Genomic DNA, 63,637 nt, shown 5'->3' with positions numbered 1-63,637 from the left:
ATGGCTGAGACAAGAGAAGCTGTTGTGGCACTTATCCTTCTTTGAATCTACCCCTGTGCCTTGCTTTATGCTATAAGCAGAAAGTATCTATTGGTGTGGCTTTATTTGAACAGCACCTGTGCTGCTGAGTGATTCTTCTGCAACTCACAACACAGTACAGGAACAAGCCCTACAGCTGGGCATATCAGCAATCTGGGCAGTTTTCTGGTTTGGGGAGTCATAATTGGAACATGGTGTTCTTGGATCTGTTATAATATATGAATGAAATCTTTTAGAAATCAGTCATTTTTTTTCTTTTGTCAGTACTGAGGTTTTAACTCAAGGTCTTCTGTCTGTTAGGCTGAAGCTCTGTCAGTTGAGCCATGTATCCAGCCCTTTTTGCTTTGTGTTTGTGTACTAGAGCTCAACTCAAGGCCGCATTTTCACTCATGGCTTGGCACTCTACTGATACTGAAATACTAAAAAACCTAGATCAGATCCATTGACTCTATGGTCTCAAAGAATGAGTCCATGAACACACAGAGAAGTAAAATAGTAAAGATTTATTTTTTTATATTTTATTTTTGTCACTGAAATGATTGCTTTTTTTTAAATTTTTATTATCAAACTGATATACAGAGAGGTTACAGTTTCATATGTTAGGCACTGGATACATTTCTTATACTGTTTGTTACCTCGTTCCTCATTCCCCCCCCCTCCTCCCCCTTTCCCTTTCCCCCCATGAGGTGTTCAGTTCACTTACACCAAACAGTTTTGCAAGTATTGCTTTTGTAGTTGTCTTTTTTTACCCTGTGTCTCTCGATTTTGGTATTCTCTTTCAATTTCCTAATTCTAATACCAGTATAGGTGGTTTCCAGTATACTCAGATAAAATTACAGAGATAGTATAGATACAACCACAGGAAGGTGACACAAGAACATCATCAATAGTAGAAGCTACAGATACACATGGGACGTTGAAAGTAGTTACAACTGTGATATAACAATCGTTTCCATAACATGGAGTTCATTTCACTTAGCTTCATCTTATGTGTTCATAAGGGTATAGCTATTGGGCTCTTGTGATCCTCTGCTGTGACTTGCCTAAACCTGTACTAATTATTTCCAATAAGGGAGACCATAGAGTCCATGTTTCTTTGGGTCTGGCTCACATCACTTAGTATAATTTTTTCCAAGTCATTCCATTTCCTTACAAATGGGGCAATGTCATTCTTTCTGATAGAGGCATAAAATTCCATTGTGTATATGTACCACATTTTCCTGATCCATTCGTCTACTGAGGGGCATCTGGGTTGGTTCCAGATTCTAACTATGACAAATTGCGCTGCGATGAACATTGTTGTGCTGGTGGCTTTACTGTGATTTTGTTTGTGGTCTTTTGGATAGATACCCAAAAGTGGGGCTGCTGGGTCATAGGGGAGTTCTATATTTGGCCTTCTGAGGAATCTCCATACTGCTTGCCAGAGTGGCTGAACAAGTTTACATTCCCAACAACAATGAAGTAGGGTTCCCTTTTGGCTACATCCCCTCCAACAATTGTTATTGTTAGTTTTCTTGATATATGGCATTCTTATTGGGGTGAGATGGAATCTCAATGTTGTTTTGATTTGCATTTCTTTTATGGCCAGTGATGTAGAGCACTTTTTCATATGTCTCTTGGCCATTCTCATTTCCTCATCAGAGAAGTCTCTTTTTAAGTCTTTAGCCCACTTGATGAGGGGGCTATTGGTTCTTTGCAGTTTTGTTTTGGAGGAAGGTAATTTTTTTAGTTCTGCATATATTTTAGATATGAGGCCTTTGTCCATTGAGTGTCCGGTAAAGATCTTCTCCCAGTCTGTGGGCTTTCTGTTTATCTTGCGAGCTATGTCCTTTGCCGTGCAGAAGCTCTGCAGGTTGATGCAGTCCCATTTGTCCAACCTTTCTTTGATTTGTAGCCTTTCTGGGTCTTTGGTAAGGAAGTTCCGTCCTGTGCCAAGGAGCCCAAGTGTTTCTCCTACTCCTTCCTTTAGTGTTTTCAGGGTGTCTGTTTTGATTTCGAGGTCTTTAATCCATTTGGAATTGATTTGGGTGCAGGGTGATATATAAGGATCTAGTTTTAGTTTGTTGCATGTGTTGAACCAGTTTTGCCGGCACCATTTGTTAAGGAGGCTATCTCTCTTCCAAACTATTGTTTTAGCTCCTTTATCAAAGATTAAGTAGGAGTAGTTCTGTGGGTTCATTTCTGGGTCTTCAATTCTGTTCCATTGGTCTTCAGGCCTGTTCCAGTGCCAATACCAAGCTGTTTTTATTACTATAGCTTTATAATACAGCTTGAAGTTGGGTATTGTAATTCCTCCAGCACTGTTCTTTCTGCTTAGGATTGTTTTTGCTATTCCCAGTCTTTTATTGTTCCATATGAATTTCTGGATTGCTTCCTCTATTTCATTAAAAAAATGGTGTTGGGATATTAATGGGTATTGCATTGAATTTGTAAATAGCCTTTGGCGATATTGCCATTTTGATTATATTAATCCTCCCAATCCAGGAGCTTGGGAGGTTTTTCCATTTCCTTAGTTCTGACTTAATTTCATTTTTCAAGCTTTTAAAGTTCTCATCAAAGAGGTCTTTCATTCTTTGATTAAGGTTATTCCTAGGTATTTTATGTTTTTTGGGGCTATTGCAAAAAGAGTTGCTTTCCTGATTTCAGCCTCGGTCTTCGGGTCGTTAGCATAGAGAAAGGCCGTTGATTTTTTGAGGGTTTATTTTATATCCTGCAACTTTGCCAAAGTTTTGGATCAGCTCAAGTAGCTTGGGGGTAGAGTCTATGGGGTTCTTTAGGTATAGGATCATGTCATCTGCGAAGAGAGAAAGTTTAACTTCATCTTTTCCTATTTGGATCCCCTTTATATTTTCTTCTTGCCTAATTGCTCTGGCTAGGAATTCTAGTACTATGTTGAAGAGCAGGGGAGAGAGTGGACATCCCTGCCTTGTTCCTGATGTTAAAGGGAATGGCTTTAGTTTTTCACCATTTAGAGTTATGCTTGCTGTTGGTTTGTCATAAACTGCCTTGATTATATTCAGGAATGTTCCCTGGAATCCCAGTTTTTCCAGGGCTTTTAGCATAAATGGGTGCTGGATTTTATCAAATGCTTTTTCCGCATCCAGAGATAAAACCATGTGGTTCTTTTTTACCTTGCTCCGGTTGATGTGGTGGATTACATTAATTGACTAATAGCAAAGATTTAATGAAGAAAAAGATAAAACAGAGCTAGATAAGAAGTGTTCCAAGAAAGCTCACTCCCTGGGGCACATCGTAGAGCTGTTAATATATTTTTAGAAGGAGGCTATGTGGTCCTCAAGATCACTGAACCTGTGGGCCATATCAGTCCTCAGACCCACTCAGGGGCTCCACACACCCACACAAGCTCTCCATACATTCTTTTTTTGTTGTTTTTGTTTTTGTTTTTCTCCATACATTCTTTAGCCCCTCTGATTGGGTGCCTGTTGTGGAGCACATCTCTGGGGTCCAAACAGCCCATCGTTTACATGCAGGTTTCCTAGAGATAATAGGCTGTGATGTGATGGCCTGGGGCTTACACACATCACTGCCAAAGGCCATGGAGATGCGATATGTAGAGGGGTGCAAACAAGAGTGCTCAAGGGATACAGAAATTCTAGGAGGGAGGGGCAACCCTCTCTGTCTCTCTTTCTCTCTCTCTCTCTTTCTCACTACCTCTTGGGCCACACCTCCATTTTCAGCTTTTTACTGGTCAATTGGAGATAAGAGTCTGCCTGTGCTGACATCAGACCTCAATCTTCCTATCTCAGCTTCCTGAATAGCTGGTATTATAGGTATTATTTTTCAGATAAAGCCTTGCTTTTTCTCAGCCAGCCTCAAGCTACCATTCTTTTTTTTTTTTTTTTTTTTTTTTTTTGGCCAGGCCTGGGGCTTGAACTCAGGGCCTGAGCACTGTTTCTGGCTTCTTTTTGCTCAAGGCTAGCACTCTGCCAACTTGAGCCACAGCGCCATTTCTGGCCTTTTCTATATATGTGGTGCTGAGGAATCGAACCTAGGGCTTCATGTATACAAGGCAAGCACTCTTGCCACTAGGCCATATTCCCAGCCCTCAAGCCACCATTCTTGTACCTGTGCCTCACAAATAGCTAGGATCACAAGCATGGTCCACATTCAACTTGTTGGTTAAAATAGTCTCTCAATCTCTACCTCTGATTGGCCACCGTGCCCAACCTGTCAATCATATTCAAATGTTCACTTCGGAGTGGGTATTTTTCTAAGCTCCTGGCCAATGGGGATAAGAGGCAGTGCAGAAAAGCTCAACAGGTTGTTCAGCCAAAGCAAATATGGCAGATGCTAAAGCCAAAAAGGTCGCCAAAGACCACAGCTTTCTCTTTAAGTGCTATGACTAGAGTGCAACTCAATTGAGTTCTTGATCTTATGTGGATGTTCAAAGGGGTTTCAACATGTCTGTTTATCTCTATGTCCATAAAAGCCTGATTACTAACATTAGGGATAAACAGTGTGACATCTCAGGGGAGCCTGGCAGGCATATGTGTCGGCCCCAGCCTGAGAAGAACCCTTAGGGAGTATCTGCTCAAGGATAGTAACTACTCTACACTTCCCATCTTGGCTTGCTAAATTTTGTATTGAGAAGTAACTTCCTGACTTTTATATCTCATTTCTCAAATTTTTAAATGGCTTCAAGGGGTCTCAGATCCAGGTGTCAATCAGTAAACCTGGAGGATAACTATTTCCCATTTCATTTCACCTATTCATGTGTGTTAGCAAGTGCTCACATCAGTGTAAAAGACTAAGTCATACAGAAGACACCAGGAGATGGAGCTGGCCATTTGAGCTAAGGGGAATCAGAAATCTGGAGCCCTGTCTACAGAACTGTGTCTTGGGCAGAGACCAGGAACAAGAGGGAGGAGGGAGGCCACAAGGGTAGGGTGGATAGTGAATGGATAAGGATTTAAGAAGCCCAGCTGTGCCAAATGCCAGCTCTATGAACCTTCCTGGCAGCCACACCTCTAAGGCTGCTTTATCCATACAGCAGGCAACAGCACCTGCCCTGCCTGCTTTGCAGGGCTTTTCTGGGGATTAGTAAGGATACTGGGTGTGAAAGCACTCTGGGATCTGGTAAAGTCCCAGGCAGGCAGGATTATTGTTCTTAGAACCACATCTGCTGATTTCTGAGCTGTATCCGGCCATTAGCTGGAGGTTGTGACTAATTGTTTTTTAACGAAAAAAATAAAACAATATTTGCTTAATGTCTCATGAGTCAGGCAAGCAAGTATCTCTATAATGAGAATAGCTTGCAGTCACAGGAGTTGGCCTGGTCATCTACTCCTGGCTGAGACAAGAGGTCGGGTGAGACCCTGGCCTCCAGCAGTAATGCAATCAGGTAAGGAAGAGGGTTTCACCCCCAGGGCACCTGAGATGGGTGAAAAGAGGGCAGCTGCACAGGCTGGCTGATACTAGGCAGTGGGGCACATGCATCTATCTCATCAGGTGTCCAGTGCCAACAGCCAGTGTTGATCAAGGTGCAAGATTTTAGCTGTAACTGATAGCCAATGTCATATATGCCACCAGACTCCTGCGTTGGACAGATGACCTTTGAGCAGGGCTGGTGCCCGGGTAGATAATTCTGCTTTGTGGAGAGGATGTCTAAACACAAACAGCAAGTTATGTGGTAGGGAAATGGAAAAGAGAACAGCTAACAGGGACATTGTCCTCAAGGAGCTTTCAGTCCACTTGAAAACAAAAACAGAGAATGTAAAAGCCACATCATCACCATGTGGATACTGTTTAAGGTCAAAGACAGGTGTGTGGCAGGGGAACGGAGCCAGCTGGATAGGCTGGCGTTCAAGTCTCTGCCTGGGGAAGGCCAAGTTGCACTTCTCTCTCAGGGCCATTTTATAGCATCCTCTATTAGGCTTCTGCATCCCAAAGCACCAACCACATTCTACTGATTTCAGGAGCCATGCAAGCCCTTCAGCCTGGCAACCAAGACCCTCATAGTCTGCCAACACTTATAACCTCAGCTCCTATAACCTCTTTCATTGGCTCTCTGACTCTTACTCCAGATAATGTGCCCCACCCTAGGCATGCCAACACTAATTGAAACACATTCACTTAGGCCAGCACCTCTGCCTAGAATGTCAGAAAGTAGCTCTAGGGGTTGTAGTCTCAGATAAATTACTTAATTTTTTGTGTGTCAGTTTCCCCCATCTGTGAAATGGAGACCAAATGAATAAAGATCAAATGAGTTCAGATAAGTAGAGCTTAGATTGGTTCCCACTATACAGTATGTACTTAGAAGCATGCAGTCACTAGACTGATACTCTCCAAGGTTTGGTTGGATGTTATTTGTAAAGAATGAATCCATTCCTCCTGGGAATGTGGGTGACTAATGCAGTATTTTCTGCATATTCCTGACTGGGCAGGAATATGCTGCCCATGTTGACATCCCTACAGGGCCCAGAGCATCCTAAAGTCTTTCTGTGGTTTGAAGGTCAATCTTGCAATGCTTTCAAAAAAGGGCCACTATCATAGCATCTATTCCCCACCTCCCAAAGGACCACAGGCTCTGGCAGGCCTAGTTTTGTTTTTTTTAATTTATTTTTTTGGCCAGTCCTGGGGCTTGAACTCGGGGCCTGAGCACTGTCCCTGGCTTCTTTTTGCTCAAGGCTAGCACTCTGCCAACTTGAGCCACAGCGCCATTTCTGGCCTTTCTATATATGTGGTGCTGAGGAATCAAACCTAGGGCTTCATGTATGCAAGGCAAGCACACTTGCCACTAGGCCATATTCCTAGCCCCAGGCCTACCTTTGAAGCACCCCACACCCATGACTTTGGGAAGCATTCAGGTTGTCTCTATAAACATTTAACAAATTATGATTGTTTGAAGTCCTGATATAAATTTCCCTAATGATTCTGGCTACATTTCAGATAGTGACTAAAGTTCATTTTTCCAAGATCCTAATCCCTTTGGACATACACCTCTCAGCTCTCAGCTCTGGGAAGGGTGCATGCTACAGTCCAGCATGGTGATGTGGACCCTCATAGGCTATGCTGTAGAAAAGCCTCCTCCATGCTCACAAGTGGGTGCAGACCACTCGGGCAGTAGAATCAGATCTCTCATCAGAATGACCCCAAGGCAGTCCTCAGGAGAGAGAAAAAAAAAAGGCAGAAGGACCTCAAATAGCCTGGTCTGTCCCTGTGACCTCAGGAAGGCAGCCTGCCATGCCTGCTGGGTGCTGCTCTTGGGAGGAGTCCTAACAGCCTAGTCTATGTAGCATGTGTCTGCTCTACCCCAGGGCCAATCCTTGCTAAATCCAAACTTTCCAACTAAGGAGCTCTTGCATATGTGCTGGGCCCTGTGCAGAGATAGTAAGCTGAGCATAGTTCTCAGGGCCTCAGTTTCTCTAGCCTGAAGTCACAAACTACTCACTGCTTCTTCCAGTAAGGTGAAAGAAGTTACTGAAATGAATATGAGCATTACTCATGTGTCCAGAAGGAGGAGCAATTTATTCTCCATGCAAGTGAGGCCTCACAGGATGAGGCTTTGGGCCTAAGAGGCTCTCTCTGATGAAATTGGCCACCTTGAAATGTCAGGGACAAAAATACACAAAATTCTGGAAAAGGATCCTGCTGGTACCTTGTCAACGTCTTTGGAGTAATATCCAAAATTGTGCTGTCCACAAAGCTTCAGTCCCCCTTATTGGTCAAGCCATCTGTCCATTCTCCCAGGGATGTATTTTTAACAGTTGTTGGAGGGACAGGGCAGCCTCAGAGAAGCATGCTTTCTTGAAGGTGAGTGTGCATGGCAAGAAGACTGGCACAGGCCTCTCCATCTTCATCTGAGCCAGTCTCATTCATTGTGCTTGGGTCAGCCATTTCCTGGCTAACCCACTGTAGCTTAGGGACAGTTAGAGTGGGAAAGGGGTCTCAGCCACTTAGTACCACCTAGTAAAAAAGGACTTTTCCAACAAATTTGTGCTTCATGTGCTTAAAACCATTTCAAAGGGATGGGAATATAGCTTAGTGGTAGACTGCTCGCCTTGCATGCATGAAGCTCTGGGTTCAATTCCTCAGCACCACATAAACAGAAAAAGCTGGAAGTGGTGCTGTGGCTCAAGAGGTAGAGTGCTAGCCTTAAGCAAAAGAAGCCAGGGACAGTATTCAGGCCTTAAAATTTAATTAAAAATAAAACCATTTCAAAGCTGGATAAAAAAGCAAGTCTTCTTTGCTTAAATGGAGCCACCAGACTTTTTGACATCTGAAGTTGGATTTATTTTTTATCTACAGATGAATCACAGATAGGGCTGCTGACCAAGAAATGTGTTCTCTCTCTATCTCTGTGTGTTTGCCTCTCTTTCTGTCTGTCTGTCTCTCTCTCTCTATATATATATATGTCATACATATATACATATATATGTCTCACATACATTTATATTTACAATCAGCTCAGGATGGATTTCTCTTTGGAAGGCACTAGTTTGTGAACTGGCTGATGGTTCCCAGCTTCATATTTAGAGTGTGCACTAATAGGGCAGGGAACCGTTTTTCTGCCAAGGGCTATTTGTATATTTATAACGTCATTCATGGGCCATACAAAATTACCAATACAGGCAAGGGGTAGTATATGTGCCCATCCTGTCATGTTCCATAATAATTTTGAGGGCATTATACGACCCACAAACCAGGTGTTTCCTTCCTCTCCTAAGGTAAGTTTTTTTTTTTTTTTTGGCCAGTCCTGGGCCGTGGACTCAGGGCCTGAGCACTGTCCCTGGCTTCTTCTCGCTCAAGGCTAGCACTCTGCCACGTGAGCCACAGCGCCGCTTCTGGCCGTTTTTTCTGTATATGTGGTGCTGGGGAATCGAACCTAGGGCCTCGTGTATCCGAGGCAGGCACTCTTGCCACTAGGCTATATCCCCAGCCCCTAAGGTAAGTTTTTGATCAAGATGGTTCTCTGAGATCAAGTATATCTTAAAAGCTGCTTACATCAGGAATATTAATTAGGCCGTTCTTAGCCCAAGAGTAGGGACTAAGATTCTTTCTGGTTGAGGTTTCTCCGGAGCACGACCAGAGCAGCCCCGACCGCAGCATCCACATCCTGCCCAAAGGACACGGGCAGTGAGAAAGCGCGCTGTACCTCCTGTTTCAGCACCTCGTTTCGGGACAGTGCACTACCACTCCCCAGTACTCGCTTCACACCCCACTCCTTAAGCTGCTGGAAGGGAAGCATGGAGTGAAGGTTCTGAACAATGCCTCTGCACAGGGCCCGAGTCACATGTCCCAAAGAGAGGTCAGAGGAGGAGATTCTAGTCACAGAGGCCAACTGGTCCGGCAGGTGCCGCTCCCCCAACACAGTTGGAGTTATGGTTAGGCAGGTATCTCTCTGCTGTGCAGCTGCCTGGATCATGCGCGAATACACAGAAGATTCTTCCACCTCCAAGCCTGTCAAAAACAGAGATGTTTGTGAGCTCCTGCAGCTTCTGCATGAGTAATGAGACTGTTTAGAGGGCCCAGCAGACAGAGAGAAATCTACTTACTGCTTCTCCTCACACTGTAGCTAAAAGCTTCCAGGCTCAGGAATTCACACAGTCTGCCCTGTGTCTCAGTCTGCCCAGTTGTCTCACTTGCAGTCCTAGCCTCAAATATCTATCGGCAGATGTCTGATAGTGTAGCAGTGCGACTTGACCCTAGCATGAGCACCAAACTGTCACACAGATGTGTGATTGCAGGTCCCAGTGGAGTCAAATGCACACAGTGGTTAATAAGCATCACCAAAGCTGGTACTGAAGCAACCAGCAGTACCCCACCAATCCCAGGATCCCAGGCTTATCTCAGTCCAGATCACCTTTATTTTGTGCATGGGACACCTGAGGGTGGGGGAGAAGTGATGTGTTGGCAGCCAATAGCTGATTCTCCGGCAGAGTCCTGGTCAGATTTTCTTCTTCTACATTATGTTAGCTCTGAATTCTAAAAAGCTGAAGTACATTAAATCAAAACCCCTTTGTACAACTACTTAAAGATAATAACATAATAATAAAGATTTAAATAATAAACGTAATAAGTGAAGTGGTTTGTTTCAATATACTTTGACCTTACAATCACTTTGAAGGCTAAGATGTCACAGTGGTAGAGTGCTTGCTGAGACTGCATAAGGGTTCCAATCTCTAGCATGGAAAAGAAAGAAGGAAGAGGAAGGAGAACAGGGAAGAGAAAGGAGAAAAAGAGGGAAAAGAAGAAGAAGAGAAGAAGGAAAAGGATAAAATCACTCTACCATTAAATGAAGAAAGCAAACCTGGCTTTGATACAAAGAAAGCTGTCCACACCAGGGCCTTATACTGGAGAGGCGATCACCTGAGCTTTAACAGCACTGTAATCCCCATCTATAGACAATGACAGAACGAGTGTGGGCTTCACAAGTTTTTAACTCTCCCAATTGATTCTGAAATGCAGCCAAGTTGGAGAGCCACTCACCTAGCTCAACCTCAGTGTGAATGAATCACTTATTAGGTCCCTCATGCAGCTTCTGACTCAGTTCCCAGCAGGGAACACAGAGCAAGTGGGTGCTGGTGCTGTTACCTGCCTGAGTAGTGCTTAGCTACATGCACAGATGTCAGAATCATCTGAAAAACATTCATAAAATGCCAATTTCATTCTCCACTTATCCCCAAGTTAAATAGTCAATATTTCTGTGGATGGATCCAGGATGTCAATATTGATGTTGTTGTTTTTAGTTATCTATAAGCAGTGTACAAAGGGGTTTAAATTCAACATGTCAGTTTATGCATATAGCTAGCTCATCTTGATCAATGTCAATATTATTTTAAATCTGGGCACCAGTGGCTCATGCCTGTAATCCTAGCTACTCAGGAGGCTGAGATCTGAGGGTCATGGTTCAAAGCTAGCCCAGGCAGAAAAGTCCCCATGAAACTCATACCTCTAATTAACCACCAGAAAACCAGAAGTGGCATTGTGGCTCAAGTTGTAGAGCACTAGCCTTGAACTGAAGAGCTCAGGGACAGCATCCAAAGTACAAGCCCCACCACCACCACCACCAACAACAACAACCACACACACACACACACACACACACACACATATCCCAGTTATTCCAGTGTGTGGCCAATGCTGAGAATCTTTAATCTAGAGTCATACTGTAACATTTCAATGTTATACAAACTCAACTTTATACACTCACGAATGGGAGAGAAAGTAGTTTTAATATTATAAGCAATCAGGCAAAACTTTGATCGGCAGGACTCCTCCTTAAATATGACAGGATGCATATAAAATGTATCTACTCCTCTAGGAATTCCACAAAAATAGCAATTTTCTGGTTTTTGTTTTTCTCCCTTTGTGGTACTGAGGTAGAATCCAGCGACATGCTTAGCATGTAAATCCACTGAGCTACGCTCTCAAAACCAATTTTTTTTTTCCTTTTGGTTTTGGTTGATATAGGCTCTCACTATGTAGCCCAGGCTAGCCTCAAATTTGCAATTCTCCTGCCTGGGATTACAGGTAGATGCCATCACATTCAACTTCAAGTGTCTTTTTTTTTTTTTTTTTTTTGGTCAGTTGTGGGGCTTGAACTCAGGACCTGGGTGCTGTCCCTGAGCTTCTTTGCTCAAGGCTAGCACTCTACTACTTCAAGCCATAGTGTCATTTCCAGTTTTCTGGTGGTTAATCGGAGATAAGAGTGTCATGGAGTTTCCTGCCTGGACTGGCTTCGAACCACAATCCTCAGATTTCAGCCTCCCGAGTAGCTAGGATTACAGGCTAGATTGAGCCACCAGTGCTTTTTTTTTTTTTTTAATTTTTTTTAATGACAAGAAGCAGGGACATAAGGAATGAGATATTTGGAAGATTCATAGACAGAGTAAAAACTGATATTTCCAGGGCTGGGAATATGGCCTAGTGGTAAAGTGCTCGCCTTGTATACATGAAGCCATGGGTTCGATTCCTCAGTACCACATATACAGAAAAAAGCCAGAAGTGGCGCTGTGGCTCAAGTGGTAGAGTGCTAGCCTTGAGCAAAATGAAGCCAGGGACAGTGCTCAGGCCCTGAGTCCAAGCCCCAGGACTGGCAACAAAAACAAAACAAATAAACAAAAACTGACATTTCCAGCCCAGGTGAGGAGACACCCTCTGTGTGTGAGGCTACAGTGGAAAGTGCTGACAAAAAGGAACCAATTCCTTCCTCTTCCACAAGGACTGGAGCTTGGGAGGCACAGTATGTTTTTCAGAAAGCAGAAATGTAACAGAGCTCGAGCCAAAAATCCATGGGCCCTTCTCCACATAATTGGCCAGAGCATCCCACTGGTCTCCACTTAGGAAGCCCTCATGCCAGAACATTCTTCTCAGCCCACATGTACAGAGCACACAAAGGTCCAGCCCTGGCACTAGCTTCAGATCCTCTACTGGCCTCTTTATTTCCCTCTCCCCAAGAGGGAACATGACCATATATATGGCTTTAAGAACACAGTACCAGTGCTTCACAGCCCTCTGTTTGATGCCTGGACTGCACCAGCCAGTGACTTTTAGATTTCTTGATATCAGCAATCTAGCTGCCAGACACTGCTCTAATTAAAATCCAGCTCTCAAAACAAAGTCTACTAGAGTTTCTAAAAAGCATATAGAGAAGATACATGTCAGGACCTAGACTAGGGTGAAAATGGTTGGAGTATTTTATTCTATAATCTTCCTATATTGTTGGGTTTTTAAAAATCATGTAGCTCAGCCAGGCACCTATAATCTTAACTATGCAGAAGGCTGAGATCTGAGGGTCACAGTACAAAGTCAGCACAGACAGGAAAGTCTATGAAACTTATCTCCAGCAAAAAACCAGAAGTAGAATTGTGCTCACTTGTGTGGTAAAATGACTGCCTTGAACAAAAATTCTAAGGAACAATTCCCAGGCCCTGAGTTCAAGCCCCAGTACTGGCATGCACATGTGCGCACGCACAGGCACACACACACACGCACACACACACACACACATCCCATGTAGTTCTGTAGTGGAGTGCTTATTTGACATGCCTAAGGCCCTGAGTACTATCCCCAGCATAAGAAATAAATGAAACATTCCCAACTCTTTCAGAGGTAAGAAAAGCAGTCCCACATAGACAGCTCCATGAGGATTATTAACACAGGCAATCCACTACACCAACATCTGAACAAAGGATTTGCCTAGTAATTCTGAACACCAGTTCTACAACTTGAAATGTTTTCCAGGTTCTTTCAATGAAGTACCTCTGAGAGAAATGGAGTACAGTTGCTGCTATCCTGATGTCCCCAGTCATCCTGAAAACACTGAGACCCATCTTGGCACCTGTCTGCCCACCCAGGAAGAACTTCCTACACTACTGCCTGTGCCTGCCCTTGTTTTCATGTTGATGTTGCACATTTCCTGCAGTTGCCTAATTGTGAGCCCTGCATCTGATGGCCATGATTTCCCTAGACCTAGACAGTGTAGCAAAAAAGGAGGTCACTTATGTGCAGAACAGAGAAAAATCCTCCCTGAGAATAAAAGAAGGTAGTAGAAAGCCTCAGAGTTTCCAAGGAGCCTTCAAAGAAGATGAAACAGGAACTGCAGTATTATATAATGTAATATTGCCAAATACCAGAGTCTTTTCACTCAGACATGTTGGAGCACTCTATTTTAGCTGTTTGTCATCATCAACAACAACAACACACAAAAAAAACAAGGGATGTAGGAGCTTTTTGGCAAAAGAAGTAAAACCATGGGTCAGAGGAAGTAGAGGAAGCTGTTGGAGTACTCCACAGCCAAGGTAAAGAGAAGGTGTCCACCACCTGCCATAAAGACAAGAGTATGGATTGGCAGTTCAGCCATGCGAGACTAAGAGGCCTCCACACCGCCTCCTAAAGCAGGAAGGAACATGCTGGGCCCACCTGGACCTAGGCACAGCATATTAAGCTATAAGACACTACCACATGGAAAGGACAAGCAGAGAACATATCACTGTGTGGGCCACACTTACCTAGATCAGCCATCCATTGCACAAGCATATGAACAAATGTGGCCAGCACATTGCCCCCATTGAGTGATGCTGCCACTCCCAGGTAAGTGTTCTCAAAGTATGGGAAGTAGGCAACTGGAGCTGTAGGGTCCGGAGTCTGTGCTGGCTGGAATCCAGAAGGCATGGAGGCTGCCAGCTGGACCGAGGTGCTGATGTTGAGAACTGTGGTCCAGAAAAAAAGCAGAGCTTAGGCCCACGAGGCTAACCTGGAGTCACAAGTCATAACAGAGCATGGGAGAGTGTGGTGGGTTTAAAATATATATCTATAATAAATTCTCTGCTATCCACTCCTTTCAAGAGATAAAGCCTGATTCCTCTGCCCCCAAGTATAGGCAATATTTAACATGCTTCTACAAGATAAAACAGGGCAGAAGCAGTATTGTATGGTTTCATGAATGATTGTGTTCAGGAGCCAAACTGAGTTTAATATCTAACTTTTCCAACTGCTGGAGTTCAGAAGCAACAGGAGCAAAAGCAAGTCTCAGAAAGTCTTTACTTTTGGCCACATCAAGCTCCTGTCATGACTATAAAACAGGAGCACCATGTCCCTGCCTGCCCTTTGGCTAAGAGGGCCAAGGACAGTGGAAAACCCGCATTGTCTATTGACAGGTCACAGCTGAGGCACACAGCAGCCCCAAACTGGAGCCCAAGAACCCACCACCACCAAGAGGAGGCACCTTGCGGTGGCTTGAATGTCTCCACCCAAATGCTGGTGGAGATTTAATCCCCCACTGTGAGTATTAAGAGAATCAGGTGGGCGCTTCATGGGTGATTCAGACCTTGTGGAACTGGATGGGTTAATGAGTAATGAAGGAATTGTCTTTATTATAAAAGAGAGCTCACTCTGGCTAGTTTTTTGTCACCCCCTGTGATGCCATCCACCATGCCATGACCCAGCAGGATGGTTCTCCCCATTTTTCTGGCCCTATTCAGGAAAAGTTTGCCAACCTTGTCCCAGACTGCTCCCTCCCCCTCCAGTGTGACTTTCCTCCCCTAAATATAGAAAATAGCCTGCAGTTCTAAACATCTCACATAACTTTCACTGACAAAAACACAGTAACAGCTCTAATCTACTCATCACTTTCTTTTCTCTATACTGGGGCTGGAACCAGGGCTTGTACATGCTAGGCAAGTGTTCTACCACTGAACTTCATTCCTAACCTAATCATCTTAATATCTTGGTCATCAAGTGTAGAAAATAGTCTTCAATAGAGCTATTTCCTTCACCTGGCTCAATAAGCACAGATGGTCAGCCCACAGGGGCAGAAACTTACCTGCTGGCCAACAAGCTCCCTAAGCAGAGGGATTCACCTGCATAGATGAGGGTGCTTTCCATTTTTATAGGTCAAAGGGTACTAAGGCTGCTAAACTACTTATGCCCCTCAGTACCTTGCTCAGGGATAGCACTCAGGAGACTTTAGTGTCTCAGGAGAGAACAAAAGCAAAACTTACCTGCATCTGTCTTTTGGCCCATGCAGGAATAGACGGAGGCCTGTAAATCACCCATGGCCACGCCCACCTGTGTCCCTTTGGGGATTTCAAACCACATATGGGAAGTGCTGCCAGCTGTACTCCCTGGCTCAGCAATGTCTGGGAGCAGGTGGAGGGGAAAACCAGAGGCTCTCAGTCTGCAAAACAAAAGCAGTCATCTGCATTTACCTGGTGGTTGGTATTCTGGATTTTGTTATTTCAAGGAAACTCAGTAAGAAAAAAATGTTATAGAGAAAGGAGAGTAGAACCCCTCCTTAGAATCCCCAGTATTCACTTTTTTCCTTTGGCTTCTTTTAAAACCATGAGTTTGTTCTTTATAGGTAGTGAACAAAAGCTTGGGATTCACCTTTGGTGGAGGGTACAGTTTAAACAGCAGCCATCAAAAAGGAGTAGAAGAGTTAGTTTCATGAGCACTCAGCATTCCATACCCCACCACCACCTCACATTTGAAGGAAACATAAAATCTCTGCAAAGGGAGGCACCACTGCTACAGTGTAGTTAGAGTTGGTTAGTCTGGGCAAGACAGAAGTCAAACCTGCCAACTTCCTGAACACCCACACATCCCTCTTTCAGGGTTAGTGAATACAGGAGCGCTATTTTATGAAACATGCTAAAAAAAATGTCCTTTACCTGAACTACCAGATGCTTTTTGCTTTATGTCAGAGCTCAGAATTTGGGCCCTGAAGGAAATGGACTTACAAGGCACTGGACTTCTGTACCTGAAAAGGCAAATAATTGCTTTAAAAGTACTTAAAAGGCATCCCTCCAACCTACTAGCTCTGCTTATCAGTCTTATTTTAAGTATATAAAACTCAGAGTGGCTCAAGTGGTAGAATGATAGTCAATGAGTGAAAGGATCAAATACCAGGTTCAAGTCCATCTCAGAAAAACATATATATGTGTGTATGTATATACGTGTATTTATACATATATATAACATGTAGGTTATACTTACACTTCCAAGTTCCAGCTTTGGCTCTGGGTGTTGAAATATCCCCAGCTGGCAGCATTTTGGTCAGACATCACAGGTCTTGGCAAGCCACACAGCATAGTAACCACATAGTCCTGAATGGTGCCAGCCACATCATAGGACTTCAGGAACTCTGGGCTGTTTTTCAGACCAAAAACATTCCAATGCTGTCTAATAGGAGTGGAAGTACATGATGTATCCAGCTATGAACAGTGGGACTAGACACTGGGCAGCTGGGAGTACCATCACAATTCTATACACTATGGTTCATGCACAGCTGGACCCTAAATAGAACTTCGCAGCCACTCCATGCAAAGCATGGAGAAGCACTATGCCTGGCAAGACAGCACATGCCCTCCCCGGCCCATTCTTTCCCCCTCTGAGTTATATCTGGATGACAGTAAAGAACCATCTGCAAAATGGAGCCATCCTAAACCAAAGCTAAGCTTTGTGACCACACCACCCAGAAGGTGAGGAGGGGCTAACTAGGTAAAGCTGTAGCCCCTGGAAATGATTCATACCTATTTTTCAAAAGCCAGAAGATGGTTGCACAGCCAAATCCCGTGGCCACACTGAGATGGGACCCCGGCTGGGGCAGAGAAGCCAGGAACTCACTGCTGCATCGGCCATCCTGCCAGGTGACCAGCTGGCTCACAGCTCTGGGCTCAAACACAGGGGCAGGCCCTCCTTCTATCCATTCACAGCCTGGAGGAAAGAAGATACAAAAAATGAGGAAGAGAGAACTAGGAGAATGGTTCGAGTGGTGGAGCTTCACTGGGTCCCGGGTTCAATCCATGGTAGAGGGGAAGGAAGGAGAAGCACCTGAGAGGTCACTGTCACGGTCCTGAAACCACTGTGCTTGTGAGTTTACAACACAGATCTATCTACCCTGTGACAATGCTTGACTCAGACTTGGTATTGAGATCAAGGTGACTTCCAGACTGTGGGCAAGTCATTTACTCCCTCCATATGCCCAATTTCTGTTTCATTTATTTATTTATTTTTGCCAGTACTGGGGCTTGAACTCGATCTAACACTGTTGTTAGCCTTTTTCTTCAAGGCCAGTGCCCTACCACTGGAGCCATGGCTCTAGTACAACATTTTTGCTGGTTAACTAAAGGTAGCATCTCTTGGTCTTTTCTCTCTGGGCTAGTTTTGAACCATGATCCTCCAAGTCTCAGCCTCCTAAGCCATTAGGATTGTGGATGTGTGCACCATCCTGCTCTTTTTATTCATTTGTTTGTGTGTGTGTGTGTGTGTGTGCCCGTGCATGCGTGTGTGCACACAAGGGCACATTCTGGTATGGGGCTTGAACTCAGGACTTGGGCACTGTCCCTTAGCTTTCTAACTCAAGGCTGGAAGTGAACTACTTGAGCTACTGTACCACTTCCAACTTTTTGATGGTAGATTGGAGATAATAGTCTCATATGCTTTACTGGCCAGGCTGGCTTTTGAACTGTGATCCTCAGATCTCAGCCTTGTGAGTGAGTAGCTACGAGCCATCAACACCCAGATTCTTATTCTTTTCTTTTCTTTTTGTCAGTCCTGGGGCTTGAACTCAGGCCTGAGCATTGCCCCTGGCTTCTTTTTGCTCAAGGCTAGCACTCTACCACTTGAGCCACAGCACCACTTCTGGCTTTTTCTATTATGTGGTGCTACAGAGTGGAACCCAGGGCTTCATGTATATGAGGTAAGCACTCTACCTCCCAGCCCTTATTCATTCTTAAATTATTATACTTTCCCCAACTCCTTAAAATATTTACAGTTTCAAGTCCCCATCTCCTCTATCCTTCTAAAACTCTCATCATGATAACATTATCTAGGCGTGGTTCTGTATGATTACCAACATATTTTCTTTTTTCCTTTGGTCTAACCTAAATGATCTCTTTTTTGGGGGGGAGGGGAGTGGCTGGAACTTGACTAGAGAGCTACATGATTGTTCAGTATGTGTCATGTGCTCTACTACTGAGCTATAACCCCATCCCCAAGCTAATGGATATTCAGGCATCAAACTTTACTTCATTGATCTTGTGTAACACCTCTGCAAATTCGCTGCTCTGATTTAAATATTTCATCCAAATTGTTTCCAGAATAAGCCATTCCATAACCAAGTGTCTGCAGGCCTAAAGGCCTCCAAATGCTTTTCATATTCTCATATTTGAGAACAGCTAGATCCACTGTAATATTCTAGTCTTAATGTTCTTTTTGTAATGCTTGAAAGCATTATTTATGGTAGATTTGCACAAATTCTTCACAATACTTCCCATTAGGAAGTATAGCACAATATCATGCCAGTGGTTCATGCATGTAATCCAAGCTACTTGAGAGACTAAAATACAGAGGATTGTGGTTCAAAGCCAGCCCAGGCAAAAAAGATAAGATTCCATCTTTAAAACAACTAAATATGAGGCTAGGAATATGGCCTAGTGACAAGAGTGCTTGCCTCGTATATATGAAGCCCTGGGTTCGATTCCCCAGCACCACATATATAGAAAATGGCCAGAAGTGGCACTGTGGCTCAAGTAACAGAGTGCTAGCCTTGAGCAAAAAGAAGCCAGGGACAGTGCTCAGGGCCTAAGTCCAAGGCCCAGGACTGGCAAAAAAAAATAAAAACTAAATATGTGACTCAGGTGGTAAAGTAATAGTAGAACAAGCAAGCTCAGCAAGTACAAAACCCTGAGTTCAAACCCCATACCAGAAACAAAAAGGGAGAGAAAATATCATTTTATATCATCTTTCCTTAATTATAGGCTGACCTTGGCAACTTGCATGACCAAGAGAATAAGGAAGAAGGAAGGCACATCCTGGAACATAGAAGGCTAATTTATAAGAAGTGTTATGGTCCTACTGTAGCCTCTCTGGGAGAAACCAGCCCCTAGGTAAAAAGACTAGATATTCTAAAGCTACAGTACCAGAGAACTACAGCAAGAGGCCTGGTACAGTTTTCCAGGTGAACCCGGCCTTATACCCATGGTATCACAGCCATTGAGCCCTCCTAACCTGTCTATCCACCAAATGGACAACTACTATCAGTGCCATTTAGAAGAATCAGCTGGTTGAGTCCTGCCCAGGCCTGATACAGTAAGATGCACTTATGTAAGTTACTAAGTGATGAGCAAAAAGACCTGAATAGCGTCCAGGCCCTGAGGCAGTACAAAAAAAAAACAAAAACATAATTTTCTGCATCCAAGCAGAGCCAAAGTACCAACTCAAAAAATAGAGAGGAATGAGCAATGGCCACCAGAGAGGAATGCCTACTGTAGGATCAGAGGTCCCAAACATACAGGCCTTCTTTACCTTGAGGCTCCTGCCCTTACAAGCCCAGGCCTGAAAGTATACTTCCCTTCCCCCACTGAGGAAATACATCTGGATGAGGATGGAATCCTATTTGAGTATACCACCCTTTCTTCTTACAAGAACTTAAGCACATTAAGGCCATTTGTGCTGCAAATTCAATTTTATATGCTAATTTAAAGCCCACTTCTTTATCTTGGAAGTCTGTGTTTGAAAGTAGAAATTCTGCAGGATGCCAGTGGCTCACACCTATAATCCTTGCTACTTAAGGAGGTTGAGGCCTGAGGATCACAGTTCAAAGCCAGCCCAGGCATGAAGGTCCATGAGATTCTTAAAGACAACTAACCAGCAAAAAGCCAGAAGTGGAGCTGTAGCTGAAATGTTAGAGAGCTGGCCTTGAGGGGGGTGGGGGGGAAGCTCAGGGACAGTGTTCAAGCTCCAAGACAGCACAAAAGAAAAAAAGCCGGGCTGGGAGTGTGGCCTAGTGGTAAAGTGCTCGCCTCATACACATGAAGCCCTGGGTTTGATTCCTCAGCACCACATATATAGAAAAAAGCCAGAAGTGGTGCTATGGCTCAAGTGGTAGAGTGCTAGCCTTGAGCAAAAAGAAGCCAGGGACAGTGCTCAGGCCCTGAGTCCAAGCCCCAGGACTGGCAAAAAACAGAACAACAAGTGAAGAACCTGAAGATCCGGTGCACCTCTATATTGTAGCTTGGCCCTGACCAGGCCCTGAAGCTTCCTGGAATAACTGCAGAACATGTCAATGTGAAGAGCCTGAACAAAATGCAGTCTAAAATAATAAAGGTAGCCAGAGAGACTTCATTTGACCAGAGGTCAGTTAAAGTTAGAATGCTTTAGCCATTGTGGCACAAAAAAAAAAAAAAATGTATTGAGGTGTGGCCAGTGTGTTGTGTTCCTGAAACATGGTTAATGTGTCCTCTCAAGCTAAGGATGATGTAGCCCTTAAGACCCAACCTAGATCAAGAGATAACAGGAAATATCTGAAGTTTCAGATGCCCCCTCAAGCTAAGAATGACTCGGGGGACACCCTTGTGACCCAACTCAGATAATTTGTCTATACCAATCATTTTGAACCCCATAAGCTAGCCAATCACCTTCACCAGGCCCATCCCCGCCATTGATTAGGCCAATCATTCTTTATTTTGTTTTTTTGTTTTTGTTTTGGCAGGTCCTGGGCCTTGGACTCAGGGCCTGAGCACTGTCCCTGGCTTCTTTTTGCTCAAGGCTAGCACTCTGTCACTTGAGCCACAGCGCCACTTCTGGCCATTTTCTATATATGTGGTGCTGAGGAATTGGACTTCATGTATAGGACGCAAGCACTCTAGCTGCTAGGCCATATTCCCAGCCAATCATTCTTAAGAATTATTTTATAACTTTCCCGCGGTGTGACATAATTTGCTGTGTGATGATGTGATGCATGGAATGTTCCCCCAAACCCTATAAAAAACCCTGCTAAATGAAGGGTTGGGGCTCTTGATTCAGATCCAGTGTGTCGGTGACAATCAAGAGCCCAGGCTCGAGCTTGCAATAAAGACTCTCATGTGATTACAGCGGCTTTCGGCTCCTTGATGGTTTTTGGGGACCCCAAAATCTGGGCATACAACAACAAAAAGCCATATTCTATGGGAGCATTTTATTTGTACCAGTACTGGGATTTGAATTCAGAGCCTGAGTGCTGTCTCTTAACTTTTTCACTCAGAGTTGGCACTCTACCATTTGAACAACATTTCTACTTTCAACTTTTTGGTGGTTAATTGGAGATAAGATTGCTACTGACTCTCCTGCCTGGATCTCATCCTCCTGAGTACCTAGGAGTACAGGCATGAGCCACTGGCACCCAGCTATTTTAAATTTTGAGTGTAACAAGTGGATGAATTCTCAATATAAAAATTTTAAGTATTATACAGAATCTGTTTGCCCAGCCCCAACAGTGTTGCATCCTTCTTTTTTTGTTTTGTTTTTGCCAGTCCTAGGGCTTGGCCTCAGGGCCTAAGCACTGTCCCTGACTCTTTTGGCTCAAGGCTAGCACTCTGCCACTTGAGCCACAGCGCCACTTCTGCCCTTTTCTATATATGTGGTGCTGAGGAATTGAACCCAGGGCTTCATGTATGTGAGGCAAGCACGCTACTACTAGGTCATATTCCCAGCCCAGTGTTGCAGCCTTCTGTCCTCTGTCAGTATTTGCTGGATTACTGGGCTTTACACATATTCTGTTGAATTATTGTATATCACTCCACAGCACGGGCCTGCCACTATCAATTTAATCCAGCCCCACAGGTAAATGTCACGTTTTCATTACAATAAACAAGGATGCAGTGAAGGAGCACCATAATGCCTCATGCACATACGCATTAATGTTCCTGGATTGATTTATAAGTACAATAACTCCTGAGTCATAATAGCTACCTTATTTTTAACAGACTAACCAAAGTAATCAAAACAGCTCTACTAATTTGCACTACCAGTATTAGCATTTTAAAAGACCAGTTTACACTCTTAGATAGCACCTGACATCCCCAAACCTTGACTTCTTATAATCCAATGGCTGGGAAACAATTTCTCCTTGTTTTCACCTGCACATCTCAAATTACCAATGACATGGATTTGATCATCATGTTTACTAGCTATTGAATTTTCTCTTTTAAGAACTGCTTGCTGCATATCTTTTGTCCATTTATCCTTTCTTTGTTATTGCTTATTTTGTACTAATATATGTTCTTCGCCTACTTCAGCAAATACTTTCTTCCAGCCTAATGCGCACCTCTTCGTTTACTTTAAGATCCCCATTTCCCTCCACTTTTACTGGGCCTGAAAACAGAATCTGAAACAGGTGTAACCACAGGCCTCTAAGAAGATACTAATCACTCCCTCTCCTCCAACTTGCTGGCCTGGGCCTTCACTGAAGCACTTAGCTCTCTGCTCAGGTTACAAGTGCCTAACTATATTAGCTATATTCAGGTTTCATCCATTCATTTTTATATCTCCCAGAGGGTACAACATGGAGCCTTATAAGTTGTAGGTACTGAAATCAAACTGAATTAAGGTTGCCATTAGAAGTAGTATAACTTGATTCCAAATGTGATTTCATACAACTCTACTAAGCAGGAGCCATCATCGCCAAATGATGGCTGTCCTTCTTCCCAGAAACAGAAAACAAAACAAGAAAGAAGCAGGCTGGCCCGATGAAATATTAAGCAGCTTTTTCCAGTGTTGTGGCTGATGGTTTGTGTGGTTGATACAGAATCCAGGAGATGGGCAGAAATGAAGGCACGTGACAAGACCACAATCATTAGATCTCTGCAGTCCTTTTTGGGAAGAGTTTTAGTATTAAAAGGACATTTATTCTCGTTAATGAATAATTAAGGAGTTTAAAAAGCTTTTACAATCTAAACTCTGGTGCTGTAATTGGCCTTCTGCTACTGCCACTGTTGGAGCCAAGCAGCTTCCAGAGTCTCAGCTGGCCTGACAACAGGAAGACATGGGAGTGGGAGGGAGACAGCTGCCTACGGTTTCCATAGTTAGCCAGCACCTTCCAGAGCAATGATTACATGATGCATCACTAGAAACCAGTCATACTGAGAGGCAGATCACTATTCCCTCAGCCCAGGGATTCTGACTCTCCAGGCAGAAAGGCATGAGTACAGTGTTCACATCCTCTTAACTATATCAGTCCAAATGTATATAAATACACACAAGGTCATATGCAGGTGTACACAAACATATTAGCTAAAATATGGTATATGCAGGGGAGGGTTTCAATGGTGTAACTCCTTTGAACTAACAGTTTAACAAAATGAAAAACTAGGAAACTGGAATGCATGTGTTAGGGGCAATGTAAGGTCAAGAGGAGAAGAAGCAGACAAATGGAGAGTGGAAGAGTAAGTGAATATAGTTATCATATTCAATGTAAATATGTTAAAATATAAAACAGGGGTTTTCCATTGAGAGGATGAGTAGGGAACAAAGAGGTGGGGGGGGGGTGCTGGGAATATGGCGTAGTGGTGAGAGTGCTTGCCTCCTATGCATGAAGCCCTAGGTTGGATTCCTCAGCACCACATATATAGAAAATGACCAGAGTGCACTGTGGCTCAAGTGGCAGAGTGCTAGCCTTGAGCAAAAAGAAGCCAGGCACAGTGTGTAGGCCCTGAGTCCAAGCCCCAGGACTGGCAAAAAAAAAAAAAGAGGCAGGAGATAACAATGAAAGGGGTGACACTGACCAAGATGCAGTGTATTTATAAACTGACATGTTGAATTGAAACTCCTTTGTATACTATCTAATGACAATATAAATAAATAACAAAGTGCCATCCATCCTCTGCTTCAAATACTTGTACTCAGCCAGATGTGTTGGTGGTTCACACTCACAGTCCTAACTGGATAGATATGACACAGCATCTAAAACAGTGTTTTGTTTTTTAAAGTCAACCAAACCCACACTCAAATGCTGATTTTATTGAAGCTAGTGATAAGTTTATAGTATTATTCTTCCTATTAAAAAAACCACCTGGGTATGGTAGCTCATGCCTATAATCCCAACCCTCAGGGAGCAGGAGTAGGAGTATTTTAAGTTCCAAGCCTGCCTGGACTATGAGACCATGTAAATAAACAAACAAATAAGCAGAAAGTAATTCCTATGACAACAAGGAGTTCATGGCTTTATATATAAAATTGAAAACAATATTGGGAAGTCTTTTCCTTCTCTGAGCCATTGGACCTCCTATAAAAGCTTGGTATTTGAAGGTACATAGACCTAAGTTACTATCTTATAACCCTAAAGACATTATTCTAACCTACTGAACTCCAACTTCTCATCTTCACATCATAAGGTGTTAGGAAAAATCGATGAGACCATGCAAGTAATTCCCTCAACATGGAAGTGTTCTTTGTTGTTCCATGTGAAGAATACTTTGTTGTTTTCTTAGCTTGGTCTTCTCCTGAAGACCAGACAGAAGAGGTCATTGTCACTGAACTGCTGGAGACCTTCATCAAATAACCCATTAAGTACAACTCCACCCTTAAAAGGGTTACTCCCCAATGGATGTGGTAATGTGGATCCAGATACATTATGCTCATAAGCTGACTTATAGAATTGAAACCTCTATGTATAACTATATAATAATAATAGTAATAATAATAATAACAAGGGATTACTACCTGGAACTGAAAAGTCATAAATCCTTGTGATTATATGAAGAAAGAAGAACTTATTCCAAAGAGTTTCCTCTGGATCTTGACAACTCATAGTTACAGCTAACCTCTTGTTCTGTGACAGTGGTACTATGAAGAAAAAGTATAGAAATTTCACTTCCCTGTATTATACAGAAGAACCAGAAAAGCCTCCCTTATTCCTCTGCCTGTTCATGGATAATGTGTTGGTCCCATTGTGAATGGACAGTTCACTTCTTTATTACACATTTGAACCAAAAAAATGTACCCAAAAGTTAAGGAGCCACCATGTTACTTCACTCTAAAGAGCCAAAGCGCTATCCTCATGTGTCATAACAACACTGCTCAGAGAGCCCCTGTTCTCAGTCTGTTACTGTCAGCAGCATGTGATCATCCTAAAGCCCCACATACCTTGGCCTGTCTTCCAAAACACTACACCATGCATCTGTCCAGATACTCCAATGGCCCCAACTCTCTGGAGCTGATGCTGGGGAAGGGCAGCAAGGCACTCATTTAGGGCCTGGATGATTCTACTCACATCCTGCTCCTGCCCCTGGAAAAAGAACAAGATAAAGTGGGCATGGGCAGATAAATATGCACACAGAGGAGGACAGGCCTTGGGAAATTTCCTAGAGGGTAGATTGCCCTGCTTGTTGAATCAGGGTCACAAAAATAAAAATTGAAAAGGGGAGAGTAGAGGAGAAGAGAAAGACAGAGAGAAGGAAAGAGAAAAAAAGGTGGGGGGAAGGGAGGAGTGAGAGAGGGGGAAGAAGGGAGAGAGAAGAGGGGGGAGGGGGGAGAAGGGAAAGAGGGAGGGAAGGGAGGGAAGGAGGGAGAGGGGGAGAGAGAGAGAGAGCAAGAGCAAGAGCAAGAGGACCAATTCCAATCAAGCAGTGCATCTAAATGTGGGAATCAGACTGGACTCTAAAAACAGGCAATGATGAGATAAAAACTGAAGAAATCCAGGCTCTATGACCTCCTCATTCTTAAAATAGTAAATCCCTAGGGCTGGGAATATGGCCTAGTTATAAAGTGATCACCTTGTATACATGAAGCCTTGGGTTCGATTCCTCAGCACCACATACATAGAAAAAGCCAGAAATGGTGCTGTGGCTCAAGAGGTAGAGCGCTAGCTTTGAGCAAAAAGAAGCCAGAGACAGTGCTCAGGCCCTGAGTTCAAGCCCCAGGACTGGCAAAAAAAAAAAAATTTAAGTCCCTATTAGAAACTTTGCACCCCGTTGCAGGAAGGCCTACAACTAGACCTCACCCTGAAGTGCTTTAGTCCTTTGAGCCTTTCTTAGCAACATCTTCCTATGGTGGGGCTCAGAGAATAATATCCCCAAATATGGTAATTTTTTGTATGCAGAGTGATTTGATCTAAAGGAAATTAAAAGCCTTCAAAGCTGGGCACCATAGCTCAGGCCTGTAATCCTAGCTACTAAGAAGGTTAATATCTGAGGATCACAGTTCAAAGCCAGCCTGGACAGGAAAGTATGCAAGATTCTTATCTCCAATTAATTACCAAAAAAGACTGAAGTAGAACTGTGGCTTAAGTGGTAGAGTGCTGGCCTTGAACAAAGAAGCTCAGGAACAGAGCTAGGCCCTCAGTTCAAGCCCCAAGACCAACAAGTAAAATAAAAATAGGTTCAAAAATCAAGTTCCCTCTTAACTCTATACATTTCAGTAAGCTAAAAAGTCTATCAGAATCAGTTTGACAATAAAAATTTAAAAATAAATAAATAAAAAGTCTATCAGAGGAGGGGCTGGGAATATGGCCTAGTGGTAAAGTGCTTGCCTCGTATACATGAAGCCCTGGGTTTGATTCCTCAGCATCACATATATAGAAAAAAGCCGGAAGTGGCGCTGTGGCTCAAGAGGTAGAATTCTGGCCTTAAGCAAAAAGAAGTCAGAGACAGTGCTCAGGCCTTGAGTCCAAGCCCCAGGACTGGCAACAAAAATAAAACAAATAAACAAAAAAAGTCTATCAGAGGACTGGGAATGTGACTTAGTGGTAGAGTGCTTGCCTAGCATACATGAAGCCCTGGTTCAATTCCTCAGTACCACATAAACAGAAAAAGCTGAAAGTGGCATTGTGGCTCAAGTGGTAGAGTGCTAGCCTTGAGCAAAAGAAGCTCAAGGACAGTGCCCAGGGCCTGAGTTCAAGCCTCAGGACTGGAAAAAAAAAAAAAAAAGCCATTAGAAAATATTCACCTGGGAATACAAGACCATTTTTTTTCCTTGTGAATAACTAAATTTCCAAGTAGAAAAATCAGAAATTGAATATATATGCATAGTAAAAGAATCATATCTGTACCATTGATATTTATAATTAAGTCATGGAAGTACTGACTATTTTAAGGCAGTTTACATATGTAAGTAACTGTTCCATTTATAAAAATATTTGAAGCACATAAAAACATTTCTTAAGTTTCCTTAGCACATATTTATTTATTTTTATTTATTTATTTATTTTTTTTGGCCAGTCCTGGGCCTTGGACTCAGGGGCTGAGCACTGTCTCTGGCTTCCTTTTGTTCAAGGCTAGCACTCTGCCACTTGAGCCACAGCACCACTTCTGGCCATTTTCTGTATATGTGGTGCTGGGGAATCGAACCCAGGGCTTCATGTATACGAGGCGGGCACTCTTGCCACTAGGCCATATCCCCAGCCCCTTAGCATATATTTATTTGTCTTGTAAAACTTAAGTTCTGGGGCCAGGATGAAGCTCAGTGGTAGAGTGCTTGTCTAACATTCTAAAGACCCCAGGTTCTATCCTCAAAACAACAACAAAAAGAGCACTACACTTCAGTATTCTGAAAATATTTAAGTCAGACAATTTGTGAAAATAAAAGGAAAAATCATAATGAAAACAACACAGCAAGTTCTTCTAAATAGTCAATAGGCCATTAGGGAACAGGCCTTAGGCATAACAGTTGCCTTAAGTAACTGGTGGACAATGCCCTTTTGTGTAGGTGGGTGTGTGCTGGTACTTGGACTTGAGTTCAGGGCCTGGGTGCTGTCCCTGAGCTTTTTTGCACAAGGCTGGCACTCTGCCACTTGGGCCATGACTCCACTTCTGGCTTTTGGCGGTTAACTGGAGATTAAAAAGTCCCACAGACTTTCCAGATCAGGCTGGCTTCAAACCTCTATCCTCAAGATCTCAGCCTACTGTATAGCTTAGATTACAGATGTGCGCCACCAGTGCCTGGCTAAATTGTCCTTTTAACTGTGGGTTCTAGAGCAGACAGTTCCAGGAGCCTGGAAACATACATCCAGACTACTAGACTCTTGGTATACAAACTTTTTTTTTTTTTACTAAATATATACATTGTTTGTTTTCTATTGAATACTTGTTCTTTCTCAATTGCAACAGAAATTCCCCACAATATTACTATTTATTGCTTTGTATTACTTGCCCTCTGGAACTCCTCCTTCCCTATCTTCTTTGGAAAGGTGATTCAGATCTAGCAGAACCTGTGCCTCCCAAACTGCAATCCCAGTTTGAGTTTGAACTGACAACGTGCAAGTACCTATGCAAGAAAACAGATTAAATGTATAACTGCTGTTTAAAATATCTAAGGAAGGAGGCAGCATTGTACTCAAAGGCAGAGCACTTGTCTACTCTGGGTTTGATCCCTGGTACTACAAAAGCATAAAATAAAAAGTATCAAGACTTTTTCTTTTGTCATATTGGGGTCTTGGGAATCAAATCCATGAAGTCAAGCATGCTAGGCAAGAGCTCTCTACTACAAGTTATACACTCAGCATTTCTCTTTTTTTAGTTTTTATTTTGCTTTGGATTTTGTTGTTAGGTTTCTTATTCTTTTTAATGCTATTTATTAATAGAACAATCTTTATAAACTCAATTTAAAAACTTAAGTAGGAGCTGGGGTTCTACTAATTTTCATTTTGTCCAAAATAGGCATAAAACATAATAATCACCTCAAAGTACAAAACAAACTAACCAGAGGGATTGATGGAAAACTCAGAGACCAATAAGAAATACACAGCTCTCAACAAATGCTGATTCTATGGGGAAGGAAGAAGGCGTGTGGCCTGGAAGTACATGCAAACACTGAGCCCCAAGGCCCCTGGTTCCCTCCAGGGAGTGCAGCTTTCCTCTTCAGAAGCAAACCTGCCTGCTTTTACAGAGCATTCTCCTCTGCTTTGAAGGAGTATGAAAGAAGGAACACAGAGGACAGTCATGTGTGGGAGCAGAGAGAACAGCATTTCTAGAGGAGGCAGCCCCACCTCAAGACAAGGATCCTTTATATAAGGGAAGGACAACAGCAGGTGTTCAGGAGTTGTCCTGAACAACAGCAGTCAAAACAAACAAGCACAGAGGAGGCATCAGGCCACACAGGGTTCCCAAAGACAAGACTGATGAGTGCACCTCCACCATCCCATACAGCAGTCATCAGCCATAGACAGCTCGGAATTGGGTGGTATAAGCATAAAACACACACAAGTTTAGAGTTTATATGAAAAAAAAAGGATGCTAAGTGTCTCATTAATAAATTTCCATAAGTCTATTGGTGACTACATGTCAAAATGATAATATATTGCATATACTGAATAATTATATAAAATATGATAAAAATTAATTTCAACTGTTTCCTTTTACTTTTTTTTTTCCCCTGGGGCTTGGACTCAGGGCCTGAGCACTGTCCCTGGCTTCTTTTTGCTCAAGGCTAGTACTCTACCACCTGAGCCACAGCGCCTCTTCTGGCTGTTTTCTATATAGATGGTGCTGGGGAATCAAACCCAGAGCTTCATGTACAGGAGGCAAGCACTCTTGCCACTAGGCCATATTCCCAGCCTCCTTTTACTTTTTTTTCTTAGTACTAGAATTTGAACTCATGGCCTCACACTTGCTAGGCAAGTACTTGACTACTTCACCGATATCTCCAGAGTTTTCTTGCTTTTAGTTTTGGGTGGTGGTGTTTTTAGGTTGGGGGAGGAGGTTCTTGTTTTGTCATGCTTTTGTCCAGTCTGGCTTCAGACCTCAGCACTCCCACCTCTGCCTCCCATGCAGCTGGGATTACAGGTATATGCCGCCACGCCTGACTTCCTTTTACTTAAATGTGACGACTCAAAAAACTGCACAAATGGCTCCCATTTGTGTCTTGCATTTGTATTAGAAGGTACTAATTTAAACAGTATTCACATGGACAGCAGATCATACCACATCTCAGAACAGAGCAGCCATTGTTTAAAAGGCGCCCAAGAGTGGTAAGTTATGAGGATGAAAAGGGAAACAGGAAAGATAGGAATGAAATAAGGAGGTACCAAAAGGCAGTTAGTTCCAGTTTGAGCAGTATGATCAGAGGAACAAAAAGTGCACATACCCACAGTACCACAGGACAGCTGTTACTATTATTTCTTGGTTCCGAATATCAGCCTATATCCAGATCAAACCCTAGAATTTTAGACTTGAAGAAATACTTAGAGGGCTGGGGATATGGCCTAGTGGCAAGAGTGCCTGCCTCATATACATGAGGCCCTGGGTTCGATTCCCCAGCACCACATATACAGAAAATGGCCAGAAGTGGCGCTGTGGCTCAAGCGGCAGAGTGCTAGCCTTGAGCAAAAAGAAGCCAGGGACAGTGCTCAGGCCCAGAGTCTAAGCCCAAGGACTGGCCAAAAAAAGAAAAAAGAAAAAAAAAATACTTAGAAACTCACACCCACTCATTCCTATACCCTTTTGTTTATAACTAAGGAGATCAAAACCCAGAAGACAAATAGCTGAGACAGGGTCAGTGAGTTTCCTTTATATTTTGTAGTTTAGCCAAGTGTAATGACACACAATGTGATGGAGGTCCTCATTTAAGGTGACATTCAGACAGAAACACCAAGATCCAGGTGAAACATAGATGAACCTAGTGCTCAGAAACAAGCATGTGAAATGAGGGAGTCAAGCCTGAGAAACGGACCAGATAGAATTCAGATATGAAAAAGAATGTAGGCCGTCCCCACAGCCTCAAAATTTTAAACTGTGGTCTAAAGAAGGAATAAAATCCCCACTGGCCCTATGCAAGCCTGCCCCTATGTCTATACTGGTGCAGAAGTAGCAGCAGCAACAACAGTAGTGCTATCTATGCTCCTTTTAGCTAGATGCTCATCATGTCTCTCTCCTCATAAAACTTTGTTCATCCTATTCTCCTGTCTTGGTCAATTATTCTTACCAACCCATAGACCATAGCTCTAAATACCCAGGAAACAGTTTTGATCCCAATGTTCCATAGACTGAGGCAGGATCCAGCCTAGGTTATATAACAGGACCTTGCCCTGCATAAAGGAGGGGGTAGAGGCGGAGGGGGAGTCAACAAAGAAATACAAGAAAAATGATATATTTTAAATTTCAAATACCTACAAACCTAATCATCTATCTCTGCCAAGTTTAGCCTTGGTATACACAGTACTAATGATGAGTGAAAAGGATGAGCAGGTATGAAGAAAGAGCTTAGCCATCAAGTCTTCCTATAGATAAGTATTTCCACCTGGGGTTGATTTAGTTCTTAGGGGCTATTTCACAATGAAGACATATTTTTGGTTGTCACATCTGGAAGGGGGAAATGTCACTAGCACTTAGTGAGCTGAGACTGGGGTTACTGCTAAACAACCTACACAAGACAGAACTCACACCAAATGTCAACAGCCCAAAACGTCAACAGTGCCAACGTTGAGAAACCTGACATAGATGAAATCACAGCAATGTTGTTTGTCATAAGTGATAGATATAAAGAGGCGGCAGATAATTACTGCGACTACCCCCAGGCCTTCATTGGGCAGGTGTGACATGCTGGGTGTACCTGTAAGCAGCTAACAGCCTGCCCAACACTGATGGAAGGTAAATTCGTTTGTAAGAAGTAGCTGTGAACCAGATGCCAGTGGCTTACGCCTATATTTCTAGTCAGGATCTGAGAATCATAGTTCAAATTAAATTCCAGAAAGATGGAGATGGAACTGTGGCTCAAGTGGCAAAGCAACAGCCTTGAGTAGGAAAGACTCAGGGACAGCACCCTGGGCCTGAATTCAAGCCCAAAGACTATCCCCACCCCCACCCCAAAAAGTGCCCCTGGACTGGGGTATGTAACTCCACCACAGAGCAAATGGGAAAGCACTTGCCTAGCACACAAGGACTGAACCCTAGAAATGGGAGAGAAGGGGAGGGAAAGAGGGAGGGAGGGAGAGATCTTAAGAGAAAGGGCAATCCAATACATGTAATCCTAATACAGCTCCTCACCTCCACAAGGGCAGAGTCAACTTTGCCTCCATTTCATAGTCCCTGAAGTGAAATAATCACTCTAAAATACCAAGGCCCCAACCAAAGTACTTTTAAAAAGCCTTTATCAAAATGCAAAGTTTTCTTCGAATCTTTATCCTCTGAAATGTTTCCCAGAAAGATGGATTCTGAACCCTAAAGAACGAGTCCACATATGTGGAATGAGCTTAGGAAAAACAAATCTCTTGGAGGCGGGGCTTGGCCCAGAAAATGCCAATTTGTGGCTAGAAGAGGTCTTAGAGGTCACCTATTTCAACTCAGAGAACAAGCTGAGGCCCAAAAAATAACCAAAGGTTACACAAAGCTCCCTGGCATTCATTTCTTTTTCTTTTTCTCTTTTGCCAGTCCTGGGGCTTGGGACTCAGGGCATGAGCACTGTCTCTTGCTTCTTTTTGCTCAAGGCTAGCACTCTACCTCTTGAGCCACAGCACCACTTCTGGCTTTTTCTATATATGTGGTGCTGAGGAATCGAACCCAGGGCTTCATACATGCTAGGCAAACACACTACCACTAAGCCACATTCCCAGCCCCCCTGGCATTCATTTCTATCATTAATTGGCTGTACAGTTACCCTTTTCAGGGACCCCATTTGAGAGGACTGACATCCTTTCTAAACCCATCCACATCTCTCAACAGAACCCATTGTCCTGACATTCTTTTGGGGGACTTCACAAGTCACTGGTTGTAATGCATAACTGTCAATCTGATTCTTAAATAAATCGGCATTTTAATCCACTTATCTCTGTGTCTTCCTGTCATATCTTAAGTCTTTTCTCCAGGGAATCTGTCTTTGGGGTGGCAGACTTTGGCTAACCAAGTAAGTGTGACAGTTCTAAGGAATGAGAGGAGCCTGTTAGGGCTGATTCTGCATCTGATTTGCTAAAGATAACTCAGGGAAGAAACTGACTCCTGAACTGAAGGGCACAGGGCAGACAAGAGCTACAGAGTACAGCCAGTTAAGAAGGGAGGCCTGATTCCTCGAAGGTCAGGGTAGAGACGGTTGAGCGGCCGGAGAGCAGGAAGTCCGTTGATCACAGGTGGCAAAGCTCCCGGGACAAGATCTTAGGCTAGGGGCAGAGCTGCGGTGGGCAGCCAGCCCCGGGAGGAGATGGCGCAGGCGGTGGGAGGGCAGACAGGCCAGCGCAGACGGGGAGACATCGCGGCGGGAGAGGGTAGCAGAAAGGCCTCCCGGAGGAGGGTGTCGAGGGGCTCCGGGGCGGCGGCTCGGGACACAGCCTCACCTGGGACCCGGCAGCCACGCTCTGGGCCTCCGCCCGCGCTGCCCGGGCGCAACTCGCCAGGACCAGGAACCCAGATGGGTGGCCGGGTGCAGCCTCCAAAAGGGCTGCCTTCACAGAGGTGGTGCCCAGGTCGAGGCCGAGAGTGACGGGCCGCACGGCCATGGCGGTGGGAACACGGGCAGCCCGGGAACAAGCGGCGGCACAGGTACCTTCACCCCGCAGCAAGGAGCGGCGAGGCGCTGCCTGACTTCTCTCAGCCACACTCAATATGGCGGTTTCTCGCCTTCCCATTGGTCGAGCGAAGAGGACGCCCCGCCAGGGGCCCCAGCGATAGGTGGAGTCGCGGAGGAGGCTGGACCCCGGAGGACCCGCCCAGTAGGGCAGAGGTTCCGGGACAAAGGACTGGTGGCTGGGCCTCTTGCCCCAAACGAACCTTGGTTTCACCACTGGGGAAAGAGGCTCCTAGGACCTCTGTGTCCCTAGACGTGGCTTGACCATGCTCACAACGGAGCCCTAGTCCCTGCCTGGGCGCCAGTGCCCCTTTTCCCTGTTCCCGCTAAAACAGGCCCGTGAAAACTACAACTCCCAGGGCGCCTCGCGCGGGGCTCGGCCTCCGGGAGTCAGGTGGCGCAGGTCAGGTGACCGCGAGTCCGCCCCGATTAGTCCACCAGGCTGCTAGGAGCTCCGTGCACTCCGAAGCCACGTCTGGCGCGAGCTTTCTGCGTCCGGTGAGATCGGCTCCTGAGCCCGGGAGACTCTCAGGTGAGCATCCGAGCGGCCCCAGGGCCTACCCCCAATTGCCCGAACAGACCCTTGAGACCCAGAGACTGGCCTCGCCTTGGTGGGACAGCCTGCTGCGGGTCAAGCCCCGCCCCGCCGCCCCTGGACTCCGGTGGCCCCGACGACCACTCCACGCCCAGACACCTGGACAGCCTCGGCTTGAAGGGTCGGGGTGTCGGTGCATGAAGGCGGGGACACCAGCCGGGATGTCAGGGTAATGTGGGTGGCTCTCCTCGCTTCTTGCTCCGTTACCTCCTGAAGCTGCGTTGGAGAGTATGCACGTTGCTTTGGAAAGGCGAGATGCCCAGAGGACCATTCCCTGGAGCTCCTGCTGACTTGTCCAGTGCTGGGCTTCTGGGGACTAGGCAGGAGGAGACGCTCCACCCTGCCCTCTTGGGTTCTTAGACTGGAGGACACCTGGGTCCTGCCTTGTGACTTCTTGGTAAGTATGCTGGGCAATAGTAGCGATCACATTCCATCATGCCATCATTGTTTCTCAACGTTTTTATCTTTGTCAGCCCCCCCCCCGCCCTTGAAACTTTAATACAGCTGATAAACAGTATGTATGGTTTGTGACCCTTGAGAGCCATAAACCGTTGTAAAATCTTACCATTTTTTTACATGCCGATTTTAATTTCCTTTGAAAATGCATGCCTTGTATTTCATTTAAATTCCATTCCTGTTGCCCTATTATAAGGTTGTGGAGGTTAAGTAGCATCCCAAAGTCCCACAACAAATGTAGTGCCCACGTTGGAACCTGCCTAGCCTGTCTCCAGCCACACATTCCTTGCCACGTTTGTTGTTACATCTCCAGGAAGTTCCAGATGGTGGGACAGAAGACAAGTATGTCAGTTAGACATCCCTATTCTCTGTGACAGGAAGGTAGCCATCAGTGGAGGCATCTCCCTCAGCTGCTTGCAGGAGGGGGTGGAGTGGTGGGAGAGATTCCTGAAACTGTTGATCTCTGAGTGAGACCTGGAAGAGAGTTAAAATTCACACCAGAAAAAAGCATACCTGAAGGAGCCCATTGTCACAGGAAATGCTCTGTTTATATTTTTAAGTTTCTATTTTTAAAAAGCTTAAAATTTTTTTAAACGCAAAAGGAAAAAAAACTATATAAGTAAAACTGTTAAAATACTGCTGTGGTGAATTCATGATAGCCTCATCAAAATAGTAAGTAAGTATACAAATTCTTAATGAGAAAATTATGTCAGCATATTAGCCACAGAAAATATCATAAAAAATTAAGATAGCCACTAAAGAAAAAAGTTGAAATTTAGTTCCTGAAGAAAATATAAACCAACACAGCAAGGTCAATAATATTTGTTTGTAAAACTTCAAACTAGATAGTAAAATATCTTAGGGAAATAAAATACCTCTTAGATACTGAGGTAATTTCCTTTTAATTGAAATAATTTCCTTTTAAGTGAAATAAATTGTATTATGACTGTAAATACATTCATTTTCCAAATATTTTTTAAATAGATCTGTGAAATCATTAAAATATTTTTAAATTTATAAAACAGATGAAGAAAAGGTAAAGTAAATTGATGATGGCATGGCTGTTGAGTAAAATTATTACTGTACACAATCATATAATTTCTTTGGAATTAATAATGAAACAAAACTTTAAATAAACAGAAACTAACATTGAACAGTTTACTCATCTGTTTCTGTCATTGTTGTTTTTTGTCACCATATCATCATGGATGAAGTGCTCTGTTTGTTTCTTCCACCAACCGTTAGTCATGTGTGACTATCAAATCTGAATTTTCTTAGCATTATGATCTACTTACTGGTCAGTGCTTTTCTGTCTGTCCAGAGTGTCTCATCCTTTGGGATTGGGGGACTTTTGCTGACCCAGAGTTTGATTTTCCATGTTTTGCTTTCAGTAGAATAACAGAGGAGCTATTTTGGGGAAATGATACCAATTAAAAAAACCAAAACACTCTGCATTCTATTTACTAGGTTACAAAAGGCAGTTGAGGGGAAAAAAAATAATAAGGCTTGTGTTCACTTCCTCAGGATGGGCCTTTGCACAACCTACTTAGCTACTCTGAACCGGTTTCCCCAAGTATCAAAGAAAGATAAGCCCTTTCTGAGGGTCCCCTTTTCTGACACTGTAATGCCCAAACCTTTGAGGTCAGTCAGAGGTGTGAAAGTCTTTTTTTTTTTCTTTTTCTGCCAGCCCTGGAGCTTGAATACTCTCTCTCTCTCTCTCTCTCTCTCTCTCTCTCTCTCTCTCTCTCTCTCTCTCTCTCTCACACACACACACACACACACACACACACACACACATGCAAAGCTACTACTCTATCACATGAACCACAGCTTTTTAGTGGGTAATTGACAATAAGTCTCATGGACTTCTTTGTCCAGGCTGACTCTGAACCTTGATCCTCATATCTCAGACTCCTGAATAGCTAGATTATAGGCATGAGCTACTGGTGCCCAGTTGCTAGTCTTTTATGAAGTATCTTATTGTTGTGATGGGTGATGGTGTATTGTATCAAGGTGGTGTAATGTCCACTTGGAGCTGAGTTGATTTCAACCTTAACATGAACTTTCCTTGGTGTTTGTTTTTCTTCCTAGTTCTGAGAAATCAGAGAACATGGTAAAGGATTTGCTGCTTATTTTTATCCTTTTCCCCCTGAGTCTCATAGAGAATTGTGGTAAGTTTTTAAATGGTTTGTTAATTTTGGAGAGAAAGGGGGAGAGGAGAAAGAGAGAAAGAGAGAGGGAGAGGGGCAGAAAGACAGAGAGGGAGAAAGAGAGAGAGAGAGAGAGAGAGAGAGAGAGAGAGAGAGAGAGAGAGAGAATATGATGGCTGTATAGTAAATAACCTGGTCTGTTCATGAACATAGGTTTAGCAGTGTCCAGGCCACATGTGGTTTGCCTACCTCTCAGCCAAAGGTGGTAAACCAGCCTCAGGTCTGGAATCCAGAAATGTGCAAAGAGGCAGGTGGTTCTACAAAGAGTTGTCCTTCTGTATATTACCAAAGTCAACAGTTGTTGTTTTTTCCCCCCAAGAAAATAGAATTTATCTGTAGTGGCATACATTTAACACTTTTCATATGCAAAAACTCGTCTAAGGTAAGAGTAACAGATGAAAATCTTAGGGACTTGCTTCTTTTCTTCAAAAGCATGTAAAACAGTGGCTCTCAACTGAGGGTGATTTTGTTTTACCCAGGGACATTTGACAATATCTGGAGATGAAGATGATCAGGGTCGGGGTGGGGTAGGTTTTGCCTACCATCTAATAGATCAGAGATGCTATTAAACATACTATAGGCCAGTCATCACATCTACCTGGTAGGCAGAAAGAAGAAGAAGAGGGTGGCAACTGCTATTCCAGTGTCTCCATTCAGAAATGCCTGCCTTAGGAACCTCTTAATCATAAAAAGAGCGTTTCCTTCTCATCCTGTCAACAGTTCTTAAAGTCAGACTGTACAACTGTCTCTCAAAGTTGAACATGGAATTCCAACAAGCTGAGATATATCTGTAGAGTAGCTGCTGCCACTGTGGACTCTCGCTGTGGGTTCTAGGAGTTAATCTCACATGTATTTCCCAAAGACATATACCTTGCCTACACCAGTACAGTTGTCTGGCTTCTTGAATCTCTGAGGAAACAGTAATTATCTGGTCATCTTTTCCAGCTTTGTTAAGTATCCATCATGTTAGCCAAAACTGCTTAGGAGGCTTAGATCTGAAGATCAGGGTTTGAAGCCAGCTCAGGCAGGAAAGTCCATGAAACTCTTATCCAGGTAATCAGCAAAAAGCCAGAAGTGGAGCTGTGCCTCAAGTAGTAGAGTACCAGCCTTTTACAACTATGTGGCCAAGATACCTTCCTTCTTGGCATTGTTTCTTTGAGCCCCTTGATCTAAAGTATGTTGTAATCATTACCAAATAAAAGTTAAGAATTTAGCAGAGGCCTGGGAATGTGGCTTAGTGGTAGAGTACTTGCCTGGCATGCATGAAGCCCTGGGTTCTATTCCTCAGTATCACATACACAGAAAAAGCCAAAAGTGGTGCTGTAGCTCAAGTGGTAGAGTGCTAGACTTGAGCAAAAGAAGATTAGGGACAGTGCCTGGACCCTGAATTCAAGCGCCAAGACTGGCGAAAAAGAAGTATAGAAGAGGCTGGGGAGCTGGGTGTTGCTCAATGGCAAAACATTTGCCTAGCATGTATGAAGCCCTAAGCTTAATTCCAGTACCACAAAAGCTGTTTGTAGTAGCATACACCCATAGACCCAGCTACTTGAAAGGCTGAGTTTGAAGGATCATTTGAATTCAAGACCAACCTGGGCAACATAATAAGACCCTATGAGGAGAGGAGAGGAGGAAAGAAGAGAGGGGAGGGAGGACAAGCAACATGGCTGACATGGGGTAAGGTGTAGAGATACTAACAGGCTTTAAAAAAAAAAAATCAGACTCAAATGAACTCTGCAACTTGTGGGGAAGCTTGAGAGAAAGCAAAAAAAATCATACTCATTAGTCGACTTAGGAAATGGTAACCCTTCTGTACAACACCTTCATCATAAAATTATGTTTTAAAAAATTAGACTCCCTTTCTGGGAAGTTTAAGGTAACTCTGACACAGCCTATCCCATAGCAAACTTTCAAATGTTTTCCCAGGACTGGGATGTAGCTCTATGGCAAAGCACTTGCCTAGCAAGTGCAATGTCTTGGGTTCAATCCCGGGTCCCCAAGAAACAAAAAGACAAAAAAAAAATGTTTTTCCAGGATATCAGACAGCTTTCTGATTGCCCTTGAAGATGTCCTAAAGTTATAGAATAACCATAATAATCATAATCAACAACTGTTTAGCACACAGACTCTCAGAAGCATACTACAAAATTGCGACATTTTATTTTCATGGTAGCCCTATGAGATAGGTCTTGTTCTCCCCCATTTTAGAGGAAATAGAGGTTTAAAGAAATTTACTGTAAGTACCTTACTCATGGTCACATACCCAGGAAGTGTCTGAACAATGCTGTCTTCTAGAGTATTAAGTGAGGGGAAAAATAAATTTTCTCTTATCCACTTCTGAGAATTCACAACCGTGTGTGTGAACTCAGGGCCTAGGCACTGTGCCTGAGCCTTTTGCACTAAAGGGTGATGCTCTTCCACTTGAGCCACAGCTCTGCTTCTGGCTTTTTGGTGGTTAATTGAAGTTAAGAGTCTCACTGATTTTTCTGCCCCTGTGAGCTTCAAACCACAATCCTCATATCTCAGCCTCCTGAGTGGTGAGGATTAGAGAAGTGAGTCACTGCTGCCTGGCTCACAACTTCTTTCTTTAACATGCAGCTGTGGAAGATCTGAGACCATGTGGAACTCCCACTAAGTGCCCTAGGAACCCAGAAGTATGGACAGCTCAGTGACCCTGTCCTGAGCAGTGGCTTGTTCTGGGACTTATCTGGTGTGGTCTTGAGCTCTAGGTAAAATGTAATAGAGACAGTAAGTCCTGAAGGTCCCCACTGGGAAAACTGTGTACAAAGCTTCAGATTGACATCAAAGGAGTGAGTATGAAAAAGGGGCTCCGAGTCCACAGATCAGGAAAAAAGAAACAAGCCCATTCCATGCCACTTGGTCTCTGCAGGCTGGAAGATGGCCTGCTGTGTGGGACTCCATCTGGCAATGAGACTAGAGATCATGGACCCAGACAGCCAGGGGACTTGCATACTCAGGATAGCCTCAGTCTGTGTCATGCCAGGCAAGAATGGAGATGTGGCCAGTTTCCTGGCACAGAGTGGCCCCATAGTGCAGGTTTCATAGTGCAGGCAGAGAAAGAGGAACTACTGGGTAGGAGTAATGGAGAAGGAGTCATCAGAGGAGGTTGATTTAGGGAACTTTCAAGTTTCCTTCCAACCTGAGCATCACATTTCAGTTCATCATCTTCTGCCTTTAAGGGGTCTGAGCAGATGAAATCTGAGCCCTTCCTGCAGCCTCTGCCCCTGTAAGGAGTTGAGTTCTTGCTCCCCTACTTCAGGTGCCCCTTCCAATCCCAGTCTAGGTTCATGATCATTGTTAGGCTATGTGTAATCCCAAAGGCCAGGAAGCAGGGGAGATGAGATTGGCAGGTTTGGCATGGGACTTTGATCACACATGGGAAGGGGGCAAAAACTTGGAAGTGGTTTACTCAAAGAACACAGGAATAACTCAAGCTAACTCAATTGTGTTTGGTGATAAGGATGGTCTGAGTTAGTTTACTTCACAATAGGTTATGATCCACTTTTTTCCCCTTGATATTTTTTTATTTGGCGGAGGTTGGGGGGGTGTTGTTGTTTCTGGGGCTGTTGTACTGGGGCTTGAACACTGGGCCTCTCACTCTCCCTTGGCTTTTTTTTCTCTTTGTTTCATTCAAGTCTGGCACCTCTGTATCCAGTGACCCACTTTTTTTCCATCTCTCCTCTTCCTCTTTTTTTCTCTTCCTCATCTTCCTTCTGTTCTTCCTTCCCTCCTTCTTCCTCCTTTTCCTTCTCTTATTTGTCTTCTTCTTCCCCTTCCTTCTTGTCATGTATACTAATCATGTACTCCTCTACTGACCCATGCATCCAGACTCTGAAGTACTTGCTCCCCCATCATCCTGAAGGCCTATTTGTCTCGAGCTAACACCTTAATGTCAATAAGAAGTCCCTGGTAATGAAACTGTATCCTTGTCATACACACACACACACACACACACACACACACATCCTTGTCACACACACACACATCCTTGTCATACACACACACATCCTTGTCACACACACACACACACACACACACACACACACATACACACACACACCATCTCCAGATAGACTCTCAGAAAGGATCATACACTGATTGATGGAGGTAGGTAGGAGGGGAGCCCAAAAGGTTATTTAGAACATGTTAACTGGGCCTATGCATCTCGGAAAATGCAAGAATAGACCGAACCAGTTCTTTGTGTTTGGGACCCCATGAATAGGGAATATCTCTTAGCTATCCATCTGAAGAGGGGTTCTAGTCCACCATGTACAGAACCAGATGGTGGCTTAAATTCCTTTGTGATAATTCCGGGGCCCTATGGTTCTCAAACTCTCTGAGTAACTGGGTAGCAAGTTCTCAGAGCCTGTCAGGAAAAAGGGATGATGCCAGCAGCATCCTCACTGTTGGGATAGGAAAGGCACTACAGTGGTCTAAATGTCCAGTCTCTTCATGGAACCTCTGGCACTTCTCTCTGTCCCTCCCTCCCTCCCTGCCTCCCTTTCTGTCTCTCTTTTTGTGTGTACATGGTGTGTGTGTGTGTGTGTGTGTGTGTGTGTGTGTACTGGGGCTTAAACTCAGAGCCTCACACTCTTGCTTGGCTTTCACTTGAGCCACAGCTCCACTTCTGGCTTTTTGGTGATTAATTCAAGATAAGAGTCTCATAGACTTTCCTACCCCCAACTGGATCAAGGCTTCAAACCTTGATCTTTAGATCTCAGCCTCCTAAATGTGTAGGATTACTGGCATGAACCACCAGGTTCCTCTCCATCTAGAAAATAGGACTGTCAGTGAGCCAGGTTTCATGAGTTCCTATATCAGGGACCTCATACTTGCTTCTTGAGGGCCTGAGCTCTGACTAGATAATTCATGTCATTGTCTTGGGGTCTTTCCAGAGTCTACTGTCAGCCTCACTGTCCCTCCCATTGTGAAGCTGGAAAATGGCAGCTCAACCAATCTCAGCATCAGCCTTGGGTAAGTTCTCAGGCCTGCTCTGGCCTTGTTTTTATTTTAGATATGACACTTTTGCCTCTTCACTATAGACAAGCCATTCAGAGAGCAGTGAGACTAACCTGGGGCTACCAATTAGGTTCCTAGAGTACCACACTGAGCCTGTAGTTGCACTGGGAGGAAGAGAAGAGGACAAGGATACTGCTTTTCTCTAATACATGAGCCTTTTACCCCCAATGACGGTCCTTGCGTGAACAGCAATAGATCCTAGACTCTTCCCAAGACTATAAATATTTCAGGCCAAGGGAGCTGAAGTACTGACCAGCACTGCTGAGGTCCCTTGCTAAAGCAAAAGAGACTGATTCTGGGGGAATCCCCCAGTGCTGCTCATTGCTTGGCCTTTGTGGATACAATGTCATTCGCTGACACCTATTGGTATTGTTATTACAGCAGTCTCCACCTTGTGCAGAATATTCCTCTTCTCCCTTTGTGCTCCCTTTGTCTCCCTTTGTGTTCCTCAGTGGTTCATCCTGCTCATGCCTCTCAGCTGTAATAATGCTCTGAGCTGAACACCTGGAATTCCTTCCTTTTTTACATCTCTATCAAAGATTGGTCTAAAACCAGCACTCCAGTACCCCAGTACCCCAGGCCTCCAGTTCAATTCCCAGATCCCAAACCTCTATACATACCCACTCACGTGGTATAAATCATGTAAGTCATCCTTTTACCTCAACTCTTCCCTTACCAGAATCCTTGCATGACTCCCACTTTCCTCTAAAGTAATTTCAAGCCTGTAAGCCTTTGGCTGTTCCCAGAAGACTTCACTTCTGTTCAAATGCTGACTTTCATATAATACACTGCTCCAGTCTAGCCCTTTCTGGGAAACCTTTCCCACTAGAGCAGGGAGCCATGGGCCTCTTCACCTCTGGGTGCCTCAGCTATCATTCGCAGACAGTTTACCACCTTCTCATGTTAGAAAACACCTGCTCCTCAACGTTAAGCATGCAGCACTTCGTGTTCCTAATTGCTAGAGAAATGAAGGCCCCAGAAATGAGGTCCAGAGCGTTGGTTGAGGTTTCACTGGGCCCCACTTTCCAGCAGTAATTAGACTTATCTTTCACAGGTATCCATTAAATGCAACCTTAGTGATCACTTTTGAAATCACATTTCGTTCAAAAAATATTACTATCCTTGATCTCCCTGATGAGGTAAGTAACAAATCTTAACTGGTGAGTAGGAAAATGCTAGGGAACAAAACGAGCTATGGAAATGTGTGGCCTAGACTGCCCTTTTACCATCATTGTAGAAATCTGTGGCTGTTGTCTTTGTTGGTCTTTGGGGAATGAGGGTTTTTGTGCTATATAGTTTGGATTAAGAAGGACTAGCAAAATGAATGCAAGTCCATTAGAATGAATAATTTCTAGAGATCTGTTGTATAGCATGGTGACTGTAGTTAATAATAAGATGTATGTATGTAAGTATTTTGCCAGTCATGGGACTTGAATTCAGGGCCTGGGGGCCTGGGCACTGTCTCTGAGTGTTTTTGTTCAAGGCTAACATTGTCTTTGTACCACTTTGAGCCACAGCACCACTTCCACTTTTTAGGTCAGTAAGTCTCATGAACTTTCCTGCCCAGGAAGACTTTATCAAACTGTGATCATTAGCTCTCAGCCTTCTAAGTAGCTAAGATTACAAGAGTGACCCACCAGCACCTGGCAATAACAAGATATTTTATTTAGTCTTGCTCCAAATAAGAAGCATAAGGCAAAAGGGATTCCAAGAATGTAAAAGTTAGCTGGGTGCCTGGGGGCTCACACCTGTAATCCCAGCACTACTCAGGAGGCCAAGATCTAAGAAGGATCATAATTTAAAGCCAGTAGGAAAGTTATCTCCAGTTAACCACCAGAAAATCAAGTCTCACAACTGACAAAAAAAACAAAAAGAGAGAAAGGTCATTAGATAGTTTCCTAAGGCCTTGCTACATCCACAGACCAGCAGCACAAACCTGTCAGAGGATATACACAGTGGTAGAACACTCGCCTAGCATGCATGAGGCCCCATACCTAAGAACCTCCCCCACCCCAACTTTAAGAAAACATCCTAAATACACTTATTCAGATTTTATGTGTTCACAAGGTTTCCAGATAATTGGGGTCCATATTAAAGTTGTGAAGCATTGTTCTGAGGCACAATTAGTTGGATGCCACTTGCAAAGCTTAGCCCCAGAGGCTATCTGGTAATCATTCATAACTTCATGTATTTTCTTATTTGTTTCTACCTTGCTTCCATCTTACCAAGGATGTGAACTGGATAAGACTACTATAGACTGGGCTTGGGGATTTTGCTCAGTAGAAGAACATTTGCCTGGCAAATGCAAGGCCCTGAGTTAGGTTTTCAACTCTGCAAAGCAAATAAGAAAAAAAAAAAAAAAGACTAAGGAAGCAGCCTCCCCAGATCAGTAAGAGTTTAAAATCATGCCAGGCCTAGAGACAAAGCATTCATGTTTTCTGTCATATGTAGAGTGTACACAAATTCCTTAGAAATGCTAAATCATGGGCTGGGAATATGGCCTAGTGGTAGAGTGCTTGCCTAGTATACATGAAACCCTGGGTTTGATTCCTTAGCACCACATACATAGAAAAAGCCAGAAGTGGCGCTGTGGCTCAAGTGGTAGAGTGCTAGCCATGAGCAAAAAGAAGCCAGGGACAGTGCTCAAGCCCTGAATTCAAGCCCCAGGACTGACAATAAAAGAAAGAAAGAAAGAAAGAAAGAAAGAAAGAAAGAAAGAAAGAAAGAAAGAAAGAAAGAAAGAAAGAAAGAAAGAAAGAAAGAAAGAAAGAAAGAAAGAAAGAAAGAAAGAAAGAAAAGAACTGACAACAAAAGAAAGAAAGAAAGAAAGAAGGAAAAAGAAAGAAAGGAAGGAAGGAAGAAAGAAAGAAAAGAAAAGGAAAAGGAAAAGAAAGGAAAGGGAAAAAAGGAAAGAAAATTGAAGGAAGGAATGAGGTTGGGACTGATAAGGGAAAATAATGAAAAGGTGACAGTGGTCAAGATACATTGTAATCATAAACTGTTCCTTTGTACAGCTACCTAAATATAATAAAAATATATTTTAAAAAACAAGTTGAGGGCTGGGAATATGGCCTAGTGGCAAGAGTGCTTGCCTCCTACACATGAAGCTCTCGGTTAGATTCCCCAGTACCAAATATATGGAAAATGGCCAGAAGGGGCGCTGTGGCTCAGGTGGCAGAGTGCTAGCCTTGGGTGGGAAGAAGCCAGGGATGGTGCTCAGGCCCTGAGTCCAAGGCCCAGGACTCGCCAAAAAAAAAAAGTTGAACACAAGTCAGTTTAGAATGAATAATTTGTGGAAATGTATTATATAGAAGGTGTCAACAGTTAATAATAAGGTGTAATATGCAGTCACACATCAAAAATGCCATTTTGGTCAGTGAAGGACAGCGTGTAGAATAATGGTCCCTTAATATATCATCTAGTGATTTTGTAGCCACCTTAGTTTGTACACATACACTCTATGATGTTTGCACATTTATGTAATCACTTAATGACACAATTCTCAGGGTGTATTCATTCAAGTATACATGATTATAGTTGAAAATTGCTAAGAAATTAAGTCTTCAGTGTTCCTATCATATAAAACTGATAAGTATATGAGATAATAAATATGTTAATTTTCTTGATTTAATCATATATAAATGTGCACTTCACATACATACAATTTTTTTATGATAGGAGTTTGAACTTAGGGCTTTGTGCTTGCTCCGCTTGCTTGCTTGTCTGCACTCTACCACTTGAGCATGCCTCCAGCCCTGTTTTTTGCTGGTTATTTTGGAGATAAAGTCTCTGCCCATGCCGTTTGAAGCCAGGATCCTCCAGATGTCAGCCTTCTGAGTATCTAGGATTATAGACATGGGCCACCATCTCCTGCATAAAATATATAAGTCTTGTTTATCAATTATGCTTTAATAAATGTGGGAGGGGCAGCAGAAGAATAATGCAGGACGAGCTTGCTGGCCATCAGGCACTTCCTGAGATCCTGGGTGGTGTAGAAGTGGGCCTCTAATCAGCACTGAGCTCCTCAGCAGAGGAACAGCCATGCAACATGATGAGTCTCAAGAGATTGAGAATTGGGGATCTGACCAATCCCATTGCTGAGAGAGGAGCTTCAGAGTATCCCACTGAAGGGACCTATATGAGGGGTGGATCTCACCTCCCCCACAAACACTACATGGCATTAGCCAGTACCATGGCTCACAGCTCCCACCTGCCCCGGTGCCAAGTCCAGCATGCAGAGCAAGAAAAGCTGCTGGCTCTCACAGCTGGCCTGGCATGAGATCACAGGGTCTGTGCGGTCTGCAGATCACTGCACACCCAGAGGAACAGAGGCTTATCACATCATTTAGGTCCTAGCATTAAAGTGAAGGCATTCTGTCTTAAAAATAAATGAAAGTCAAGCATAATGTCAAATAAGAGAAGTGTGACACCAAAAGCATGGGCTGTAGGATTCCTTAAACAAAAATGTACAAACACAGAGTAAGTCTGTACTGTCAAAATAGCAGTTACTCTTGGAGTCAGTAGCCTGGAAAAGTCAGAACAGGGCTTCTGGGTGTTAGAAATGTTCATTCCTTCATTTGGGTACTGGATGTGTTCAGTTTGCAGACAGTTCATCAAGCTGGGATCTACATAGTTTTCATCAGTATGTCTATGTATAATATTATAGTTCAATTTTTATATAACTATCATCCACACATATATTTATATAAACCTGTTTCTACATATTTATATGAGCCCTCCTGTCCAGCTTTCATCATTCCTGTCCCATACTTGTGAATCAGAAGCTATTGTTAGAACTTGAGAGTCAAGTGGCTCATGAGCCCCACCTGGTGTGGGGTAATATACTTCACCCCAACACAATAATTCCTCACTTGTATAGGTAGCAGTCATAATGTCTACTTGACTGTACTATGAGAATTAAAAGCAGTGGAGGCAAATCTAAAGTGTCTGAGACTGCCTGGCAAGTCGGAAGCTCCCAGCAAAGACAGCAGTCATTATTATTTCATGGTACCTCGTTTGGGTCAATTTCTGATTGATCCATTTCTTCCTGCCTTGCTCCAAAGGGATTATGGTGGCCATATCTCTAAAATGGCAGACAATATTGTAAGCAAACTCTGTTTAAGAGGAGGGGAAATGAGGTGATAGGAAAAGAAAAGAGCCAAGAGTATAGCATCTCTCCAATATGTAACTTCCAGGTCAGTCATGGTGGCATGCCTGTAATCTGGGTTGCATAGGAGGTTCATGGTTCAGAGCTAACCCATATCCAAAAAGTAACTAGCCAGGCATGGTAGGGTAGCTCAAGCCTGTAATTCTGGCTACCTGGGAGGTGGAAATTGAGGGATTTCTGTTGGAGGCCTGTCTGGACAGAAAAGTTCTTGAGACTGCATCTCAACCCTTGTGTAGGTGTGGTAGCATATACGTGTCATCCCAGACTAAAGGGAAGCACAGAAGGGAGGATCACAGCCCAGGCTCCCCAGGCATGGAGCAAGACTCTATCTTGAAAATAACCAATGCAAAAAGAGGGTAGTAGGTTGGTTCTAATGATAGAGCACCTGCTTAGGAAGCATGGGGCCCTGAGTTCAAACCCTAGTACCAACACACACACACACACACACACACACACACACACACACACACACACGGCGGGGAGGGGGGAGCCAAAAAGAATTGGGGATATGGCTTAATTTATAGAGTGCTTGCCTGGCAAGTGCAAGGTAGAGTGCTTGCCTGGCAAGTGCAAGGTTCTGAATTCAAACTCAAGTATTGGGGAGAAAAAAAAAGTGGCTTGCAAGACAGACCACAAATTGGACTCCACTTCCATTGTGAAAGCCCCCCATTTTCTGGGACTTAAGACCAAAAACCATTTGCCTGAAGGATTCTCATTAAGAAGCCACTACTAGCCTGGTGTCATAGTACAGCTAGTACTCCTAGCACTCAGTAGGTAAAGGCAGGAGGATGTGGAATTTGAGGCCACCCTGGGCTCCAGGTTAGCCTGCATAATAAGAGCCTGCTTCAGAAGAAAAAAAAAGAAGAAGAAGAAGAAGCCACTGCTATCTAATGAGCTGTGTCCTTGTGGTCATGGGTTATCTGATGGGTTGAGGTGACACCCTGAGTATTATCCAGGGAGCAATAGAGATTAAAGGCAGGAGACAGTTTGGTTCAATAAAGATATCATCCTGCTCTCTTGCTCTGCATGGACTTCCGAGTCTCAGAAGGAATGATTTCAAGATGCAGTGTCACAGGCAGGCCTCAAAACCTGTTTTCCTAGACCAAGACTTTAGATAAATGTTGGATGGAAACGATGAGAACATTGTCTTTTCCAAACATTTGGTGTGTGCACCTTTTCTGTTTTGCTACATGGTAGCCAAGCAGTGCATGGTAGGTATCCTTTCATGGGAATGGAGGAGCCTAAGAATGTTGAATGTAGCAGTGACAAAGGTGCTGTAGTACAATCATGACATGACATACTCATGGCCTGCCATGTGCCAGCCCTGTTGTGTACACTTTACAGAAGTTAGTGACTCTGTTGAAGTAGATGCTTGGTGTTGTGTTGTCCCCGTTTACAGATGAACAGAAATCATAGAGCTAGTGAGAGGAAGAGGGCCATCCCACATTCCTGTCCATTGTCTATTAGCCAGAAGAGGACCTGAGGACCAGACTGCAATACTGAATGGAAAGCCACAGAGCAAAGGGCTGGGGAGCAGGGGTCAAGTTGGTTGGCTGGCCCAATATTTCTGCCTTTGGAAGCTCTTGGAAAGCAGGGACCATGTGTGCTATGTTCTCAGCCTGGAGCCAGGCACTTCATTTGATACTCAGTTGCATATGGCCTCAGATGAAGTTCAGTCTTCTTAACAGGTTGTAGTGCCTCCTGGAGTGACACATTCTTCTTTTCAAGTGACATCTCAAAATGTTGGACAAGTGACAGTTCATCTGCATGGAAATCATTCCAATCAGACCAGGTAAGCTGGCGTCTACCCCTGCCTGTGTGGACTGCACATGATGGGAAGGGAGGCCGTGCTGAGTACAGACACGCTGGCTTTCCTTTAGAAGCCTCACCTCAGCTTAGCCCTTTCCCAAATCCCTTCCAGCCCAAGGATACTCTTCTTAGTGATCCACAGCAGTGCTATTAGCATCATCAACCAGGTGATTGGCTGGATCTACTTCGTGGCCTGGTCCATCTCCTTCTACCCTCAGGTGATCAAGAACTGGAGACGGAAAAGGTAACCCACTGAGCCAGACCTGGAGCAGGCTCAAGTGGGGTGGTATGATGGTATGAGCAGCTTCCCTGCCCTTTTAAAAAAGCTGTCCTTGCTAGGACAGGAGCTAAGGTGGGACTTCCACTGCTGGGCCTTTAGTTCCTCACCCAGTTCAACCCTTCTGTGGAAGCAATGATATGACACTTCATTAAGCAACAGATAGGCTGGGTGAACCCCAATTTTAGTCCTGGAAGACATGGGTGTTCTGTCATGTAGTCATCAGCCCTGGCCACTGAGCCACCAACTATGATTTTATAGCCAGGATAAAGGTGGTCTTGGCTCCTGTCTGTGTGCAGTAAGGACATAGGCAATTTGTAGACACCCTGGCCTCTTAGGAGATTTTGTGCGGAAGACGCTGCCTTCCTGAAGGAAGGCTCCAGGAGAAATCTCTGGAGGGAGGGAGAGAAGGAGCAAACAGGCTCTGACGAGGGCATGGTTGACAGGGTACTGGTGTCTCACACCTGTAATCCTAGCTACCTTAAGAAGCTGAGATCTGAGGATTGTGGTTTCAAGCCAGCCCAGGCAAGAAAGTCCTTGAGACTCTTACCTCCAGTTAACCACCAAAAAACCAAAAGCTGCAGCTCAAATGGCAGAGCACTAGCCTTGAGCAAAAAAGCCCAGGGACAGTGCCCAGGCCCTGAATTCAAGCCCCAGGACTGGCAAAAAAATAAGAGGGGATGTGGTTGGATGAGACCACTTGTGGAGCAAGACCTAAGAACAGTGCTCTTCCCTTTGTGCTGGGAGCTGTTTCCTCCCTTCCCAGTGATTCCCTAGCCTCACCACTGCCCTATTTCATCTCTCTGTCCCCTGCCCACAGTGTCATTGGCCTGAGCTTTGACTTCTTGGCCCTGAACCTGACGGGTTTTGTGGCTTACAGCGTGTTCAACATTGGCCTCCTGTGGGTGCCCTACATCCAGGTACAGCATGGCCCATCCCCCACGGTCCACCAGAGCCACTCAGTAGCCAAACTGCCTTTACCTCCCATCATCTTCCTTCCCCCTAACAGGAGGAGTTTCTCCAGAAATACCCCAATGGCGTGAACCCTGTAGACATTAATGATGTCTTCTTCAGCCTACATGCAGTCACTCTCACCCTGATCGTCATCCTGCAATGCTGCCTCTATGAGGTGAGGGATGAAGCCTGCCTTCATTCACCTGCATGAGCCAGTACTCACTCGCCCTCTGCCATCCTACCCATATGCCACTGCTACCGGCCATTCAAGGGAAGATGCAAAATCCTCAGAAAGGAAACATTTATTTATTCAGCATCTCCTTCCTGGGTCTAGAGAATGGGCCAGACCATGTACTGACCATAGGGAACACACCACGTCTGGTGTGAGGGACATAAGAAGAGAGGCAGAATGGAGAGTGTGGTATGGAGCATGGAGCCACAGAGAGCTAGTTGAGGCCTAAGCCCAGCCAGGGAGAGAGGATGACAAAGGAAATGCTTCTAGTAATCCAAGAGTGAGTGAAGATCCCATGCTAAAGGGGAAGGGAGGGTCATTTTTCATGGGGAACAGAATCCTGAGGCTGAGGACCATGTGGGATGAACTATGAGCAGGTAAGTGTAGCCAGGGTTCAGAGCCCCTGTTGGGGAGCTGGTTTCCCAAAGGCCAGGAGCAACCAGGACTCAGCCTTGTTACTGGAAGACAGTGGGATCTCAGCAGGGAAGGCATCCTTAGGAGACCCTAGTGTTTCAGAGGACTCTCAGGGCGCCAGCTTTGCTTTCACTCTTCCTTGGTGTGCCCCATCCCTCATACTGTGAGGATGGAGGTTGCATGGCTTCCAAGAAGGTTCTTGAACTTCCTGGGTTGTCTTACCTTTGCTGTGACACTCTAGTAAAGATAGTCTACTTTGGAACAATGGCAGAAAAAGGCTGAGGTAGAGATAAGAATTCAGAGACTGCCAGATTCCATGCACATCTCGGAACAAGTCAGTGCCCAGGCCGGAACAAGGTGCCAGACCTCCAGATTAGAATCAGTATCCCTAACTTCATTCAGCTCATCCAGAATGAGGTCTGAGTGACACTCAGCTATGCAAAGTGAGAACAAAAGTAGATGGAGGCAGAAGAATCCACAGTGGATAGAAAGGGAGATACTGATAATTTTTTTTAATGGAGTCTGTACTGGGGACCTTACACCTTATCCAAGCCCAGGTGTTGACTCATCCCATGATCTAGACAGAGTAAGGATCTCTGGATCTGCCAAAAGCCCTCACTCCAGCTATGTCAGGGCCACAATTCTGCCTCCAGCTCTTGTACCTTCCCCTCCTGAGGCCCTACAGTACCCTCTGTGCCCCCATCTACAATACCTCCTCCATCTCATCCTCAGCGAGGCAACCAGCGTGTGTCCTGGCCTGCCATTGGCTTCCTGGTGCTCTCATGGCTCTTTGCCTTCATCACCATGGTGGTGGCTGCAGTTGGAGTGACCACATGGCTGCAGTTCCTCTTCTGTTTCTCCTATATCAAGCTTGCCATCACGCTGATCAAGTATGTTCCACAGGTACTCCAGGGCCTTCCTGCATTTTTATATGGCTGGTTGGTGTGAGAAGTGAGAGGTACCTAGCCTGGGCCCTGCTCCCATGGGACAGCTTGCTGCTTGCCAGAGAGAGTAGAAAGCTGAGGTGGGTGCCAGTGAGACTAGGCTGACAGAAAGCCACTATGTGCTGCTGCCTGCTCTTGCCTTGGAGCTGAATCACACAAGTCAGCCAAGGCTCAGGTCTCAGGCACTGGAGTCAGTGACTGGGCACACTTACCTTCTCTGCTCCTTCTGTCTTTGCTAATGACTGGTTTACACACACACACACACACACACATACACACACACACACACACACACAGCCCCATTTGCATAAAAATTGGCCACCCCTGAGAACCAGGAAAAACAGGAAAGATCAGATAGAGGAGGGTGCTGACCTTTGTGGCCAATGCCTATACAGAGAGGCCTCTGGACTTAAAGTCAGTATGTCCACCCCCACACCCACAATGACTCAGGCCTAGAGGCTTGTATGGAGCCACCACTACGTATTTCCACAACAAACATAGGGCCTGTTTAACTGCTTCCTTATAAAAAGGTTCCTTGTGTTCACAAGTTCAGGAAGGAGAGCATTGGCTGGAAGCACAGCTATACTAACGGTGGATGCAGGAGGGTCCCCCAGCCTGGGACCCACAGGAGTCCTGGCTGCTGAGCAGTATTAAGAATGTTGGAGGGCTATGATCTGAGGAGGATGGTTTGAAGCCTGCCCAGGCAGGCAAGTCCATGAGACTCATCTCCAATAAACTATGCAGAAAAAGCCAGAAATAGTGCTGTGGCTCAAGTGGTAGAGAGCTATCCTCGAGCTAAAGATGCTCAGAGACAGAGGTAGGCCCAGAGCTCAAGCCCCAGGACTGGTTAAAAAAAAAAAAAAAAAAAAGTTGGAGCTGTGGCTCAAGGCACAGAAGCAGAAAGGCTAAGGGAGAACCCTGAGTTCAAGCCCCCTAGTACCTACACACACAAATCTGGGAAGCCAGGTTAGGCCCCATGGGGCTTGCGAGGACTCCTGTGGGGTATCAGGCCTTGCATGTAAGAAGACTCAGGGCTAGGACCCTGGGAGGCAGAAGCTAAAAAGGAGACATTTGGAATTGTCTGGGACTGGGGAGGTAGCAGCAAGTATGGGAAGCCAGAAAGAGGGCCTCTGCCCCTCCCTCCATTGGAGTTGGGACAGAGGTCTTGCTTGGCCTGCATGTTAGACCATGAGACACCCACATTGTTTCCTTCACTAAGGCTTGTCAGAGCCCAAAGGTCACCGTGTTCTTTGGCACTGAGGCCCTAGTCCTGAGTGGGAGCCTTCAGAGCTGCTCTTGTTTAGAGTGGCAGTCACAAGACAAGTAAGGCAGCAAGCAGCCCAGCCCCCTCACAGCCCTCCTCGTGTCTATCCCTCCGGCCCAGGCCTATATGAACTTTCACTACAAAAGCACCGAGGGCTGGAGCATTGGCAGTGTGTTCCTGGACTTCATTGGAGGCAGCTTCAGCCTCCTCCAGATGTTCCTCCAGTCCTACAATAATGGTAAGTCTGCCCGAAAGCGCCTCCTACTCAGTGGGTGGAGGTACAGAGTAGGACTGTGCTTCCTGAAATTCCTTCCACTCCCAGCCAGGGGTACACCCATCTCCCCCAGAAGCCCTGCAGTCTAGAATCTAATCCCAGCTCTCAAGGAAAATCCTGCCATGGGGCATTTGCAGCTGAAAGACTTGTGGTTTCCAAGCTAGCTAAAGCTAGTCGTCTCCCCCCCCCCCCCCCCACTGTTAACAGACCAGTGGACACTGATCTTCGGAGACCCAACCAAATTTGGACTTGGCATCTTCTCCATATTCTTCGATGTTATCTTCTTCGTCCAGCACTTCCTTCTGTACAGAAAGAAACCGGGGTACGACCAGCTCAACTAGCACTCCGAGTGCCGGCAGTGTAAATAGCCGGGCCTGGGGCCTGGTGGGGAAGGTGGCATCCATTGAAGGCCAGAGAAGCAGCTGGTGAGCAGGCCCCGCGTGGCATGGCTCAGCGTGTCACAGAGAAGCACTCTCCTCCTCCAGCCAAATGCCTTAAACACAGCCACCCTGCTTTTGCCCAGGGCCCCCTGGGCCTCAAAGAACCCTCCCTCTGGAACTGAAAAGCAGACCTCAGGTGGTCCCTCTCCACCTTCTCAGAGGTCCCAGCTGAACTTTTCCAGACTAGGCGCCTGGCCCTCCTGCGTCTTGATGCACCACCTCTCTTTTCTTTAAGGCCTCAGGCAGCATACTCAGATCCTGACAGCCATACCAGGCGGAATGGGACACTAAGCTTGCAGCCGAAGGCCTTGCCTCAAACCAGTGTTTCTGGGAGCAGCTTGAAGAGCTGACTTTGCCGCTGAGAGAGCCAAGGGCACTTTGCTGCCGCCGCTGTGTTCACAGGAACCAGTCAGTCCTTTGGCGAATGGACTCAAAGGTGCTGGTGCTGGTGGTGGAGGGGCAAGGACTGTGGGACTAGGCTTGGGGTCCTTTCTCTGAAGGCCACATGCCTGAAACTCGTTCTGCAAAACTCAGCTTCCACAGCTGCAGTAATGAGTGGCCTGGAACAGGGCCTGAGCATTGGGGTACCTGCCAGATAGGTTCTGCCCCGTGTCCTCTCTCTGGATATCGGTCTACAATCACAGAGTTTAAGGAGGGATGTTTCAGAGATGGTTTGCCCTTCCCTGCCTTCACTTTCCTAATGAATTAGGGCCCTGTCTGAGTACCCTACTACTCCTAACTTAGCACCAGCTTGTGCCTTAGAGGCCTGCCCACTTGCTAAGTGGTGACAGCAGCTCCCCAGGGAGGGGAGGGCAGGTCCCCTTCCCTTGATTTTCCCCAGATACCTGAAGACTTCAGAGTTTTGGCCTCAGAGAAACTGAATTCAGGAGCCCAACCCAGATCTCACACTTCCTAACTTGCCCCCAGCTGGTGTCTTCCCTGGGACTGAGGGGAGGGAGCTGGAATGTGCCTTGTATGACCTGAGTTTGCCAAGCCACTGTTTTTTACAAGTACCTGTGCCTTTTTTTTTTTTGTCTTAATTGCTTTCTGTGTCCTATTTGGGCGGGGCCATATCCTTAATTAAAGCTTGGCTTATTTCCTTTGTGCACTGGGAGTATGCTAGATACAGAAGGCAGCGTCATCGGCCTTCAGAACCAAGCCCATTGGGCTTAGGGAACCAGCCTTGCTCAGTTCGTGTAAAGGAACAGGTAGGGCTGTGGAGTTCACTGACCAGAGGTAGCTGCATTCTGACCCCCGAATTCATCAGGGAAGCCCCCTGCCCTCTCAAACCCAGGTAGGTGTTACAGGTACGGTTTACCAGTATCAAAGTATACTACTAGCATGTCAAAAGCGGTGCCTTGAGTGGGGTTGGAAGAGGGCATGACACCACTGGAAGCCGGGGTAGTAAGGGCTTTTCCTCTATCTGGATTCTTCCCCTACCCAGCTGTAACAACTCTTAAGGAATTTCAGGTCCATTTCCCTAGCTCAGAGATTAGTCAGCTCAAATCCACAGACCTATTTTATTGGAGCCATCTAGTGGGTTGATGGTATGTGTATGTGTGTCTGGATGCTGTTGTTGTCCCTGTTCTTCACTCCATGCCAGCACTCCATCACTTGAGCCACAGCTCCACTCTGTCTTGGAGATAAGTCTTTTTTTTTTTTTTTGGCAGTCCTGGGGCTTGGACTCAGGGCCTGAGCACTGTCCCTGGCTTTTTTTTGCTCAAGGCTAGCACTCTGCCACTTGAGCCACAGCGCCACTTCTGGCCATTTTCTGTATATGTAGTGCTGGGGAATTGAACCCAGGGCTTCATGTATACAAGGCAAACACTCTTGCCACTAGGCCATATCTCCAGCCCCTGGAGATAAGTCTTATGGACTTTCCTTCTCAGGCTTCACAGCCTCCCTGAGCACCTACAATTATGAACATGAGCTACTGGTGCCCAGCTCAGTGACTTTTATAAAACATGTCATTGGGTTGGGTATGTAGCACATACCTATGATCTCAACTATGTGGGAGGCTAAAGCAAGAGGATCCCAAGAAGCCAACCTGGGCTACATAGTAAGACTGGGACTCAAAAGCAGGCTGGAAAAGGCTGACGATAGAGCTTGGTGGCAGTGTTTGCCTAGCAACATGAGGCCCTGGGTATGATCTCCAGTAGCTAAATACATATGTGGCACTATGTTAAAAATGGGAATTGTAAATTCTGGACTTAAAAAAGAATTCTAGCAGGTAGGGGCATGCTGTAGTTTAAACCCAAGTCCTTTACTTGGTAGACAAGTGCTCTGCACTGAGCTACATCTGAGGTCTTCCACATTTTCTTTACAGATCTGAGTTAGGGCCAGGAGTGACAGCATCATTCTGGTAGGGAAAGGACCTAGCCAGCCCTGTGCCTTTGAACATCGGGGGTTGTGTCCTTAACTGTGCTTTAGTGTTTTTGAGCCTCAGGGCAGATAAGTGCCCATGAGGCTTCTCTGGCAGAGGCTGAGTCTAGGTTATTCAAGGCAAATTGTAGGCACTCCAGATCTTCACCCGAGACAATACACACCAGGCCCCTCACCCCAAATGTGCAGTGGAAGTGCACCCCATGCTTCAGCAGATGTGAACCTTGCCTAGTTCAGCATGTCTCCTCTTGAGATTGAAAGGTAGCACCAGCCACATATCCCATGCAGGGGGTCCTGGAAAAACTTGGGCTTTTTCCCCAGCTGGGAGAATTAGGGAAGCCACTTTAAAACCAAATCACCTGTCCCAATGCACCCTTAAGTCTCCCTAATCTCATGCCTCAGTGAAGACCCCTCGTGAATTTCATCGTTTATTCAGCACAGGATGTCAAGTGTGGGATATCATCATACCGCCCCATTTCCACTTTAACCAAATTAAGGCTTGTTGGTGTGCTAAGAGGAGTTGCTCCCAGATGTGAATTAGTAAGCTAAATTCAAAAGTGGAATTGACATTTTCCAAACAGTAAGATAAAAACACTTCGTATCAAAGTTATGATTTTAAAAATACAAAAGTTAAACCCACAGGTGAAGAGGAAAAAAAAATGTAATCCTGAGAGCTGCCCAGAAATGTTAGCTCTGGAACTCATCTAAATCCTTTAAGCAGACAAACCCTCGGGAGGCCAGCACCCGTGGGAGGAGAGGAGGGAAACAGACCCGCCCATCTCATTCACTTCAACCTAGCAAACAGAAGTGGCCCCACCTGGCATTTCCCAGCTTTGGCAACTCTCAGGTGTTTCCTGTTCACCTGGGCACAGCAGGGCTGAGGGCTGAATCGATCACTGCAGATGCACAACCACTCAGCTTCAGGCCCTGGTTTCCAAGCCTCAGCGTCCAAGGGAAATTGCTGCTCCCAGGGCTCAGACTTGGGGTGAGAGGGGAAGGCAGTCCACCTTAGCCTGGGGATCAGCTGTCACCTTCTGAGCTGAGGTCCAGCATACAGAAGCCAGGAAGTAGGCAGAGCATGGTAGTGATGTCACTATACAAATAGGCGACATGAGTCAGGGCTAACTGCTAGGACAACATGGACTGCTGCACGGCCTTCTGCAGCGACTGCCTTGTCACCAGCAGACGCACCACTTCTTCTGAGCGCTTGGTGAGACGCTTCCGGGCCTGGTCATGTGTCACCATGGTCATGTCCCAGCCATTAACCTGGTCCGGGGAGAGAGCACCACACATCAGCTTCTTGAAAGCAGAGGGCTTGGGGGACCCAGGCCATCCAAACAGAACCCCAAGCTATCCCCAGTCTTAAAGGTTCCCAGCACTGGAGCCAAGTACAAAGGACAGAACAAACTTCCTTGGACAGCAATAGCAGCATGGCTTCTAGAACTGCTCTGGTGAGTCCCTCCCCCTGGAAGGCTAGGCTAGCGCCCCATCCCAAGGACTTTAGCTTCTCAACAAACCCTGTTTTCCTTCTTTGCGACTCCTGTTACCTGCATGATCTTGTCTCCAATCTGCAGCCCAGCAATTTCCGCAGGACCTCCTTCAGATACCCGTGTGACATAAATGCCCTGCAAAGAGACAACCCAGGTAAAGCTCTGCAGTCCCAGTATTGGCCCCTAATCCATAGGGCAGAGCCCAGCAAGACATAACCCAGCCCTTTGTCCTTGTGCCTACCCTCTCCCTACCACTCTCCTCTCCCTGCCACTCAGCAGGTACACCTTAGACCAAGACGGCAGGGAGAAAGTATAGATTTTTCAGGATTCTCTAACCTCTGCTACTAATGATTACCTTCTGTTCCTCCTGGCTATCTATCTGAAGCAGGCCTTCATAAGACTGGGAAGCCCACTACTCACCTCCACTTATTCCCACTTAGATCATTTCTGGGACCTTCTTAAGATTTTCTGAGAAAGATGAGACTTGGTCCTTCCATATAGACACAGGAAGAAAGCCCCACCACCCCCCAGCCTCTGACCCATCCAGTCCCTAGTCCCTCTTACCTTGTCTGTCTTATCTTCTGAGAAGGGATTCTGGGAGGGATCCTGGTCGATCCCACCTCCGATGCTGAAGCCAAGGATTAAGTTCTCACCTTGTCGCAGCTTGTGAATTTCAACTCTTTGCTGCCAAAGAAAAAAGCACATTGCAGGTAGGTGACTGGGTAGAGAGAGTCTGGTCTGCATCTGTAGCAGCAGCAGCAGCAGCAGCAGCAGCAGCAGCAGGTTTTGCCAAGTAATAAGGCCCAGGGCCCTTTGCCCAAAGAGCCACATGACTTACATAGCCACATAGCCCACTGCCTTCAGTCCCGTCCCCCCCACTTCCTCTACTCTTGGCCCAGGAGCTGGGGGTGCTGTGGCTACCATGGAGAAGACCTTTCCAGGGAAGGCACACAGGGAAGGAGTGGTTAGAACTTAAGAAAAGCCAGACATCTTGCCTGAGGCAGCTCAGGTTGCTGAACCAGTCCCAAGAAGGGTAAGACAGGAAGTGCTTGGAAAAAGTAGAGGAGTTAAATAAGCACTGAAGAGAGAAAAAGGACTTCCTGGCCAAAGGGAAGCATATCCCAGATGCTGCAGGTCCATGTTTTTGAGACCTGAGTGTCCAGCACAGGATATAGGACTAGTAGGTAAGATGAGGCTGAATGAGTGAGGCTATGGGCTGGTGGCCCCTGAAACTGGTCATAGATGGAGTTTCCTCAAGCCTTCAGTGAAGACAGTATCTTATGGCTTTCCTACCATGCTTTGGGGCTTAGGATCCCCAACTGTGCAGGCTCCTTTCAGAGCCCTAAGCACACACCTTACACACTAGATGCTGAGAGTCAAAGCAGATTATCCTCAAAGTTTAACACAAGAAGGAAAAAAAGGCAAACACTTGATCTGATCCTGAAAAGGTTTCACAAAGGAGGGATTATTTGTACCAGGCCTCAGGGGAGGTGATGCCTGATCTTGGCTCTGAATCCAGTGGAGTACAATGAGTCAGATTAGGGCAAGGCACAGCCAGGTTTGATCTGACCACTCTGATAGTAAAGGAATGGATGTCTCATGGGTGGGATGTGGAAGCCACAGGACATGATCTACTTGGAAACTAAGATCCACAGACGAGTACTGCACGAGGAGGAGAGTCCAGGCTCTGAAAAGGTGGAGTTGAGAGTGTCAGAAGCCATGTATACTGGTATCCAGAAGGCAAATCTATGGAGCCAGAGTCCAGAGGAGGGGCCAGAATGAGGGTAACATTCTCCAAGATAAACAATACATTAATCAAGATGGGAATGGGGAGAAAGCCACCCAACCCCATCCACAATCCAAGACACAAGAGTCCAGACCTGCACACCATGTACGGATGAGCTCCTGGCATTAAAATTGGAGGGTTGCCACCCTGCAGTTTTGAGGGAGACCATGGGACTGACCATAACATGAAGGGAACAGGCACAGAAGGCGCCATCCTGAAGCCCATTCAGCCAAAAGTGACACAGCCTCCAGACCAGTCTCAACACACCTTCCTTCACACCCCCAAGGTCAGGAAAGAGGGTTCTGTCAACTGGCTTGCTAAGAAAAGAGGGTGGCAAAGTCCTCTCAGCCTCCTCACTTACACGTCTTTTGTTTTAACCAGCTAAGGAGCAAAACTGCAGCAGCTAAGAATCTGGAAAAGCCAGGCAAACTCCAGTAACAACTCTCAGCAGCAGTGTTTCTATCTAATCTCACCCTCACTAGTTCTACCTCATCAGTGACTGCTTTGCCCCCACCCTCCTGACAACAGCTCTCTAGCACACTCGTCAGACAACACCTCCAGCCTCTGAGGCCAGAGCTGGGACTCTTGCTTAACCCTGTGCCTGCTGGGTAGACATTCCCTCCCCGCCCCCCCCAACACACATCCCCCCATTGTCTAAAACGGCGGGACTGCAGAGCTGAGTAGGTAATCCAAGTCCTTCCTAAAGTCCTTCCAGGGCAGGAAGGATTTAATTTACCCACCTCTGCCTGGGGTTGGCCGGAAGGCAGCTTCTGTGACTTTGCCATCCATATCTAATGCCCAAGTCTCCCTGCTCCTCTTTGCCTATTGAAATAGCATCGAATAAACGAGGCACACCTGAGCGGACCTCAAAGGGTTTCCTCATGCTTCAAGTGCCAGGCACGGAACCTGAACTTTGCCCGAAGGAGTGGGGACCCAGAAAACGTGCGGAGAAGGATGGAAACCGTTGTAAGGTTACTTATTCTGGCGCTGACCGTGGGTGGGTCCCCGGAGCCGGGTCAGACCGGAAGGGGTAAGGGGCTGCTAGAACTGTTCACACACACACCGCCAGCGTCCCCATCCTCCCCGCCCCCTCCTCCCCCGACGGGCGGTGGCGCCGAGGGGTTGAGGGCAGGAAGCGCTTCCTCATTCCAGAGGCCGCGACTCACCGCCGCCGAGCGAGCGCCGCCCCCCATGGCTGCCAGCGGGAACCCAGGCCTAGGACCGGGAAGCTTCCCCAGACTGCGACCGCCAAGGCCCTTTTCCTTCCTCCTCCCCGCCTCGCCCCACAGAAGAGCCCGCCGGCGACAGCGGGGCAAAGGGGCTGGCCGCCGGGGCTCGGGATGCACTCGGATCCCACCCATCGGCTCCGGCGCTGGGAGAGGTTGCGTAACTGCTCCAGCCGGGCGGCACCCCGAGCTCCGACCCCGGCTCCCACACAGGAGCCCCATGCCCAGTGCCGTCAGCCTGCCAGGATGTCAGTTTACCGCTCCGCGCAACGGGGCAGCCAAAGGAGGAGCCCGCGCGGGCGCACTCACCACCACGGCGGTGACCGGCTGGCCAGGGATGTAGGACATCTCGACCACGACCCAGGAAGCGAACGCCACTCGGGGAAGCCTAGCCCGAGAACAGCCGGGGCCGCGCCCGCCCGGGCTAACAAAGGCGGCTGGGCTCGGCCCGGCCCCTCGTGAGGACTCCGCGCGGCTCCAGCCAATCGGCGGCCGGAGCGGCGTCGGCCTTCGGAAGTCCCGAGGCCCGCCCACTGCCAAGGGGAGCGGCTGGAAGGTGCCCACCACGCAGGCGCCAGGGGGCGGGGCCGGGTTCTGCGCACGCGCAGCCAGTCTTCCCGGCAGCCCCAGCCCAAGATGGTGCCGCGGGAGTCCGTGTCCCCGCTTGTCTGAGGGAACGTCAGGTTGACTGTCCGCCTCCGTGTTCCAGGTAATTGGGAAAACGTGGCTGGGGAATGCAGACGCGCTGCCGCGCCCGGCCGGCCTGAGCCCTCCGCTTTCCCAGCGGCTTTCGAAGGTCGGAGACCTCGAAGTGCGGCCGGGTCTCGGAAGCTGGGGAGGGGCTGCGTGCGCCCCGCGCGCCCAGCCCCGGCGTCGCGGTCACTTGGTTTTCTTTGCAGCGCTGCATTGCTCCTCGGAGAAGCCAAGGCTGAGCCCCGGCGGGCGCGATGGCCGCAGTGGTGGCCAAGCGGGAAGGGCCGCCGTTCATCAGCGAGGCCGCGGTGCGGGGCAACGCCGCCGTCCTGGATTACTGCCGGACCTCAGTGTCAGCGCTGTCGGGAGCCACCGCCGGCATCCTCGGCCTCACCGGGCTCTACGGCTTCATCTTCTACCTGCTTGCCTCCATCCTGCTCTCCCTGCTCCTGATTCTCAAGGCGGGAAGGAGGTGGAACAAATATTTTAAATCACGAAGACCTCTCTTCACAGGAGGCCTGATCGGTGGCCTCTTCACTTACGTCCTGTTCTGGACATTCCTCTATGGCATGGTGCACGTCTACTGAAGTGAGGGCAGGGGAGACTTTTAAAAAAGGAAAATCTGGGAAGACTGTTGCCAGAAATTAACACCTTGTAGACTTCCTTAGTTTTTAAATTGAATTCGCTGCTTGTTCTGTAACGTTATAATTTATACCTGAAGACAGAGAGCCTGTAATATTCTTCAGATTAAATGAAGTGTGAGATACTTGGTGGAGTGCTTTCCTGCCTTAATGCATAATGTGCAAGTAGTTACAGCATGGCCCAGATTTGACTCCTGGAGAGCAAGCATTAGGAGGCCATTGCAGGTAATTCCCTTACATGTGTTTCAGAGAGGGGCCAGTTCAGCATTAACATCCTGAGAACTGATGACATTTATTAAGTGTTCCTACATGTCAGGCATTGTGCCTTTTATTCTTGATACCTGTTGTCTCACTTTATTCTAGCAAAGAGATGTTCCTATTAACCCCCTGTGGATGAGGAACCAGAGGCTCAGGTGAAATACCTCTGCCAAAAGAGGCTAAACCAGGATCCAGATACCAGGTCTCTTAACTCAAACTTATTGTATTGGCTAGTATACTTTTTCACATCCCAGCATTCCTTCCTAGTAACCAGTACTTCCAGGCATGCATGGAGTTCTTACCAGTCCATTTTACCTAGTCACTGCTAGTTGTCTTTCTCTAAGAAAGAATAAGTTTAGCAGGGCACAGGTGGCTCATGCCTGTAATCCTAGCTACTCAGATCAAGGTCTGAGGATTGCTATTTGATGCCATCCTGGGCAGACAAGTCTGTGAGGCTTTTATTTCCAGTTAACGAGAAAAAGGCCAGCAGTGGAACTGTGGCCAAAATGATAGCGCACCACCCTTCAGCAAAAAACTAAGAGGTAGTGCCCAGGCCCCAAGCTCAAGCCCCAGTACTGGTACCAAAAAAAGAAAGAAAAGAAACTCAAGCCAGGATTTCATATCTCAATTTAGAATGTGTCTTGTGAAGGTTAGAGTTATCAAAGTTTGGCTTAACAATTGCCTCATTAGAGTTGACAGTATTGAACATGCTCATGGAATTTATAATCTGATTGAGATTACCATTACCTAAATACGTACCTAAATTACGTAAATAAGTACTATGAAGAGAGTACATAGAAGCCTCAACCTAGCCCGCCTTGAGAATGGGGTCAAGGAAGACTTGAAAAAAATAGTTATACCTGAGACCCAAAAGTTGAGTAACAGCCAAATATAGTGTAGGGAAGGGACTCTCTACAGAAATGAGCACAGGGAAGGCTGTTAAACAGGAAGGAGGACGGCCTTTTATCTGGAGAGTAGAGGCTATGGGTTTGACCTGGACTATGGAGAACCCTGGTAGCGAGTTGGTCTTATTCCAGTGAGCCATTCAGGGAAGCCTTTGGAAGTTGACAACTGATGTCAATCAGACTTAGATTTTTTCTTTAGAAAAACAAAAACAGTCTTATATTGGAAGAGGATAAGAGTGTGAGTCCAAAGCCCCTTTTATAGACTGTAGGTATCTTGTGTCCAGTAATATATTCAAGAACCAAGCACCTTGAATCCGTTTTAAATTCTGAAACAAACTAAAAAGAAAATGAGGCCACAGCTTTGCCTCCCTGCCCACTAGTGGGATCCTCACATTCATGGTCCTCTTTCAGGATGCCATTTTTGTAGGAAGGGAGT

At 45.7% G+C, this 63,637-nt stretch overlaps 4 protein-coding genes across 9 annotated transcripts; 2 read left to right on the top strand and 2 right to left on the bottom strand.

The window, feature by feature from the left end:
• Positions 1-8,938: 8,938 nt before the first annotated feature.
• Positions 8,939-33,761, bottom strand: Shpk (sedoheptulokinase). Of its 4 annotated transcripts, none has more exons than XM_048366989.1 (7): positions 33,518-33,761; positions 25,405-25,546; positions 17,034-17,217; positions 16,498-16,683; positions 15,504-15,679; positions 14,013-14,213; positions 8,939-9,459 (listed from the first exon to the last, which is right to left on the bottom strand). In XM_048366989.1, the coding sequence occupies exons 1-7, from the start codon at positions 33,677-33,679 to the stop codon at positions 9,047-9,049; spliced, it is 1,464 nt and encodes a 487-aa protein (XP_048222946.1). In that variant the 5' UTR covers positions 33,680-33,761; the 3' UTR covers positions 8,939-9,046. The 4 variants fall into 4 exon arrangements, with proteins under 4 accessions (XP_048222946.1, XP_048222947.1, XP_048222948.1 ...); XM_048366990.1 differs by having other exon boundaries at positions 16,498-16,650; positions 25,405-25,549; positions 33,515-33,760; XM_048366991.1 differs by having other exon boundaries at positions 16,498-16,650; positions 33,518-33,759.
• Positions 33,762-33,909: 148 nt separating this feature from the next.
• Positions 33,910-54,928, top strand: Ctns (cystinosin, lysosomal cystine transporter). Of its 3 annotated transcripts, XM_048366994.1 has the most exons (13): positions 33,910-34,279; positions 34,559-34,739; positions 36,890-36,969; positions 41,922-42,000; positions 43,100-43,184; positions 48,901-49,004; positions 49,134-49,265; positions 50,119-50,218; positions 50,308-50,427; positions 51,631-51,801; positions 53,227-53,344; positions 53,588-53,702; positions 54,056-54,928. In XM_048366994.1, exons 3-13 carry the CDS (start codon positions 36,909-36,911, stop codon positions 54,168-54,170), a joined length of 1,200 nt encoding a protein of 399 aa, XP_048222951.1. In that variant the 5' UTR covers positions 33,910-34,279; positions 34,559-34,739; positions 36,890-36,908; the 3' UTR covers positions 54,171-54,928. The 3 variants fall into 3 exon arrangements, with proteins under 3 accessions (XP_048222951.1, XP_048222952.1, XP_048222950.1); XM_048366995.1 differs by lacking the exon at positions 34,559-34,739; XM_048366993.1 differs by having other exon boundaries at positions 33,910-34,739.
• Positions 54,929-56,604: 1,676 nt separating this feature from the next.
• Tax1bp3 (Tax1 binding protein 3) lies at positions 56,605-61,162 on the bottom strand. The gene is made up of 4 exons (XM_048366996.1): positions 61,014-61,162; positions 58,257-58,376; positions 57,750-57,827; positions 56,605-57,468 (listed from the first exon to the last, which is right to left on the bottom strand). The coding sequence occupies exons 1-4, from the start codon at positions 61,050-61,052 to the stop codon at positions 57,331-57,333; spliced, it is 375 nt and encodes a 124-aa protein (XP_048222953.1). The 5' UTR covers positions 61,053-61,162; the 3' UTR covers positions 56,605-57,330.
• A 127-nt stretch (positions 61,163-61,289) lies between these two features.
• Positions 61,290-62,163, top strand: Emc6 (ER membrane protein complex subunit 6). The gene is made up of 2 exons (XM_048366997.1): positions 61,290-61,413; positions 61,604-62,163. Exon 2 carries the CDS (start codon positions 61,652-61,654, stop codon positions 61,982-61,984), a length of 333 nt encoding a protein of 110 aa, XP_048222954.1. The 5' UTR covers positions 61,290-61,413; positions 61,604-61,651; the 3' UTR covers positions 61,985-62,163.
• The last annotated feature ends 1,474 nt before the right edge of the window (positions 62,164-63,637 follow it).

The sequence above is a fragment of the Perognathus longimembris genome, chromosome 17, assembly GCF_023159225.1.
Source record: "Perognathus longimembris pacificus isolate PPM17 chromosome 17, ASM2315922v1, whole genome shotgun sequence".
Taxonomy (NCBI): domain Eukaryota; kingdom Metazoa; phylum Chordata; class Mammalia; order Rodentia; family Heteromyidae; genus Perognathus; species Perognathus longimembris.
The sequence above is the reverse complement of the archived record's forward strand: the minus strand, read 5'-3'. Positions and strand labels throughout refer to the sequence as shown.

Excerpts from the sequence above, each read along its gene's own strand:
- Shpk (XM_048366989.1), bottom strand. The coding sequence starts at position 33,679 with ATGGCCGTGCGGCCCGTCACTCTCGGCCTCGACCTGGGCACCACCTCT. Across the intron at positions 15,680-16,497 it reads CAAAGCTGGAACTTGGAAGT|ACTGAGAGCCTCTGGTTTTC; the intron begins GTAAGTATAACC and ends TTTGTTTTGCAG. Across the intron at positions 14,214-15,503 it reads GGGCCAAAAGACAGATGCAG|TTCTCAACATCAGCACCTCG; the intron begins GTAAGTTTTGCT and ends TCTGGACCACAG.
- Ctns (XM_048366995.1), top strand. The coding sequence starts at position 36,909 with ATGGTAAAGGATTTGCTGCTTATTTTTATCCTTTTCCCCCTGAGTCTC. Across the intron at positions 51,802-53,226 it reads TGATCAAGTATGTTCCACAG|GCCTATATGAACTTTCACTA; the intron begins GTACTCCAGGGC and ends CCTCCGGCCCAG. Across the intron at positions 53,345-53,587 it reads CCTCCAGTCCTACAATAATG|ACCAGTGGACACTGATCTTC; the intron begins GTAAGTCTGCCC and ends CACTGTTAACAG.
- Tax1bp3 (XM_048366996.1), bottom strand. The coding sequence starts at position 61,052 with ATGTCCTACATCCCTGGCCAGCCGGTCACCGCCGTGGTG. Across the intron at positions 58,377-61,013 it reads AGCCGGTCACCGCCGTGGTG|CAAAGAGTTGAAATTCACAA; the intron begins GTGAGTGCGCCC and ends TTTCTTTGGCAG. Across the intron at positions 57,469-57,749 it reads TTGGAGACAAGATCATGCAG|GTTAATGGCTGGGACATGAC; the intron begins GTAACAGGAGTC and ends TCCCCGGACCAG.
- Emc6 (XM_048366997.1), top strand. The coding sequence starts at position 61,652 with ATGGCCGCAGTGGTGGCCAAGCGGGAAGGGCCGCCGTTCATCAGCGAG.